Here is a 72,089-nt window from a genome sequence, read left to right on the forward strand (position 1 = left end):
GTCTGGACTCAGCTAAGGACCACCTGATCATTTTTAAGTACACAGCTTGACATTTCACAATTGATAACAAATTTCTAAAAAGTCTGCAGAAAATATCACAATTGAATCTATGTTTCCCTGATGAAAAAAATGCTGAAGATTATGCGAAAACGGTAAAAATCAGACTGAATGGTTGTTTTCTTTGCCTATGGAAGTAATAACAAGAGTACTTAGGCAATCAAACATCTGCAGAAATGTTTAAATTCATTCATCCATCCATCTTCAGTGACCAATTTATTTCTGTCAGCATTATGATGTTTGATTTTTCTTCTGTAAATACAATACCAGATACTATAAATGAAATAATAAAGAAACTTTTGTTTATTGTAACATAATTAAATAAATCTTGATTGACAATGATTTGGCCCAGCGAATTACAATAGGCTAATAAATGCATCTTGCTAGGTTTTACTTGAGAATTTTCTATAATACCTAGGTTTGCATTAGGGATCATTTAACAATCATATTGTTTTTGTTTGTTTGTGAATTTTACAGCTTCAGTCGATCAATTATCATGAAGCAAATGTCAGCAGCTGTGAATGATTCATGTTAAAGTTATATGCTAACAGAGACTGTACTACAGTGTAGTGTGTAAAAGATGGCTTACCTTATCTGTTGATATTGATTCACAGTCATTGGAAATATGTTTTAAAGAGGCTTGGGATATATTTGTGGATCCACTTCTCTAGCAGGATTATGGTTTTTTCTTTATGGAGATAAAGGATGGCAGCATGATATCTTGCAGTGATTATAAAAATCTCATGGTGTTATGGTGTACCAGTACAGGTACCGGTATCAACTACATGGTGTACCAGTACTAGTATACCTCTAGTATTATGAACAGGTTTGTAGAGACCTTCAGATACCCCTAATATCCTGGTAAAGGATTGTAGAGCACATATAGAGTATTTATTAAGCTTGACTTGACAAATATGTTATTTGTCTGGTCTCGTCACTTCCTTATTCCTCTTGCATATTGAGTCCTGACCTAGACCAGGAAGTAACAGTGACTCAGGCACTCTGAGAGATGCTTAACTAATTTGTAATAGTTGATACTCGTCTCTGTTGCTCCTCCAAGCACGAACATTTCATTTCAGTTCATTGTCTGTACCGCTTATCCGATCTATACTCGGGTCACGGGGAGCCTATGCCTATCTCAGGCATCAAGGCAGGATACACCCTGGACGGAGTGCCAACCCATCACAGGGCACACACACACACACTCATGCAATCACACACTACAGGCAATTTAGAGACTCCAATCAGCTTAGAAGCATGTCTTTGGACTGTAGGAGGAAACCGGAGCACCTGGAGAAAACCCACCAAGCACGGGGAAGACATGCAAACTCCACACACACAGGGAGCGGGAATGAGACTCGAACCCAGGACGCTGGAGGTGTGAGGCGAACGTGCTGCCTCAAGCACAAACGTGAAATATATAAAGCAAGTCTTCCAGAAACCAGCTGAACAACTCCCAGGGTACCTATCCAGCAGTCTGTCAAGCTGGAGAAGTGTGAATTCCATAAACCCATCATAGCATGACTGTGCTATATTTTAGACACTCAGGAGGTGAAGATGGACAATACAAAAGTCGAGGCAGTCATCTCATTGCCTCATCTCTGTAATGTCAATCAGGTTACAGAGATTTCTAGGATTTGCAATCTTTTATAGAAAGCTCATCTCTGGTTTCAGCTATGTGCTTGCTCTGCTCACATCACTCCTAACAGATAAGCCAAAATGTTTGAAATGGAATTAGGAAGCCTCAGAGGCATTCCAGTCCATAAAGGAGTGATTCACAGGGCTCCAATTCTCTGTCATCTGTCATTACCCATCTTTGTCGTTTGTCATTGAAGTGGATGTCCTATTAAAGGAGCACCAGAGGAGTGGAGACACTAGCTAGAGGGCTCTGAACGCCCCTTATTTTTACTGATAAAAGAAACTGAGATTATCTAAACTCCACAAAGCGACTGAACCCCAGCCCAGTCCATTGGACTCTTTTCTTCATTCTTCAAGCTCACTTACAGATAGACGCCTTCTCTAGAATGCACTATGGGAACAAAGAACCTCAACCAAAGCAAACAGTTTTGCACTCAACCTGTATAGTAATTTTCATCCTTTGAGAGGGCATGGATGACATTTACCGAGCACAAAATGTTAAATCCATGCCTTCTGACAAAACATTTGCTCCTCAGTTCATGTGAGACCAGCTTCTCCAATGGGTCCACACCTCCCTCTGTTCTGGTCATCCCAGGACTAAATGCACAATCAACATTGTCTGTCTGGTGGCAGAGGATATTGTCTCAGACAGAATTTTCTAATTCACATCCCATGTCTGGATTGCAACGGACCAACAACCCAAGCTCAAAGTCTGTTTATCCTCTGATTATAACCCACAGTCAAATGACAATGTAGAACAATTAAATCGAGACAGACATTGATTTCTAAGATTTACTAAGATCATACTGTTTAAATAACCAACATGATAGAACTCCTTATCCTCCCTGGGCACATAAGGGAGGCTTATGTAGGAGCTTCTTTCTAGCTGAATCTCATTCATCCATCTCATTCAAATCACCATGTTTTATGAATGATTTGTTACAAAATATATTCACTTAAACCAGTCTGTAGACTCAAAACTATTAGAAGTCCATATGAACAGTCTGGGAAAAATGGTGCAAAGTAAAGAGTCAGGTGAATTCCTAGCACTGCCTGTCACACTAAGAATACCATCCTTACGATGAAGTGCAGTGGTGGTAGCATCATTTTGTGGGGATGGTACTGGTCAGAATGGAGAGCAGGATAGATCGAGCCAATCTTTAAAGAAAATATGTTAACAAATATCGGGATCTTGATGAAGGTGATGCAGCTGTTACTGCAAACCAAAGAGGGTTCTCCTGAGTACTGACACAGGGGATACGATCCACAAATGTTTAGGGTTTAATTGCTTAAATAACACAATGCAATATTTCGTATTTTCAATTCCATGGGGATGTGGTAGCTTAGTTGTTGGATTCCCAAGTCCACCAAGCTGCCACTGCTGGGCCCTTGAGCAAGGCCTCAATTGCTCAGTTGTAAAAAATGAGATAAAATGTAAGTCTGGATAAGAGTCTGCCAAATGCCAGTTATGTAAATGCAATTAGACATTTTGTATAAATGAAATGGTAACTTATTGAGTCCATTTCAACTCCAGGTTGTAACCAGATATGAAGTTCAAGTGAGAAAATAGTAATGCAATACACTATTACCATTACGGCCACATTACTAATACAATTCAAGAACAATTTAAAACTATTACAAAAAGATATGCAGCAGAAAAAAAGTCTGTGAAATCAGTAAGCATAAACATAAACATAAACATAACCCCATAACCATAACAATATTCAGAATCAGAGCTCTCAGAAAATGAAAACTTTCCATAATGCTGAAATCATATTTAGAACCCAGGCTAATATCAAAAAGATTACATTTCTACAATTCTTGGGTGACCTCCTTAAAAATACTTTATTTTTCAAATCAATCCAACCCATTTAACAAATCAGTAGTCTTTTATTTCTAAGCAAAGAGAACTCCATGCATATAATTACACACTATGGCTATTTCAATACCGATTTCCTGGCTATTACCAACACATTCCCCATTTCCGTGATTAGAATTCCAGAAACTCTGGACAAAAAGTAATCAAAGAATTCTGACTTTTACTAAGCGTCAAAGTGGAAGAAGGTGACTCCAAATAATCATCTAATCATTCGAGGACTCACAATAACAATTACAACTGAGTGATAATGCTATTAAATCCGTGATCTAAACTTGCTTTGGTTTCAAATCCAATGACAGCTTTGACGACGGGACAAATCCAGGCTCAAGTCAAATTTAATTTCCACCTATGAAGAGCAATGTGGCCTTGAAGGACAATTTTAGGACCTTATACCTTTATACTGATTTTAAACAAACAAGCTATCACATTGATAAAAAAAATGCATTCTATAATTTAGGTAATTTTCTTAAAACTCACCCAGGCAAATAAGGACTCTGATATGGATGTTTGAGTATCTGTTATCTGAATACACAAAGACAGATTAGAACTAGTCTTATTAGGATTCAGCACCTGGCAATGCTTAAATATTGCTGAAGTACGGTGATGGTCTCTATGAAAAACAGACAAAGCTGAACGATTCGGTCGAACGCAGCTGTCATCGAAAGTAATCAACAGTCACTGTTATTAGAAATCTGTCGTATATTTGAGGAAACAATGCTCTTCATATTCTACCCAGGAGCAGAATAAACCTAATGATGGCAACCTAATAGCCATGTGGTGGCATGGACATGATACATGAGAATAAATTCTGATTGTTGATTGGCAATGAAAGACAAATGCCAGGTATTCAATGATTATATTTGCTTACTTGAGACTGTTATACTGTACCATTGGTATTTGGTGTGTAATTTAATGTGTATGAGGTGCCTTGTATGTACGTATAGGGTGGTCAAGAGTTCTTGACTCCTAAACAGTATAGATAGATAGATAGATAGATAGATAGATAGATAGATAGATAGATAGATAGATAGATAGATAGATACAACTTTATTGTCATGGCAAAGTACAGGTACATATAGCAATGAAATGCTGTTTAGCATCTACCAGAAGTGCAAATAGTAATTGTATAGTAAATAGAAATTGTGCAAATGAACAAATGCAGATAAATATGTAAATATGTACATCAAAAAATAATAAGATATAATAATATAATAGTATGTGCATAGAAAAGAATGTGCAAGTTGTATTTACAGCACATAATGTCTAAGGAAAAATGTAATTATATATTCGTGCAGTATGTGTGAATTATGTACATTGTATGTACAACAGTAACAGTAACAGAAATAATATACTGTGTTTATACGGATAAACTATATATATATAAATAAAGTGTTAGTGAGACATGAATATCCTTGTGATAGCATATGCTATATTATGTGCTATAAGGAAAAGAGATGCATGTATTGTCTCAGATTGAGATTCAATCAACCAAGACCTTTTACAGCATTAAGTCTAAAATTGTCTGGGTTCTCATACCTAGATTAACACCAATACCAGATCACTGTATCAAGATTCAGATTATTGTCACATATACATCTATCAAGCATAACATTATGACAAGTAAAGTGAATAACACTGATTATCTCCTTATCATGGCACCTGTTAGTGGGTCAGGTATATTAGGCAGCAAGTGAACATTTTGTCCTCAAGACGGCTAGACGACTGGATCAGAGCATGTCCAATACTGCAGCTCTTGTGGAGTGTTCCCGGTCTGCAGTGGTCAGTATCTATCAAAAGTGGTCCAAGGAAGGAACAGTGGTGAACAGGGTCAAGGCTCACTGATGCAAATAGGGAGCGAAGGCTGGCCCGTGTGATCCGATCCAACAGACGAGCTACTGTTGCTCAAATTGCTGAAGAAGTTAATGCTGGTTCTGATAGAAAGGTGTCAGAATATACAGTGCAGGACGGGTCAGGGCTGTTCTGACTGTAAAAGGGGGACCAACACAATACTAGGCAGGTGGTCATAAAGTTATGGTTGGTTGGTGTATGTACACATACTGTATATTGTTGCATTTTACACAGTAACTAAGCATAAGAGTCAAGTGCAATTGTCATGCTTAAGTGCCTGTGTGTTTCTTTAATACTTACAAAATGTATTAAACCAAGCCAGTGTCTCAGCAGGAAGTCTTCCCTCCTCTTAAAATAGGCAAGAATACAATTTAATGACCAGTTGGCATTTTAATAACGTTTTTTCTTCCAAATAATGATTTCCTGCTCCATAGTGCCTTAAAATGATCATCATACATCTAACACATTGGGTGAATTTCTCAACAAGCTGTGATAATTACACATTATGTCAAATGGAGAGGACGTATTGCTGAGTTGTATGATTTCCCACTTAAAAACAACCAAAAAGAATCTTTTTACTGAGATCTTTTTTTTTTTTTTTTCAGTACAGGGTAATTTAAGGGGAAAAAATAGCGAATTAAATGAAAATGAGAATAAAGAGACTCCAACATGTATAATGCAGAAGCTTTCTAGAAAGAAATATCTCACTTGTTATTAAAAAAAGGAGAGATTCAATAAAGCACTGATTTGAGTGCTTCAAAAAAAAAAAAACCATAATAATTTCAACAAATAACATGACTCCTGTATAATGTAGTCATTATAATAAATAGTGTGAACATGCATTATGAGTTGTATGCAACGTAGATCACACAAATACATTCACACTGGCATTTTGATGCCAATGACAAGGGTGTATATTCAGGCATCTTTCTTCAAACATGAAACTTCAGAGTTTTACAGTTCCGCATGTGATACTTAACAGCAATGCCATATAATGATAAAATGTCCCCCTATGTATTGGGAAGTGCTTAGCAGAGCCATAGGCATTTATGGCCAGTTTAGAGTTCCTACCAAGTATTAGTCATGAACATGTTTCTTTTTGTAGTATAACGATTTTTTGGGGCTTGATTAGTGATGTTTATAATCATCCTCTCATAAAATACACAAGAAAGCATGTTTATTGCTGTCTGGGGTGCATGAATGGTTAATCAGACTCATCCTGATACATTCAGCATTTGGATGCCATAGCAACTCAATCATCAAATAAACCCTACTATGTTAACTAAATGGTAACATACACTGTTCTGATCAAAGTGTGAAAATGATGTCTCATGCTCCCTGAACCACTCTTTCACAATTTTAACCCCAGTGAATCCGGGCATCGTCATCTTGGAATATGCCGGTGCCATCAGGGAAGGAAAAATCCATTGATGGAATAACCTGGTCATGCAGTATATTCTAGTAGTCAGCTGACCTCATTCTTTGGGCACATAACTTTGCTGAACCTAGACCTGACCGACTGCATCAACCCCAGATCATAGCACTGCCCCCACAGGCTTGTATGGTAGGCACTAGGCATGATCATCCACCTCTCTTCTTACCCTGATGTGCCCATCACTCTGGAACAGGGTAAATCTGGACTCATCAGACCACATGACCTTCTTCCATTGCTCCAGAGTCCAATCTTTATGCTCCCTATCAAATTTTTTTTCCGATTAGCCTCACTGATAAGTGTTTTTTTTAAAGCTACACAGTTGTTCACTCCCAATCTTTTGAGTTCCTTTTGCATTGTGCATGTGGAAATGCTCTTACCTTCACTATTAAACATAGCCGTGAGTTCTACTGTTGTTGTTTTTTTACGATTTGATTTCACCAAACGTTTATGTGATCGCCGATCACGATCATTCGAGATTTTTTTCCGACCACATTTCTTCCTCGAAGATGATGGTTCCCCACTATCCTTCCAGTTTTTAGTAATGCACTGGACAGTTCTTAACCCAATTTTAGTAGTTTCAGCAATCTCCTTTTCTTTGCTTGACCCTTCTGAAACAGATTAACATCGAGAAGCTCAGTTAGGGTTAATTAACTTGTTGCCAGCTGAAACATAATCATCCATGCAGTAATTATCCAATGGGAGGCTCTTACTTATTTGCTTAGTTAAATCCAGGTGGTGACTTTTTTTGGGCAGTGTATCAACAGCGCTTGTGAAGCCTGCATCTTTTATTCCTTTTGTCCTTTTGTTTGGTTTTGAGCGGAAGTCCAATAATAACTCGCACACAGAGATTGAAGCGTCATCCACAGCCCTCCTGGGTTAGACATGACTCACAGGATTGATGCATAACATTAATATGCCACTGTTTGAATTACAAGAAGTTCCAAGATGGAGCATCACCGGATGAAATGTTGACATTAAACACATTACACTTTTTAGGAGTTTGTATTGAGTTCACAAGCTTTATGGTAAATCGAAGTACTTTTATAGATAGTCTTCTGTTTGACGCCTTCAGTGGAACATTTAGACAAGCAGGATGAGACTGAACTGTTAACTCTAGGATGTCTACAGGAGATTTAAATAATGCAAATATATATATATATATATATATATATATATAGTCTACAATTTTAATGATATTGGATGCTATGAGGAATTTAAAATTAATATTAAATATTTAAAATATATTGCATTACATAATAAAAGAAGTCTTTATTTATCACATAGTCTGTATATTAGAGTGGAATTTTTTTTCTTCACATCTACCAGATTGTTAACAAACTGGGGTCAGAGCACAGGGTCAGTCATGATACTGCACCCCTGGAGCAGAGAGGGTTAAGGGCCTTGCTCAAGGGGACAACAATGGCTGCTTGGTGGTGCTGAGGCTTGAACTCTCAACCTTTTAATCAACAACCCAGAACCATTTTTCTACCACTGATGTTAGAGTTTAAGTAATACTTTAATAATTGGATATTGTTTAAATACTGGACAGCTGATATTTGGAAACAGAGCAGATGATGTTTTATTTCTCTAATCCACCCACTTCAAGGAGTGATGCTTTTCTGCTTAGTATGGTTGCAAACAGTGGATATTTGAGGTCAGCATGAACCAGTCCATCCATTCTCCTCTGACCTCTCTCATCAAGACATCTATACACACAGATAATCTGCTCACTGGATGCCCCCCCACACACACACACCGTTCTGTGTAAGCTCTTTAGATTGTTGTGCATTAAAAGCCCAGGAGATCAGGACTTTGTTAAATATTCAAACCTGATACCAGTAACCATTCCGTGAGCAAACTGGTATATACAGTTTGGTCATTTTATTGGTAAAGCACAGGATCTACATATACTTTCCTTATTTTATTTAGGATTCATTATTTTTAAAATTCATGATTCATTTTACTTTTTCTTTTCGCCCAAACTTTTCTCATAATCTACAGGTTTTTAGGATTTTTTTTTTCTGATAAAAGCCAGGGTCAGGTCTGCTTCTTATAACTGATGTCCCAGAGGATTGTAGGGTCAGCCTTGGATTCCATCATTTCATGAGCGAGGAAGGGAAATGGATGGGTATTGATCAGAGCAGGCGGAGAAAAACATGCTGCTGAACGAGAGAAAAGAGAGAGAAAGGTGGTGGAGGGGAGTGTGGATGGGTGGGGGGATGCTTCGGTCATGTCTGCTCTGCATTCTGTAAAAGTTCAAGCGCCATAATGCAAATAAGAGCCAATCCATTTGTCTAATCCTGCGCACTGCTCCTGCATAATGGGGAGCCATTTCCATTTAATTAATCATTCCGGTGACAGCCTCGTTCTAACATCCTACCATCAGGAGCCAAACTGCAGTGCAGAGAGCAGACCTCTGTCAGATGCTCGCACTGCTGTGTTTTAACATAATGGGAACAAACTGGCATGTTTCATATACAGTCGAGGCCATCTTATTGCTATCCCATCAATATAATACACACAGGAGGGTACAATTTTTGTGTAGAATACCACATTTCAATATTATCCTTGGGATCAATTTGACCCCATTCAATGTTGAATATCTCTAAAGGCATAACATTATGAACATTATGGCCTAATATTGTGTTGGTTTCCCTTTTGCTGCCAAAACAGACCCGACCCATCATGCACTGTGTATTCTGACACCTTTCTGTCAGAACCAGCATTAACTTCTTCAGCAGTTTGATCAGCAGTAGCTCGTCTGTTGGATCGGATCACACGGGCCAGCCTTCACTCCCCACGTGCATCAATGAGCCTTGACCGCCCATGACCCTGTTGATAGATACTGACCACTGCAGACCGGGAACACCCCACAAGAGCTGCAGTTTTGGAGATGCTCTGATCCAGTCGTCTGGCCATCACAATTTGGCTCTTGTCAATCTATGCTTCCCATTTTCCCTGCTTCTAACACATCAACTTTGAGGACAAAATGTTCTCTTGCTGCCTAATATATCCCACCCACTAACAGGTGCCATGATGAGGAGATGATCAGTTATTCACTTCACCTGCTCATAATGTTATGCCTGATCGGTGTAGAAAATATATCAATTTCTTTTCATGTGTAAAAAATAAATATTGGTGTTCAACACAGTTCAAGTGAAACATTATGTAATACAATACACAGTACACTGCAGGTAACAACTCAGAGCATCATCAGGCAGACTAATTTTGAGTCAAACTGACTGCGTAAACGATATCTGATTATTCATTGTCTGTAATTACATCAAGGCAGGCATTCATGGCTGCGGTGGAACTCCTCACTAGAGGATGAACTAATTAAGTTGTGGCAGGAGCATGGTGTAAAATAGAAAACTGTAAAATATAACCTTCATGTTTGCTTTGCTACTGGGATATCCTTGTTAGGGAATTTTAGTGCGTTCTTGTTAGTTTAGTGGGCATAGCAAATCTAAAAGTTATGTAATATTTACACAGGGAAAGCTCCTCATATACAGAGATGGGTTATACCAACCAGAACACAAGCATGCGCATTGATTATGGCAATTATTTGTGCACAAGAACATCACATCACATGGCCTTATGGGATGGTGGTAAGACATCATGGACGAAATAAATAACACTTGCTCCATCTTGCTCTGTCTATCTATCTATCTATCTATCTATCTATCTATCTATCTATCTATCTATCTATCTATCTGTCTGTCTGTCTGTCTGTCTGTCTGTCTGTCTGTCTGTCTGTCTATCTATCTATCTATCTATCTATCTATCTATCTATCTATCTATCTATCTATCTATCTATCTATCTATCTATCCGCTGTTTACGATCATGGTGAGCAGAAAAGCATCTCAGAATGCACGTTTCAAACATTTTAATGTCTTACATTAAAATTACATCAAATTACATGAGCCATAACATTAAAACCACTAACAAGTGAATAACATTGATTATCTCATTCTTATGGCATCTGTCAAGAGGCGGGGTATATTAGGCAGCGGTCAGTTCTTGAAGCTGACGTGTTGGAAGCAGGAAAAACGAGCAAGTGTAAGGATCTGAGCGATTGTGATTACAGCCAAATTATGATGGCTAGACGAGTGGATCGGAGCTGCTCCGAAACAGCAGTCTTGTGGGGTGATTCCAGTACGCAGTGTTTAGTACCTATCAAAAAAAGTGTTCCAAGGAAGGACAACCAGGGTCATGGGTCACTGATAGTTGTGCTTATGAGGATTGAAGGCGTTTGGTCTGATACCACAGAAGAGCACAAATTGCTTATAATGTTAATGCTGGATATAATACAAAGGCTGCGTATCAGCTTGCCTCTGTCCACTGCTGACATTGGGCATTTGAGATATAGTAGACATTGTATCAAACACTTGCATAGTCATGAATGCTACAGCTTATAAATCCAGCCTTAATCACCGACAACACTGAATACTTTACAGTAACACAAGCTTATATCATTCATGCACTGTTTCTGAGTCTGACTCATGAATGCAAGGCGCTTTGTCTGAGAGTATGCAGCATTTCACCCTCCAAAATGAAGTGAATCCCTCAGGAAAGAGCTGAATTATGGTGCAAACTGTTCCTATGTTTCTGATGATCGCATGTGGCTTCTCTCCTGACAGAGAATGACACCAATTACTGCATGAATAGAGCTGGGTGCTTTTAGAGTAACATGGCAACTTATATTTTAAATAAACCCTTTCTTTCTTTCTTTCTTTCTTTCTTTCTTTCTTTCTTTCTTTCTTTCTTTCTTTCTTTCTTTCTTTCTTTCTTTCTTTCTTTCTTTCTTTTTCTTTCTTCCTTCCTTCCTTCCTTCATTCCTTCCTTCCTTTCTTCCTTTCTTTCTTTCTGTTTTAACCGCTATGTCTTTTCAATGTCTCTGCCTGTTTAACGGAACTGTTTGCCCTCTCGTTTTATTTCTACAATAAATTCAAGATTTTTAGGAACCTGGAATAATCAAACTGTCTAATGATGTAAAAATGATTGCAGAATGACAATAAATGTTTTACTTCTTAATCAAAATCGAGTAATTAATCTGTCTCACAGGTTTAATCGATTTCCATATAATATAATCAAAAGTAAAAAGTAGTTTATATATGTATCTTTTGTCATTTTGATTATCCGAGAGTCTTTAAGCACAAACATTTCTCACCCTTTATTATACACTCCTTACTGCAAAAACAGTTACCTTTCACTGCTTAGCCATTAACGACTAGCTTATGCTAATAAATAAGACAATTTATAGTGGTTTTGTTTTCTTTCATCATAATACTACTTCTCAGATTTCTCTCCAATTTTGGTTATGTACCAGTTATCACTCACTCAGCCAGATCTTCCATGTCACACAGCCTAAAAGAGTGAAGACTAAAGGTGTGATCACAGATAGTAATTTTATTGCTGCAATTCACCAGTCGCTGTATTCTGAAGTCGCCCTTACGGCGTTCCTACTTCTGGTTGCCATAGTAACAACTGTTATCACTGGGTGGGGCAAGTAACGTTCCGAATGAGTTTTCTTGCCGCTAAAATAAAACATTCTAGAGGGAGATTTGGTGTTCGGATATAAAAATCCATCCATCCATCATCTATACCCGCTTTATTCTTAAAGGTCACGGGGGTCTGCTGGAGCCTTTCCCAGCGCACATAGGGCGAAAGGCAGGGGTACACCCTGGACAGATCGCGAGTCCATTGCAGGGCCACAAATAGATGAACAACCACACACACACTCCTACGGGCAATTTACAAATACCAATCAACCTAATGCACATGTTTTTGGACTGTGGGAGGAAACCGGAGTACCTGGAGTAAACCCACACAAGCACGGGGAGAACATGCAAAACCCACACAGAAAGGCCCCGCCTTTTCGAACCCAGGACCTTCTTGCTGTGAGGCAACAGCGCTAACAACTAAGCCATCGTGCTGCCCGATATAAAAATCAGCAGTGTATATTTGAATCATATCATAAGAGATGAAGGAAAAGCAGGATCAAGTGTCTTCATCCCACTGGTAGGCTCTACACAAAATCTTTGTGTAAAGGTAAATATTTCTCAACTTCGTTGCATCTCTGGACATGCCCACATCTAGTTGCCAACGGTCACTCATTTTACCGGAAGTCTCATTGAAACTGAATGGTCTCTAGACGCCTCTGTATGTGTGATAGCATGTGCTTTCTCCTAGACATTGTTTGCATCCCTTTAAATTGCTGCGAGTAACACACTCACAGGAAAGCGCAAATCTACCCTCTCCCACATACATGAGCTCACAAGCACCTGTAATTGTCTAGTTATTGCTGTGACTGACAGGAGAGAGAGTTTAACCTCCCTCCCACCCAAAGAGCATGAAATAGTTTGTTACTCCCTTGGCTCCCAGCAATGTGGTGATGCTTTTATGTTGCACCATTTTTCTTTCACACTTATCATTTGTCCCAGGCTTTTTATTTGCCAAAAGTGGTTAAAAAAGAAACCAGACTCATTTCTTTATCCCCAGTTAATTAGGTAAAAGAGGAGGAGCTTGACATTTGGCTCGAGCTCTGCATCTCTGTGGAAATCATTACAGGTAATCCTGTTAATGTTAATCCTGGCACTTATGCTCCGCCTTTCTACCATATGTTGTTTATTTACCTTCATGCAGTTTGACAATCAGACATCACACACACAAATATATAATGTACACACACTGCATGTCTGTCAATGATCGTCTCTTATTCATTATGAAAGCTGTTACAGTTCAGCATGTGTGGGAGATAATAACAGTGAGTTGTCACTTGAAAGGATTCCCTTTTCCCTGATGAAGCAATGCTCAGCTTGCTCAACACCTTAACTGTAATAACACATTGCTTTTTGTGTGTGTGTGTGTCTGTGTTTGTCTCTGTGTGTATTTTTGGGCTTTGGAAACTGATCTTAATGTAAGATATACACTATATTTTCATCTGTGTTCATCTCATGAAGAAGGCTTGTAATATTTCAAACCATATTTGTCTATTTCCATTTCTGGAGACCTGATGCTTTCTGTTTTCCAGCACAAATAATACCCACTCTTTCATTGTCAAGAGAAAAATGTTTGATAGATAGTATGACCTTGGCTCTCTTACCACATTCAGAGGCCCTTTATTTTATCATACACAAGCTGACAAAGCCTCTTACCCTCCGGTGGACACACCGAAAGTGGACAGCTGACGCCTGGAAAAAGACCAGGCAATGCTTTTTTTTTTCCCCCCTTCTTTAACTGTCCAGTTTAGTGAACCTGTGCCCACTGTAGTCTCAGATTCCTGTCCTTATCTGAAAGGGCTGAAACCCAATGTGGTCTTCTACTTTTGTAGCCTCAAGCTGGAAAAAGCAGATACTGTTCAGTTGTAAAGACTTAATTGGGTTACCATATCCTTCCTGTCAGCTTGAACCAGTCTGGCCATTCTCCTCTGACCTTTCTCATTAAGACGGCATTTCTACCCGCAGAACCGACGCTTACTTGATGTTTTTTTAGGCACCATTCTGTATAACCTCTAGAGACTGCTGTGTGGGGAAAAAACCCAGGAGATCAGCAATATCTGAAATACTCAAACCAGCCCATTGTCAGAATAGAAGGAGTGAGACAGATGCAGCTGCAGGTAAGGCAAGTTTAATAACACTATGACACACAACACAATGGTAAAAACTGAAATGCAGAATCTTAATGTCAGAACAACAGGCACAGGTCAGGTGATCAACAAAGATCATGGACTGGGGCAGTCAAAAAACCAGACACGAAATCAGAAAACCAGAAAGGCAATCAATAAACAAAGGTGTGGTAAGGACAGAACACATAACTTGTGAGTGTTTGAGTCATATTAAGGAATGAGGGTGTGAGTGTGCAATCTGGCAACCTTAGTCCTTAGGGTTTGGAGTCAAAGTCTCTGACAATGTCACCAACAACCACCAACTACAAATCAGTTTTTCCCTCAAGCTTATGTTTGATCACCTTAAGCTCCTAACCGGTATCTGCTAGACTTTAGGAATTCTGCATCATTGACTAATTAGGTCACTGTATGAAAGAACAGTGTGTATGTGTACCTAATTAAGTGGTCAGTAAGTAGATATCCTTTGTGGCTTTAAGAAGCTTTTGCTTTCAACAACAACCACTTAAACAGCTACTTCTATTTTAAAATACAAGCCACACTTACTAATACTTCTCTTCCATTATCAGCATTTTTATGGCTGTCTGCATCTTCAGCTTCCACACCAGCAAGTTTCAAGCGTCCTTCAGATTCAAAAGCTTATCTTATTAAGAATAATGACATGACTGCATGAAAAGTTTAGGGGAAAAAATACATGTAGAATTTAATCAATGGTTCAAATCAGGACTTGCTATGGTGTAGTATATATATATATATATATAAAACAGCACTGGGATGTAACCACTGTGATGATGCTACGCTTCTCAGGAGAACATCATACCTGGAGATTATGAAGTATGAGCATTGTGGTCAGACTCACTCAAACTGTCAACCCTCAGCACTTTGTAACCAGCAACAGTAAAGATGTTCATTTAAGTTTTCCAGTATGTTCAATTCAGAACTCAGGACTTTATGAGTTTTGTCTTATTGACCTCTAGAGAGAGAAAACCGAGGATTTTGAGTGAAGGAATGTTTATATCTGTTTCAGTAAGTGATAAAAAAAGGGACCACCTTGTTCTACAATCCAGCATTAAACCTACAGTAAATATAGACAAATGAAAGTACAATGTGTCATTATTTTATAAATAAAGATCTAATCAGTGATAAATTTCCATAGTGAAAAAGGGTAATAATGCACATCAGGGCATGCTGTTACAGACAATTCATCACAATAATTATGGAATATACAGGGGTTGGGTCACAAACTAATGTGAACACGGATAAAATATGTAATAATTCTTTATTAATGAGGTGTTGAACCACCATTTGCATTTAACACAGCTTCCAACCTTCTTGGAATAGATTCATACTTCTGAATATCTTCTAGTCGATTTTTATCACCATTCATATAGCAATATATATTCTAGCTGCTTCAGAGAGGTTGGAGCAGAGGAGTTACTCTTCTCTCCAAAATTTCCCACGTTGGTTCGATGATATTCAAGTCAGGTGATTGAGCTGGCCAGGGCAGATGTTCATGCTGGTGCTCCTCAAACCAAGACCGATCTGTTTTGGCTGTGTGGATGGCCGCATTATTATAATCTTGAGAAATGGAATCATTGTTTGGAAACAACTTTTGGACCCCATAGGCTGCAGTGGTAGCATAATAGGGGCAGTGGTTAAGGCTCTGGCTCACTGTATAGAAGATTGGGGTTCAAGTCCCAGCACTGCCAAGATGCCACTGTTGGGTGCTTAGAGAAGGCCATTAACCATCCTTGCTCTAGGGGTGCTGTATCATTGCTGGGATATGCAAAGAAAAATAATTTCACTATGCTGTAATGTGCATATGGCAAACAAAGGCTTGTTCTACTCTGTTGATTATTTTCCTATAAAAGCATGGCATGTGCTGCTTTTTTCCCCTTAACTACTGACAGTGGAACAAAGTTATTATTTAATTCCTTATTTGTTTAGTGCTCAAATATTCATATCTATTTTTATGTATAATTTTTTGGGGAAGTTTTAATTAAACAAATACAAACAATGAATGTATAATACATTTAACATATTACAATTTATCACCATTAAAAAAGGAAAAGGTTCCAATAGGGTTGCCAGATAATGTTCATATTGCAGATTCATCCTGCAAATCATAAATGAACACCATTATTAACTTGTTCCCTTTAAATGACTGAAAAATAGGTGAAACCTGTGTTTACCTTTTCCTGTTTTTGACCATTTTTAGGACAGCTTTAAGTCCTTGTGTGTGGTTTTTGAGTTGTAGTTGGGATGAAAACAATGATGACCTGGCATATCTGTCATATCTCACTATAAGCTTCTGCATGCTTTTCTTAAAAGATGACAGAAACCTTGTATAGTTGTGAAACTTTGTTTCACCTTTTGTAAAACTTTTTGGCAAGCTTTCTTAAAAAAATATTACTGTCTATATCTGTATTCATCTTTGTTTGGGATGCATTTCCTGTTCAATCCGTTCTGAACTGTTCGTATTTTTGATTTTAATGAGACAGCAAAGAACACACACACACACACACAGATGTGCTTTCCCTTCAATAAAGTTCAATCTTAATTAACTTAAGGTAAATTTAGAGCCATGCTTTTCACACACCCATTCTCCAGAATTGAACGTTGTCATGCAAGTCAGGATGATCTGAACGTTTTTACTTTTATTATTTTACCAGAGGAATGTGTAAAAAACACAATGACAACAGCAAAAAATAGTACACTGTCAAAAGATGGAGGCTTAGACAGATAAGGTAAGGCAGTTTATTACAGAAGCAACAAACAATCACAAAAACTAGGTAAAAAAAAAACCCATTCAAATAGGATAGGCAGAGCTAGGCAAAAAAACACAGGGAATCATAACCTACAGTTATGACACAATCACAAGGTTTGGTATAGTCAGGACACAAGGTAAACTGAGAGTATACTTCACAGGGTATGAGGGACTGAAAGTCTCTTACTGTATAAAGAGAGGAACTTTTCACACTGGTAATTTAGTAGCACTGCTTTTTCCTCAGGGTCATGAAACCCTACTCCGGAGCAGAGTCAGAACAACCAGACGTGTAATACAGTGTTAGAACGTTACGACTAGATGCTTAGCAACAGACATCCGAATAGCAATTGAACGGTGCGTGCCTCATATTATGTGAACGTAGCAACACGGCTCGGCAGTGTCAGACGGCAAAGCACTGAAAATCACGGAATTGAGCTCTGTCTGATATCGGTGATCAGCAACTACACAACAAATTCAAAAAGGACCAGAAAACTGTAAAAGATAACATGTCCTTTTACTGCTCATTGACGTGAAAGTGCGAGACGAGCCGTCATTTAAACACTCGCAAATATGCCAATAAGAATGGTTTAGGAATGCACGGTGTGAAACGTCTGGGAACTATTTAAAGAGTAAATAGCCTTAATATGTGTGTCTGTGTGTGTTGAGTCCAGTATGATCTTGATCGAAGCCTGCGGTGCATGATGGGAGTGCGAGTTTGTGGACTGGTGTATAACATAACACAAACTTGCCACACAATGCAAAGGCAAAACAGCTAAACAGGAAAAATAAAAGATATTAGCAACTTGCAGAAAGTAAAAGATTTTGTAATGTACCAGCAAGACCAAAAACACTTAAAAGGGAAGGTAAATAGCTAAATATTTGTCTAGATGGGGATAATACATACAAGATTTATCATACCGAATACTGGAAAACTCACTCTGTATACATAATAATGTATTTGTAATTCGGTTCCATTTGTAGTATAGACATTATTCAGATTGTACAGATAATGTGTTCTGAAATAATAAACGAATAGGAGATGCACTTTTTCCCCCATTTCTGCCATACTTATCTATATATACATTCTCACCTGTATTGCACTGATGTCTGGTTTTGCACTAATGCCTTTGCCCATATTGTATTTGCATGTGTCATTGGATCCAATCATCCCATTTATGACCATCTAATGGATACAGCGAATGCTTCAGCTGCCGAAATGCATGGGAACGTCTGACTCCATCAGAAACCATCACAGAGTGCTTACGGAACAGGAACTGGTTTTGTTTTAACATCACTCCTGGTACTTCTGGGTAAATCTACTCACTCGAGTGAGTCCACAGTCTCCTCCTTTTTTACATTCAGAGGTCTACCTGGCATTGGCTGAAAAAAATATATATATTGAGTGGCTCCCTAAACAAGTGCAGACATTTCTAATACTTTTTGATTTTCCAGATGTGTAAATAAAATTTGCCATTATAAGAATTAGCTATGGTAGTTATGGTAGGTGAGATGAGTTCAAATGTACTGTTCATCGTCTGTATGACAACAGAAAGGAGACACTGACATCATGTGAATAGATTCTTCTGAACTGTCCAAACTGGGTCTAAAATGCTATAGTCATGTCAATATGAAAAAATGGCATCATTGATTAGAATTAAAATTGTGTATATAATGTTTGTCTTTACACATACTTTTGATTTCTCTCCAAAGTTGTGATATTTATCTATCTATCTATCTATCTATCTATCTATCTATCTATCTATCTATCTATCTATCTATCTATCTATCTATCTATTTATTTATTTATCTATCTATTTTTGGTGTGGTGTTATGCGGGTGGTTCTGAACTTTTTCATTAATCGTGGGAAAAAAAAATGATTTATTCTCTTGTTTTGTGCTCTTGCCACAGCCTAGTAATTGTATTGAAACTATCCTCGGTATATGTGTACTTTAAAACATTGTGCACTGATGTCCGAAGCAAATTAGCATGCAGAGACCAGAACCTTCCTTTCACAGGCTTTATTGAAATGTCTGCAAAATTGGAAAGTTTCTTTTTGAGAAAGGAATGAACTCACAAAATGACTAACTTCAAAAAGTCCTGCTAAAGGAGACCAAAACCAAATTAGGATGCAATTAGGATTCACTAATCTCCCACATACTGTCTTTCCTTAACTTAATATGTTTAGGAACAGCAGAGGACTTTTCAGTGTGATTAAGTTATATATAATTATACATTCCCTGGATATTTATTTTATTTTCAAAAAAAAAAAAAAAAAATATGGTCAGTCATATTTAAGAAAAGTTTACTTACTAACATATTATATTATATTATATTATATTATATTATATTATATTATATTATATTATATTATATTATATTATATTATATTATATTATATTATATTACATATAACATGATTTCATTGCATATACTAAACTTAATTTAAACAAGTTTGTTTTTAAGATTGAATTTTGTAAAGTGAGTCTGAACAATTCACGTAGTATCTCACGAGGACGCTGCCACTGATGAGGATTAGAACTATAGTATTAATTTCAGCCAATTAAAATATGCATGGTAGAATAATGAAGTGGTAATGTGTCTGTTGCAAAGCACCACTGCTGAGGGTTTCATTTTATTCATGGCTTTGGAAATATTTAATCAAATCGTGTTGGACGTATAAAAACTAATTGGGTTAATGTTATTCAATTCAGTCAAATGAAACTGATCAACTGATTGCATTTAAATTAAAGCCAGATCAGGAGCCAGACATCATTGTCAGTAGCATATCATAGGGACATTCTGTGTATGTTGATTCACTCCTCCACAGTCAAGGCTGTCAGAACCTGCCGATAGCCTGACAAAGTCTCAAAACAAATGCTGTCTTTTGTTAACATTGTTCTTTACCAATGAAAGCTCGCCAGAAAGGTTCACAGGTCATTTAGTTTGGACTAGAGAGAGTCAAAAATGTCGTGCAAACAGGATATTTATACTTTCATGCAGGCAAGAGTGAGCGATTAGATATGAAGTTCACGGGACACACAAAGACAATGTTTGGCAACATGAACATGTGGCACTGCACAATGCCTTTACATTTAATCAAAGTGCAGTTAATCATTGCTAGCAAACGCCAGGTCAGGGTAATGGTGGTGAAAATGACGACTGAAACTGGAAATAGAAATAAAGTAAATTCATTAGAAAATATCACAGGCCTGTCCAAACAAAAATTAAGATCTGCATGAGCAGGGTTTAAAAAAGACTCTAATTGAGACCAATTATAAACTGGAGTCATGTTGCAGAGGTCGAGGAACTGTCAGAGCCGGAATTTACACAGCATGCCGAGAGTGCTTGCTTTTCTATGTCTGGAATTTTTCCAGCTTTTTAGACCACTCCTGCTTTAGGTAATCGGATAACTGGAGCTCTAATAGATACAGATAGTGACACTGTGATCCTCTCCAAAGGGGTGTACGGTGTATCCAACAGGTATTCTGTATAATACAATTTGGGGCAAATTATTCTCTCTACCCTTGCATTTCATTCGCATTTCATTTACACTCTTCCAAGAACCAATGCAGCAAGACATTAAAATGATTTCAGGACCACATTCCAATGCAGCTTCTTATGAAGCTTTATGAAGCCCGTAATGCAGCCAAATGAATGATTTTAATGCCGTCATAATGTTTAAATGGTAATGTTAATGAGATTTACATTTATAACTATTCCAAAGAATTTTTGCAGTGCAGCAGGGCACAGTATCCTGCTGAAAGAGGCCACTACTGTTAGGTTGCACTTGGTCTGCAACAATGTTTAAGTAGGTGGTATGTGTCAAAGTAACATTCACATGAAAGCCAGGACCCAAGGCTATCCAGAAGAATATTGCCCAGAGCATCACATTGCCTGTGCTGGCTTGTCTTCTTCCCCTAGTGCATCCTGCTGCCATACACATGCTCACGGTCATCCATAATGATGTAAAAGAAAACAGGATTCATCAAACCAGACCATTTCCTTCCATTGCTCCATGGTCCAGTTTTGATGCCCACTGTATGTGCTTTTGGCAGTGGCCAGGGATCATGAGCATGAGCTCTCTGACTGGTCTGCAGCTACAGAGCCCCTTAGAAAGCAAACTGTGATGTAGTGTGTCTTCTGACACCTTTCTATCATAGGCAGCTTTAACATTTCCAGCAGTAGTTCTTCTGTGAGATCAGACCAGACAGGCTAACCTTCATCAGTGAGCCTTGTGTGCTCATGACCCTGTTACAAGATCACCAGTTGTCGTTCCTTGGACAACTTTTGTTAGATACTAACCACTGCATACCAAGAACACCACACAAGGCCTGCTGTTTTGGAAATAATAGTTGTCTAGCACTGTGGCATAAATTCAATTTGTATGATGAGGAACTGTTCATGATCAAAATAGAGTCCTATAATAAGAACAAGGACACTGATAAGAAGCAGCATTATTATGATGCCTCTAATCTTTCATTACTGTCCCTGTATCAGCTGCAAGATCACATAATAGGAGTGAGATATCACTTGTAGTCATATCCATGACCATTTGTGCTGCTTGCCAATGGTTGCTTTATACACTATATTGAATTCATGGGTTGGGCTTGGCCCATTAGTTTACAGTAAGAGGAACTCTTAATGCTTCAGCATACCAAGACATTTTGGACAATTTCATGCTCCCAGCTTTGTGGGAACAGTTTGGGGATGACCCCTTCCTGTTCCAACATGACTGCACACCAGTGCACAAAGCAAGGTCCATAAAAACATGGATGATCGAGTTTGGTGTGGAGGAACTTGACTGGCCTGCACGGAGTCCTGACCTCAACCTGATAGAACACCTTTGGGATGAATTAGAGCGGAGACTGAGAGCCAGACCTTCTTGTCCAACATCAGTGCCTGACCTCACAAATGTGATTCTAGAGGAATGGTCAAAAATTCCCATAAACACACTCCTAAACCTTGTGGAAAGCCTTCCCAGGAAAGTTGAAGCTGTTATAGCTGCAAAGGCGGGCCAACTCCATATTACATTCATGTGCATGTAAAGGCAGACCTCCCAAAACTTTTGGCAATATAGTGTACTGAATGTGCACTCAAAATAACTAATTGATTTTTTTTTTTTTTTTTTTACAACCAATGTAATGCCATAAGAAAAATGTATAGTAGTTTGTGAACACAGCTAGAACTACTGCATAAGAAAAATCTATAATTATAACCAGGTTTTAGATATAATAGAAATATTTTTTGTTTAAGTGTAACAGCAGAACTTGAACTTGTGTTGTATTCACGTGCCAATAGGATACAATAAAGAAAACAGAGCTGAAAAACAACCAGAATGCCACTATGGATCTTCCACAGGTCTGATTACAATAATAACAACGCCTGCGGTATTTTCCTTTTGTTTTAGCAGGGTGTATGAGTCGGTTGTTTCACCCCGCTGATGCGCCGTCTGTTACAAGAGCTGAATTAGTGAGTGCCACTGCAGCTCAGTATTTATTCACGTTCATTCACTCCACATCTAGTGCCAGGTATTTCCTCTTCATAGTACACTTCTAGAAATTTCAGAGTAGCTTCAGAACCATTTTGCCTTAACTTTATCCTGATGTCCAGATACTATTCTTGCCTGCCACGGTTTCTCCCTCTTTTCTTGCCCTTCTTTAGGACACCTGAGTCATCTCTTGCTTCAGCTCATGAATCGATGCACAGAGGAAAATTCCAGCTTTTGTAGAAATCTTTGTAAGTGTCAATTAATCTCAAAGGTAGGAATTTGTGGGTATGAATTAGAAACAATGACACATACACATGGAAATGCATCAGGTTCAGCCTGATCATGCACACTATAAAGTGTCACAAAAACTCAGAGAAAATTACTTTATACTGTTTAGCGCCACTTTTTAAAAGTATAATACTTTTGGCAAGACATTCTCTCATGTCTACTATCACAATAGCTAGGACTTGCAATATAATATCGTAATATTGATTTGCAATATACTGTGACATTTTAAATGTTTACTGAAAAAATAGTTTTTTTTATTAAGTTAATTTGCTCTTTTCTTAGTTCAGCAAACATTTATCCACTTTTATCCATGCTTTCTTTGTATTTAAACTTTTAACAATGCTCTGATGAATCACTGTGTAACAGCCCTCAAATAATGATAGGGTTGATATAGTGCCTTGCACTGCATTTAGTAGACAGAGAAAAGCACTTATTTGAGTTGTTATGTTAAAGCTAGATCACAATTGTAATTTGATGCACACAAGGGCATGGAATCCTGCCTCCTATATACAGCTCTGAAAAAAAAATAAGAGACCACTGCCCAATCTCCAGATTTGAACCCTACTGAAAACCTCTGGAATGTCATCAAGAGGAAGATGGATGGTCACAAACCATCAAGCAAAGCTGAGCGGTTTGTTTTTTGCAAAAAGAGTGGTATAAAGTTCCCCAACAGCAATGTGAAAGATTGGTGGAGAGCATGGAGCCAAAACGCATGCAGATTGGGGTTATTCCACCAAATACTGATTTCTTAATGTTATTTAGCTACAGTTTGTTTACAAAATATTTGCATTTTATTTTATTTGAGTTATTAAAGCTCTGCAAATACTGCATGATCTTGGGTTATTTTGACATGTTGTCATTTCCTTTAAATATACACTCTAAATAATAATAGTTATATTTTGAATTTAGGAGAAATATTGCCAGCAGTTCACAAAGAAATGAAACAAAACTGTTCATCTCAAGTGCAAGCAAATAATCGTCATTTTAGTCAGGGTCACATCTTGCATCTTATACACTATATTGCCAAAAGTATTCGCTCACCCATCCAAATAATCAGAATCAGGTGTTCCAATCACTTCCATGGCCACAGGTGTATAAAATCAAGCACCTAGGCATGCAGACTGTTTTTACAAACATTTGTGAAAGAATGGGTCGCTCTCAGGAGCTCAGTGAATTCCAGCGTGGAACTGTGATAGGATGCCACCTGTGCAACAAATCCAGTCGTGAAATTTCCTCGCTCCTAAATATTCCACAGTCAACTGTCAGCTGTATTATAAGAACGTGGAAGTGTTTGGGAACGACAGCAACTCAGCCACGAAGTGGTAGGCCACGTAAACTGACGGAGCGGGGTCGGCGGATGCTGAGGCGCATAGTGCGAAGAGGTCGCCAACTTTCTGCAGAGTCAATCGCTACAGACCTCCAAACTTCATGCGGCCTTCAGATTAGCTCAAGAACAGTGCGCAGAGAGCTTCATGGAATGGGTTTCCATGGCCGAGCAGCTGCATCCAAGCCATACATCACCAAGTGCAATGCAAAGCGTCGGATGCAGTGGTGTAAAGCACGCCGCCACTGGACTCTAGAGCAGTGGAGACGCGTTCTCTGGAGTGACGAATCACGCTTCTCCATCTGGCAATCTGATGGATGAGTCTGGGTTTGGCGGTTGCCAGGAGAACGGTACTTGTCTGACTGCATTGTGCCAAATGTAAAGTTTGGTGGAGGGGGGATTATGGTGTGGGGTTGTTTTTCAGGAGCTGGGCTTGACCCCTTAGTTCCAGTGAAAGGAACTCTGAATGCTTCAGCATACCAAGACATTTTGGACAATTCCATGCTCCAAACTTTGTGGGAACAGTTTGGAGCTGGCCCCTTCCTCTTCCAACATGACTGTGCACCAGTGCACAAAGCAAGGTCCATAAAGACATGGATGACAGAGTCTGGTGTGGATGAACTTGACTGGCCTGCACAGAGTCCTGACCTCAACCCGATAGAACACCTTTGGGATGAATTAGAGCGGAGACTGAGAGCCAGACCTTCTCGTCCAACATCAGTGTGTGACCTCACAAATGCGCTTCTGGAAGAATGGTCAAAAATTCCCATAAACACACTCCTAAACCTTGTGGACAGCCTTCCCAGAAGAGTTGAAGCTGTTATAGCTGCAAAGGGTGGACCGACGTCATATTGCCTATGGATTAGGAATGGGATGTCACCTAAGTTCATATGCGAGTCAAGGCAGGTGAGCGAATACTTTTGGCAATATAGTGTATTTTTAGAAGAATAAAACTGATTTTGAACCAAAAGTAATTCAGCTTCTGGACATGGAGCATGCATTTCTATTATATATGATCAGATAAAGTTTGTTAATCAAACGCGATTTACATTTCTACAACTGCCATTTAAAACTTTCAGAAAGTTTGGGAAGTTTGTGTGCTGCTGCAGTAGGCTACAGACTGAAATATCGCCTGTGTGCTGTTTAGATTATGAGCATGCACTGCAAAATATAGCATGAATACAGTAGTTTGCAGCTTTTCAAGCAAATAATAATACACTTACTTTATTTCAAAAAGCCATTAAGTGTGCTGCTAGTGTCCGGTGTAAAGTCCATTTTGATTAATATGCACTGGTTTCTGGTATAAAATGGCGTTAAGATGTGCTCTAGACTGAATTTAAGCTGAACAATTATTATTATTATTATTATTATTATTATTATTATTATTTTAATAATAATAATAATAATAATAATAATTTAAAATATATATTTTACTGTTTTATTGTTATTGTTAACATTAATAGTTTTAATAAAACATTTTTATTATTGAATATTTCATATCCGCATCTCAGACAATCCCACGTGGGGTCACAAGCCCCGGTATCAGATCAGTCACTCAGTGGGCTGCTAGTGTCCGGTGTGAAGTCCATTCCGATTAACATTATCAAATTTTTCCATTAATCCATTTTCATTAACATAACTGCAGATTGCACTGCTGTCTGGTGTAAAATGGCATTATGGTTAAACAATTATTATTATTATTATTATTATTATTATTATTATTACTATTACTATTATTATTTTTGGCTACGGATCAACATCAGCTAACAAAACCACAGAAAGTGACTGGACAAGAACAAACTGAAGTGACTAGAGAAAGCGATTGAAGAAGAAGAAAGCGGATGGATTTCTGACGATTTCTCCTGGGTCTGAGGAGAACTGTGTTACTGTGTCTAGTTATCCTCTTTTGCCACTAATTAGCCTAATGCTAGTTACCATGCTAGCGAACTAGACGATAGGAATAAACTACACAGAAAAATACTTAAGAGAATTGATGGCATTGGCTTAAGAATTTATTTTATTTCCGCAATAAAATGTTTACCTCACTGGTCGGTAACTTTTAACAGTAATGACTACTGGTTTTACACTAAATCATGCTTAGCCTAGTGATTAGCTAGCTCTTGCACTGTGAACTTTTAGCTAACTCACGCTCCACAGACTTTTAGCTAGCTCTCGCGCCATGGTTACCTCTTTAAATGACGGTGTATTTGTTGTCCTAATGTTATTTATCTAGAGAATTCGTCTATGTGTTTCATTATTACACAAATTCCATGTTAAATTAATGTACTTTTTAATGTCTCTAATGTCTTTTTGTTACAAATGTGTTATCTGCCTTTAGAATGTAGTTAATCGTGTAATGTCCACAATATCATAGTGAGTATAAAGATTGCTGAACTCGGATTAATACTGATAATAGTAATAATGATAATAATAATAATAGTTTTAATAATAATAATAGTTATAGTATAGTAATATAATAATTAGAAACTATAATATTAATACAGATAATATTTGGGTGATGGACAGGAGGGTTTAGAGAGTTTAAAATAGTAGCTAAATAGTCAGATTTAAACATGTAGGCCGCTACTAATTGTGTGTGTGTGTGTGTGTGTTAAGGTCATTGAGTCCGAACTGCTGCTTCTTCCCACTGAATCTCACCGTGACACTTCAGCTGTCAGTCTGGTAACCAAACCTACAAATTATTAACGCAAGATGATGGCTGGATTGTCCATGTGACAGAATGTTACTGTACTGTACAGTGCCACAGCTGAGATACACACACACAAACACACACACACACTTTTACAAGTTCTAATGTTTAGGTTTGTTGTTCACTTTCTAGTCATTGGGCATCAAGCGAGACACTGAACCTCACTGTGACACTTCAGCTGTCAGTCTGGTAACCAAACCTACAATTTATTAACGAAAGATGATGGCTGGATTGTCCATGTGACAGAATGTTAGATGTGTTAGTATGAAGCTGCTAGAATAAGAAACACTTGTGAACTTTTTGCTCTACTTTTCACAGCCTCCCAGTGCTGGTGAGCTGAACAGAGCCTGGTTCAGTCTCCAGACTCCATCAGCTCCCAGTCTGAGGTACTGTACAGTGCTGCAGCTGAGATCCACACACACACACACACACGTCTTTACAAGACAAAATGTTTAGTTTTGTTTTTCGATTGAAAAACATTGATGAAATGTGGTTGTAGATGTTGAGCTTTATCTAAATGCTATTTGCAGGAATTCTCTCATTTTAATAATACTGAGGACCTTCTCACTGGAACTCAGGTAAGGGCTCATTCATTGTGGCATTACAAAATGTTGTTAACTGCAGTGAGTAATTTTGTGTGTTTGTGTGTATTAAGGTCGATGAGCCGTACGATGAGCCGCTGCCCACCGCATCTCTCAATGACCCTTCAGTAAGCAAACCATTCATTTAATTACTAAAGCCAATCACTGCAGTTTACAAGGTTGTGGGTTTTTTGGGGGTAAGGAAAGCGACAGAATGTAAGACGTGTTAGTATGAAACTGCCATGACAAGAAGCACTTACGATCTTTATGCTCTACTTTTTCCAGCCTCTCACTGCTGGTGAACTGGACCATGCCTGGAAGAATATTCAGTTCCTCTCTGCTGACTACTTCAGCTCCCAGTCTAGGGTATTGTCCAGGGCTGCAGCTGAGATACAAACACACAAACACCATTAGTTACAAGTTCTAATATTTAGTTTTGTTTTTGTATTTCTAGTCAGTGGAAAAGAAGACCTACTACCTCAGGATGATAAGGGGTCCTTAGACCAAGACCTGCTACTTGAACCACACGGTAATTACAGGCTTAATTACTCTGATGAAGAGAATTGACATTAATGATTATTAGATGAGAACTTTTGTGATCTTGAGTTTCAGCTGATTTTGCTGTGCATTTGCAGGGATTACCTTATGATACCTGTATTGAGGACTCTGTCACTGGCATTAAGGTAAGGGATTGTTTGTTATGGCATCACAAATCTTTTGTTAATTGCAGTAATTAATTGTGTTTACTTTAAAATATCTTTTAAGAGCGTATCTGGGAGGGTTACAGAGTACATTTGCTGTAACCGCATGGAGTCATCCGTCGTTGTGGCACTGGAGGATTTTGTGGTAACTTTATTACACTAGTTATATACTAGTATTTATTTAGCATTAAATATGAATTTTACGAATTTTTAATAATATATTTTAATAGTTTTTATTTTTTTTAAAGTTTTATTTAACAGCACATCTTTAAAAAGGTGACCTGCACATACCTGCATGTGTTTGAAGATGGGCAGGTGGACACTGCTACTTGGACAAAGCAAGATGTTTGTTCTCCTCACAATTCACAGAGCAACTCTGAAGTAATTCTGTGTTTCCAAACTCACATGTATCTACACATACAGTCCCCTGGATAGGAGTCTGTAAAATGTACTGTGTGAGTTTTAATGATTCATTGCTAATTTGCCTTGCAGGCGTGTGAGGAGAGATTTAGCCCAGAGGAGATGGAGGTGCCCTTTATTAGGTACAATCCTCTTCCCAGTTTAATGGTGTAATGGTGTTATTTATGTGTAACATACACTAAGCATTTCCATCGTTCCTTAGCTGCCTACTTTCAGACAGAGAGGTGACGGATATCGGCTTGAAGCTGCCTGCTCTCCGCCAGGCGTTTGCTGTGAGTGAAACCTTTGTGTAGCTACTTTTACTGCAGAGGTAAAGTCCACTCTGCTTTAACTTCTATTGTGTGCTGTCTTATATTCAGACTGTGTTCAGCTGCATGCTTAATCAGAACTTCCTGTTTCTGACCGGAAAGAAGATCGTGATGCAACTGGCAGCAGCTAACAACCAGGTGAATTCTTTTCTCGTATCAATAGCTAATTTTCTGTTTTATAACAATCACAGTCTGTTATGAATGAAGGAAAAAATATTCAAATAAAATGTACATAATGAAAATTTGGGCTTTGTGTTATATCATCTGTGTATCTGTAAAGGAAAACTGGACATGCATGCAGGGTGTAAAATAAGTAGCCATGTTGAACACCGTAGACAAAGTGAGTTATAGAGATTTGTTTTTGTTTTGCTTTAACAGGACACAGATCACGTACGGTTGGCCTACGAGGCGCTGATCCGGTTCCTGAGGACATCGTCTAACCAGGAATCGATTACAGCAGAGCTCTCCGGGGCCGGGGTAAGCTTGCAAATGCCTGTAGAAAATGACTTGTTTAAATATCATAGAACTGCCACATGTAAAGTAATGTATAAGTTATTATAAATGTATAATTCTTCACGTTTGTGCAGCTCCAACATTTCAACTTTTTGGACGTGTTCTATGAACCGCTCATCGTCGGCTACTACGGGAACGGCTTTACACCTGAGACAGTGAGTGTCCTATCAGAAGATTTCTAAAGTATGCCTGAATGTTGAATATTTTTCTTATATTTCAAATTTTCCCAGTGATAATATGTGGCACTAATGGAGCTTGTTGTCTTTCTTTCTCAAAGATTGAGGGAGGATTCTTACAGCGTCTGATGGAACTCGTCAGCATGTGGGACCTGGATGTGTGGGAGCCTGCAGCAGAGCTGTACTTTACAGTGCTTATTGTAAGTGTTGAATATCTTCTGATGCCACCATACACAAATTCACAGCTTTGTACTCTCTCACACTGTAAGTCAGTGACACTGTTGGATTTGTGTTTGGTGTGTGTGTGTGTGTGTTTGTCAATAGGACAGAACTTTTAGTAGTTCTGTTTTCAGCCCCTGGAGCTCTACAATGACCCAGAAGCCTTGGTCACTGCAGTTACCTGACTCATCAAGCAGCATGTCCAGCTGATGATGAACACATTGGAGAAGCTTTGAGCTATGCAGTCCCTTAACCCTACACCTCCCCATTCCCTTGCCATCCCTCACCTCAAACACACACACACATGCATACACAACAGCAATTTCTAATTATTACAGTACTTTAATTTAGTCATCAACGCTACATCATAGTTTTAACTCCTTATACTCTCACCATACACTAACAGGAACATTTGTAAACCTGTCCATTTATGCAGTTATCCAAGTCATGTGGCAGTAGCAAAATACATAAATTCATGCAGATACAGGTCAAGGGTTTCTGTTAATACTTACATCAAACATCAAAATGGGGAAAAGTGATTTCAAGTGATTGAAATGTCTGTGGGTGGAAATGCTTGGTTGATAAGAGAGGTCAAAATAAAATGGTCAGATTGGTTCAAGCTGCCTGGAAGGACATTTTAATGACTAATGACTCATCTCAGCATGCATCTCAGGCAAAATCCCCAGGGATCAGCTGTTCCTGATATACTCAAACCAACTCATCTGGAAGTAACTTCCATGCCATGGTCACAGAAATCACACTTTTCCCATTTCTGATGTTTGATGTGAACATTACCTGAAGCTCTTGACCTGTATCTGCATGATTGTTTGTCTTGTGCTGCTGCGACATGATTGGTTTATTAGATAATTGCATAAGCAGCAGGTGTACCTGTTAAAGTGGACAGTAGGTGTTCGTTATACCTAATGTCCTTATTAGCAAGTCAGTTTTGTTTGACACATTTTACATTTTTTTCCTTTACTACCCCACAGGTAGGTATAAATATATTTCGTTATATTTTAGCTACCACTGTATATAAATCTCTCTTCTTGTCTTTTTTAACAGGTCTTCAAGACTCAATGACACCTTTACCAATCTTTAGCCTGTGTAGCATTTTTCTCTTTCCCTTTATCAATCGCACCACCAATTACCCCCTTAACCCTCACACAGTATCCTATAATCATCTGTAAATAGATCTATATCTTTAAATAATTTTATCTTTTTGCATAATGCTTACCTAGATGAGTTCAATAAAATATTTTATTAGCCTCTATCGAAGCCTCATTCTGACCATTTCTATTCGTCAGCATACAGTGTTCCTTTAAAAAGCATCCCAAACACACAAAACACATTTCTAACTAATAAACCTATATAAAAAAAATCCTTTTAAAAATGTTGGAAACCTTGAATAATTAATAATTATTATTAAGAAATATTGCCAGCAGTTCACAAAGAAATGAAACAAAACTGTTCATCTCAAGTGCAAGCAAATAATCGTCATTTTAGTCAGGGTCACATCTTGCATCTTATACACTATATTGCCAAAAGTATTCGCTCACCCATCCAAATAATCAGAATCAGGTGTTCCAATCACTTCCATGGCCACAGGTGTATAAAATCAAGCACCTAGGCATGCAGACTGTTTTTACAAACATTTGTGAAAGAATGGGTCGCTCTCAGGAGCTCAGTGAATTCCAGCGTGGAACTGTGATAGGATGCCACCTGTGCAACAAATCCAGTCGTGAAATTTCCTCGCTCCTAAATATTCCACAGTCAACTGTCAGCTGTATTATAAGAACGTGGAAGTGTTTGGGAACGACAGCAACTCAGCCACGAAGTGGTAGGCCACGTAAACTGACGGAGCAGGGTCAGCGGATGCTGAGGCGCATAGTGCGAAGAGGTCGCCAACTTTCTGCAGAGTCAATCGCTACAGACCTCCAAACTTCATGTGGCCTTCAGATTAGCTCAAGAACAGTGCGCAGAGAGCTTCATGGAATGGGTTTCCATGGCCGAGCAGCTGCATCCAAGCCATACATCACCAAGTGCAATGCAAAGCGTCGGATGCAGTGGTGTAAAGCACGCCGCCACTGGACTCTAGAGCAGTGGAGACGCGTTCTCTGGAGTGACGAATCGCGCTTCTCCATCTGGCAATCTGATGGACGAGTCTGGGTTTGGCGGTTGCCAGGAGAACGGTACTTGTCTGACTGCATTGTGCCAAGTGTAAAGTTTGGTGGAGGGGGGATTATGGTGTGGGGTTGTTTTTCAGGAGCTGGGCTTGGCCCCTTAGTTCCAGTGAAAGGAACTCTGAATGCTTCAGCATACCAAGACATTTTGGACAATTCCATGCTCCCAACTTTGTGGGAACAGTTTGGAGCTGGCCCCTTCCTCTTCCAACATGACTGTGCACCAGTGCACAAAGCAAGGTCCATAAAGACATGGATGACAGAGTCTGGTGTGGATGAACTTGACTGGCCTGCACAGAGTCCTGACCTCAACCCGATAGAACACCTTTGGGATGAATTAGAGCGGAGACTGAGAGCCAGGCCTTCTCGTCCAACATCAGTGTGTGACCTCACAAATGCGCTTCTGGAAGAATGGTCAAAAATTCCCATAAACACACTCCTAAACCTTGTGGACAGCCTTCCCAGAAGAGTTGAAGCTGTTATAGCTGCAAAGGGTGGACCGACGTCATATTGAACCCTATGGATTAGGAATGGGATGTCACTTAAGTTCATATGCGAGTCAAGGCAGGTGAGCGAATACTTTTGGCAATATAGTGTATATGGATTAAAACAAATATACAACAATCGTTCGTCTCGATCAATTATAGTGATAACAGATGGCTGCGCATCTAAAGACAAATATGCATAAAGTGTTCAGTATCATCTTATTCATTGTGACATAAGCCTTTAATAATTCTGCTGCATCACTTATGCAATGCTAATTCATGTGTTATAAAGGCACTATGGAGGTCAAAATAAAGCGTTAGCAAACTGGTAATTTTATGTCATTTTATTATCTTGGCTGATTTTTCCAGAAAATGAAGCAATGTGAAATAAATAAATAAATAAATAAATACATGGATGACTTTAAATATATATATATACATATATATATATATATATATATACATATATATATATTTATATATATATATATATATATATATATATATATATATATATATATATATATATATATATATATATATATTTATGAGACTCTGCAGCCTCATAATTATTATTTGTCATATTTATTATTATTATTATTATTATTTCTGAATGCTAACTGCCTTTAAATATCTGAAAGAAACCTCTCTCTCTCTCTCTCTGCCTAATTAGCATAATTGGGGACAATTACAGGTGTCCACTTTCACCCCTAAAATTGCACTGCTATTTCTAGGCCTTTCCTTTCTTCTAAGATTAAACCCGGGCAGGTATTGTGTTAAAAAAAAGGATATTCAGTGCATGTACAAAAGGAGAGAGTGATTCATTAGTCTTCCTGTGTGATTAATGTTCCTGCATATGTTAACGTCAGGACTTATGCAAAAAAAGAGCTCCAATCAGGCAGCCTCACATGCCAGCCATGTGGAAAACTGAACACTACAGTATGTGAGCGATTTGAAACATCTAGCACTATTTGGTAGAATCAGCATCATTGCACAAACACTTAGAGTCTTACTGTCAATTAGTACAATGTGAATAGAGCGAAGCAGTCATAATGTAGCTCCTCAACTCATTAGGAAGGGGGAATAAACACCACGCAAATACTGCTGCAGGGCTTCAGCCTACGCAGAACTGTCTGTCAGGGTTTGGGTGCCTTACAGTGCAAAACAGCATTTCGGTGAGGAACTGCAATATGAAACATAATGCATTGCGATAGTGGCAATTTTAACGAGACAGCAACCAACACACTCAGATGTTCTTTCCCTTCATCAAAAGTTCAGTCTTAATTAACTGCAGCTAAATTTAGTGCCATGTTTTGCACACACACACTCTTTCTCCATAATCGAATGTTGTCATCTCGGTGCCAGCGTGACCATATCTAAATCGGAAGAAAATGCGATGTTTTATTGCTATGGATTTTGGGCACCAGAATGTGAATAAAAAACAAACAAACAACAAAACAAAACAAAAACCCACTTGCGAAAGAAAATGAAGGCAATACTGGTAAGAGCAGAGAGTAAAAGACTCGGTAGTACTGTACAGTTTCTCCAGGATTTTGCTGAGTTGGTTTTGTGATGCAGTTTTTGCAGCTTTCATCCAGATTTGCAATTCAGCCTTTTGAATTTTTTGCAGAATATTGGCATATTGATGAAATTGCAAGCGTGGGATTCTCCCATTCTTCAATTTATCTACAATTCCTTCCAGTGAAGGCATATATGTAATTACTTTCTATGAATGGATGAAAGGTTGTAATGTCACATGATACACCTGGGCTCAAATCTGTCTAATCTGTGTAATTTTGAAAAATTGCAAGCTTCTCTGAATGTTACAGAGTTTGATTTTGAGCTAATTTCTGCGAATGCAGAATCAAGAATTCCTGGATGGACTGACTGTCAAGTATACACTAAATAGGCATCTAGGGATAGAGATACTATCCTGATTATTGTGAGTAGTGGAAAACCCATTGAGAAATTGACCCCAAAACAAAAGAGAGACAGAAAAAAGGATTGAATGAATTTCCATATTTAAGGCAGGCCATTGTACATGTGGTGCAGCTTCAGTTATAATGCTTATCTAGATGAGTTCAATAAAATATTTTATTAGCATCTACTGAAGCATCAATCTGATCATTTCTATTCATCAATATACAGTGTTCCTTTAAAAAGCAACCCAAACACACAAAACAAACTTCTCACTGATAAACCTATATAAAAATCCTTTTAGAAATGTTGGAAACTTTGAATAATAAACCAAAATGTGGAAATAAATAAAATAAAATAAAATAAAATAAAATAAAATAAAATAAAATAAAATAAAATAAAATAAAATAATTTTTAGAGATCCAGCCAGCCTAAAAACAAAAGAGAGAGAGAGAAAAAAAATGATTGAAGGAATTTCCATATTTAAGGATTTTTTTGTCCAGGCAGGCCATTGTACATATGTGGTGGAGCTTGAGCTCAAATAAAAATATTTGAAAGTTGCTTCTTGTCAAACTTTGTGGACGTGAAAAGAAAAGACAATACAAACTTTATTTTTCCAAGTCAATACAGAAACAGAAATCAAGGACTCGAGTCCTACAGTCCTGGAACCGTCCTTCATCCTTCGTCTCATCATTCTGTGAGCGGGTTTTTAGAAGAATGTCTACACTTAGAAACTTTTAATGACAACTGAGAAAATTCTATGTGATAAGGTAAGGATGTTCTAAACATCTCTCCTTTATTTATGGGCCATTTTATACCCCATTTTTAACCTTGGGTAAAGGAATACTTCATGCTTGTAATTCACAGGTGGGGTTACCACTGCTTTTAACCCGGGATTGTGGGAAGTAGGTGGTGGTAGCTCCAATCATGGTTGTTGAGATATGGTTGTGCAGATATGCATATAAGAAGGTTAAGCCAGGGTTTAGGAATGTACACTTTCTTGAAAGATGAAGCAAGATAACCCAGAATTCTGTTTTCCCAGAGTTTATAATGACCCACGGTTAACTATCTCAAGTGTAAAAAGCCCTAATAGAAGTTAATATTTATTGATTTATTTTGTTTTCAGCTTAACGTGCAATATATGAAATCTAATCTAACCTAATAAACCTGACAATGATAACTATGTGTGTCTTTCTTTACAATCACTTTTATTATTAACCTAAGAAAAAAAGAAAGAAAAAATGGATAGGAGGTTTATAACATTAATTAAAATAGTTTTCTCTTCATTTTTAGTAAAAAAATAATAATAATAAAATAAATAAATAAATACATAAAAAAATATATAGTATTTATAGTACATAATATAATATGTAATATATATATAGTATTTATGATGTCTTAAAATAATGATGTCTTAAAATAATGATTGAATGTTTTTTGTGTGAAGATTGTATTGTAACCATGTTCAGCAAGTGAACTAAAAAAAACAAAAACAAAAACAAAACAAGGGATATAAAGCAATTGTTTACTCGATATTTCCATTTCTTTTCAACCAACGCCATGTACAGACGGATTTACTGAAGATTATCACAAAGTGAAAAAAGTACACAAGGATTATATTTACCAAAATATATAAGCCGTGGGTAACTTACAGCCTCTAGAGTTCTGTGGGACGTCTTATGAAATAATGAGATTAAAATAATCCTGGACCAGAGGGACAAAAAAAAAGAAGAAGAAAAGATGAAGACGTTACGAAGAGATTAGAATGGAGGGAAAAAAAACATGTGTGGTCAAGAGATTTAATAGTGTGTGTTGCTGTTTAGTGAAGCTCTCAGACGGAGAGATCTACACACATACACACATCAGACATTTTCCTCAAGGCTAGAGTGTACATGGTTGGCCAAATTAATTTATATGCACACCTATATAGCACTTGCTTTGAGGTGTCACTCACTAGAAATAATCTGTAAGGAAAAAAGGTGTTTATTTCTAAATTGATTTTTTTTTCCCCCTGTTATTTAAGGGAATTCATTGTTGACTTTAATACCCACAAGTGTACGGTTACCGCGATTTAAAGCACTACTTCATGCTTTGTCTGCCTTCTGTGAAAAAGTAATAAAAAAGAAGATAGGATAAAAACTGTGTGTAAAAAAAAAAAAAACAAGAAAAGAAAAAAAGAAAAAAAAACAGTGTAATTGAGATTAGATCTGATTCCTGAAGTGGTAAATAGGAAGACACGGCTGAAGAGTCGATGACAGCTACAGACAGAGGGAAAGCGTCCAGTAAGCAGAGAGCGGAACATGTCAAACACGATTCAGAAAGCGCTTTTGAACAAGTCGCACGTAAGTGGACATCTTAGATTTATACACTTGGCAGATGCTTTTATCTAAAGTAACTTGCAAGTGACACAGAATCCAATCTGAACACAGAGCTGTTATAGGAGCTGACAGTAAAGCACTGCAAGGCAGCATTTCTACCAATTGACCAGAAACATGAGCGCGTACAGAATGATGGAGCCTACGCTAACGGCTAGCACTGCCAGTGCAGATGAATAGCATAGGGAAAAGTCAAGCGGTACGATTTCCTCCGTGGAACTGAATATCTCTGACATCACCTTGACACCTCACAGTGTCATTCGAGTGGCTTGGAAAATCAAAGGTTTCAAGGTTTTTATTGGAATTTTATAAGCAATTATATCAATTTCTGTTTACTGATACTGGCATTCCAAAGTCACATTAAGAACCTAGATTGATACGTATCTCCTTAGCTGACTTTCCTTATCTCTTCTGTGCTGTTTTGTGTTTTTGTTTTATGTAACTCTGTGTGTCTTATGTAGCCCTGTATTGTTTTATTGTTTAGCACCATGGTCCCGGAGAAATGTTTCATTTCACTATGTACTGCATCGACTATATATGTGGTTGAAATGACAATAAAAGCTTCCTGACTTACCGGATAACATCTTTGGCTGGATGTAGATTCAACTTCACATCCTTTCTATAGATGCAGTGTTGTTCATTTTGACAGGTTGTTTCCAGGTCCACTTGGATGGGGAGAAAAGACAACCCCCCCCCCCAATATTGATAACATGATCAACTAAAACATTAGAAGTAATCTATTTTGTAATGTTATTAGTGCTCAGAATCAGTCCCTAGTGGTCCAGTGGCAGGATCTTACACTCTCACCTACACAGGTTAACTCTCATACCTCTCTCTGATAAAATGGGAAGGTTGCATCAGGATGTAAAACATATATGGATTGGATGATCCATTGTGGCGACCCGAAACAAGGAGCAGCCGAATGACAACATCCACATTATTGGTCCAATATCAGTTGTGAGTTTGTCTTAATAAATCAGATGAAAAATACTAAAAGAACCCCCCCCACACACACACTCAAGTTGGTAATTCCCAACTATTTCCATCCAAAAGAGCACTTGATTACTTCCATTTGACTGTTAAATCAAAGAATACCATGTGTCTGCAACTAACAAGGGTCACTGCTCATATATTACCTTTAAAACCACTGACAGGTGAAATGAATACCATTGATTATCTCATTACAGTGTCACGTGTCAAGAGTTGGGATTTATTAAGCCACGAGTGGACAGCAGGGAAAAAGGAAAGGAGTAAGAATCTTAGTGATTTTGACCAAGGTCAGCACATCACCAAGACAGCAGGTGGTGTGGTGTGTTCCCAGTATGCACTGGATAGTATTGCTAATAATAAATAATAAATGGTCACCCAGTGATCCAGCAACAGGGTCATGGGCATCAAGACTAGCCTGTAAGGTCTAATCCAACAAAAGAGCTACTGTAGGACAATTAGCTGAAAAGGTCAATGCTGGTTATGTTAAAAACATCCATGCCTTGATGGGCCAAAGCTGATTTATTGGCACAAGGAGTTACATGATTTCAGATTTAATGTTATGACTGATCGGCTGAAAATGCATGCTGGAGATCTTGAACAATACTCTAGTAACTGAATCTCGAATCTACAAACACTCAAGTTATTGTGTTGCACAGGATGATACAAGAATGCTTCAATTTTCAAGGTCAGAAGTAGTGTTGTTCCCACACTGAATGAAAATGTGCTAGTTAGGATGAAGGAATTTCGATTCAGACCATTAGAATGTGCCATAATGGCTAAATGGTTTTGCAGTGTTGTCTACTGTACTGGAAAAATGCTGTCTGACATTGATGTATCTGTTTACTCAGACAACCTGGGAGAGGACAGGCCTGTGAGATCCAGGTCTATCTGCAGATGTTTGCAAGTGTTCAAGAGTGTGTCTGTACTATGTATATGTAATACAAGCTCCAGAGAGCTTACGTGAGTGTGCATGTTTGTGTAAAACTGTCAGATAGTAGCAACTCAGAATTATTTTTATGGACTCAAGAGAGACTGTGTGTGGAAGTAAGTATCAAAAAGTGTATCCTGGGAGCTAACTTAATATTAGCTAGGCTTTCTTCCTCTTTACTGGGTCAAAGCCCAGTCCAGCCAGTGACTGCAGAAGATTGATGTCTTCCTCAGAGAGAGAGAGAGAGAGAGAGAGAGAGAGAGAGAGAGAGAGAGATTAGTGACAATGGAAAAATACGAAACAAGAAATAATTGCCTCTCGGTACCATTTAAACCAAGGTTAATAAATTTTAATAATATTGCAGAGGATATTAAATATTAAATAAAAACCTCCAGTTGACTATATTTTCTTCAGCTGTTCTCACTGTAGCCTCCAATTCCTGATATCTTCTTCTGCTGTTATAATCCACCATCTTAAAATTTGACGTGTTCTGCATGCTGAAACGTCTCGTTCTTACTTTATCTTTTGCAGCTCCAGCATGGTTCTTAATATCTCTACGCCTGAGCATGTTTTACCGAGCGGGTCTTTATACTTGCTCAGCAGCAGCAGATAAGTAGCAAATCTAGTCCTCCGAGTCCAAACCTACTTACGTCTCATTCTTATCAATAAACATTCTTTAAATTTATTTCCGCGAGCTTTCTGTTCCTCGTGGTTCGAAAGAGTTAACATACTCTAATGTATACTCTAATGTAAAAGTCCGTATTTGAAGTCAGTTGATTTCAGTGCAAACGTTAACTGAAGATCTTGATTTTCTTCTCTTCAAGCCTTCTTCTTGACCTTGTCATTTACATGATTTTAAGGATTGAGCTCCTGCCAGGTGATTAGCTGATTGGATAATTGCACGAATGAGTAAGTCACAGGTGTTCCTAAAATGAATCTATCTATCTATCTATCTATCTATCTATCTATCTATCTATCTATCTATCTATCTATCTATCTATCTATCTATCTATCTATCTATCTATCTATCTATTTTAGGAACTGATTGGAAAATTGCATGAATGAGCAAGAATGCAGATTATCTATCTATCTATCTATCTATCTATCTATCTATCTATCTATCTATCTATCTATCTATCTATCTATCTATCTATCTATCTATCTATCTATTTTAGGAACTGATTGGAAAATTGCATGAATGAGCAAGAATGCAGATTATCTATCTATCTATCTATCTATCTATCTATCTATCTATCTATCTATCTATCTATCTATCTATCTATCTATCTATCTATCTATCTATCTATCTATCTATCTATCTATCTATCTACTTATTTTAGGAAGTGATTGGAAAATTGCACGAATGAGCAAGAATGCAGATTATCTATCTATCTATCTATCTATCTATCTATCTATCTATCTATCTATCTATCTATCTATCTATCTATCTATCTATCTATCTACTTATTTTAGGAAGTGATTGGAAAATTGCACGAATGAGCAAGAATGCAGATTATCTATCTATCTATCTATCTATCTATCTATCTATCTATCTATCTATCTATCTATCTATCTATCTATCTATCAGAATGCAGATTATCTATCTATCTATCTATCTATCTATCTATCTATCTATCTATCTATCTATCTATCTATCTATCTATCTACTTATTTTAGGAAGTGATTGGAAAATTGCACGAATGAGCAAGAATGCAGATTATCTATCTATCTATCTATCTATCTATCTATCTATCTATCTATCTATCTATCTATCTATCTATCTATCTATCTATCTATCTATCTTTCAGAATGCAGATTATCTATCTATCTATCTATCTATCTATCTATCTATCTATCTATCTATCTATCTATCTATCTATCTATCTATCTATCTATCTATCTACTTATTTTAGGAACTGATTGGAAAAATGCACAATGAGCAAGAATGCAGATTATCTATCTATCTATCTATCTATCTATCTATCTATCTATCTATCTATCTATCTATCTATCTATCTATCTATCTATCAGAATGCAGATTATCTATCTATCTATCTATCTATCTATCTATCTATCTATCTATCTATCTATCTATCTATCTATCTATCTATCTATCTATCTATCTATCTATCTATCTATTTTAGGAACTGATTGGAAAATTGCACAAATGAGCGAGAATGCAGATTATCTATCTATCTATCTATCTATCTATCTATCTATCTATCTATCTATCTATCTATCTATCTATCTATCTATCTATCTATCTATCTATCTATCTATCTATCTATCTTCCTCTCTGAAAATTCCTCAGCCCTCACACTGGATTAATAACACAAAATAATTAATCAAGCATCCCACAAATGACCAGAATCAAGCAAACACACCAGTATTTGAAACACTTGTACAAATGCTGGTGATCATTCCCATCGAATTTACTTTTCCAGTGTGACTGAGAGACATTCTCCAGCCTCAGAACTACTTTGTGAAGTTTTAGAGAGAAACTTTTATTCAGCTACACCCTGCTGTGAGTCTTATTCATACTGCAGGACTGTCCACTGAATATTTGATAACAATGATCATTAGTTTTTTCATCTTGACTATGACATTAGCAGGGGGTTTGATCAATCGCACTTTATGCTGTGTTTAAACTGTATATGTGTACCGGCTATAAGATATACTGCAAATGGACACGCAGATAAATGTAATTCCTGCAGGATAAAAGGGTAGTAGAAAATATCTATTCAGTGCAATCTGCTCTTGCAAATGTCAGATACAATACGACTATACCATATTCAGACCTTTCTCCTGAATTCAAAATATGCCCTAAAAACTTTATACACTTTGCATGTATACAGTTATTGAATGTAGTTCATCTAATTGCATAACTGGACACACACTCATTAGCTTGTCCATCAGTAGAAAACATCCACCACAGGACCTTATACAGTGGCAGTGTTGAAATATTCAAAAACTGTACTGTTGTATACACACACCTTGTTTGCACACCTTGTATTAGTACAATATATTTTGGTTGAAGCAAAAGTAGCTATTGAGAAATATTGTATATGAGACTCTAAATGCTGGATCCTGGAACAATCCAGAAGGCCCGAATCTGCCTCAGGTACAGCTGAAATTCAGGGTTTTAACAGACAGAAAGAAAAGACTTCATAAACTTGAACAGTCTTACCAGTGAAAATGACCAGTTGAGAGCTGATACATCACGTTGGTATGTTCACTGGCTGTCCATCAAAACTGTGTCCACCAATGGGGCAGAAAGGTGAAGTGTACTTGTATGCTTTGGTTATATTTAAAGTGTCTTTAAATAATCTTTTAATGACAATTAAAATAGTTTATGAAGCGGCTTAATGCTGCTTATTACTGAACAACATTAAATAATTATAAAGCTTTATTAGAGGTTGCCAGTGAGTCATACATTATGATTTGAATAATCTCTCAATAGGAGGGCAAAAATAAAACAAGCAGGATTCGGTCTTTAATTACAGTTTGCCTTGTGAGTGTTTGATGTTCATTTAGTTTATAATGGTCCATTAGGGCCAGAGGTGGGTAATCACACTTCCGTGTGTGTATGTGTGTGTGTGTGTGTGTGTAATTGTGGTTATGTATATAAGTTAAAATTGTGTAGATTCCCCTTGTTCTGCCTGTCAAGGCATGGACTCCACAAAACATACTGTGGTATCTGGCACTAAAACATTAGCAGCAGGTCTTTTAGGGAAGTCATTGGAAGGTCAAGATGGGCCGTCATGGTTCAGACTTGATTGTCCAGAACATCCTACAGATGCTTGATTGGATTAAGATCTGGAGAATTTGGAGGCCAAGTCAACTCCTTCATAACTTCCTCAAACCATTCCTGTATTTTTTTGCACTGTGGCAGAGTGCATTACCCTGCTGAAAGCGGCCACTGCCATTAGGGAGCACCAGGGACAGGAGTCAGCACTGGCCATCTGACCTGTCTGTAATGCACTGTGTGTTCTGACACCTTTCTATCATTAACTTTTTCAGCAGTTTATGCTACAGTAGTTCTTCTGTGGGATCGGACCAGACAGTCTAGCCTTCACTTCTCACAAGCATCAGTGAGTCTTTTGTGCTTTGAACAAAGAATGAAGCCCTTATTATCACCACACATACATTTCAGCATAGAACTTTTCTTCGCATGTCCCAGCTGAAGGAGTTTGGGTCAGAGCACAGGGGCAGCTATGATGCAGTGCCCCTGGAGCAGAGAGGGTTAAGGGCCTTGCTCAATTGAACAACAGTGGCAGCTTGGCAGTGCTGGGGCTTGAACCCTGACCTCTTGCTCAACAACCCAGATACATAACCACTTGAGCTACCACTGCTCATGACTTCCTTGAACCATGGTTATAGGCACTAACCACTGTATACTATAAACACCCTGCTGTTTTGGAGATGCTCTGATCCAGTTGTCTAGCCATTTTGCCCTAATCAAAGTCACTCAGATCCTTATGCTTCCCCATTTTTCGTGCTTCCAACACATCAACATTGATCACTTCATATTTTTGACAGGTGCCATGGTAAAAAGATAATCAGATTATTTCTAATTTCACCAAACAGTGGTTTTAACATTACCTGTGTAGTTTGCTAGGAACTATTTAAATCACAGACTGGAAGCAAACACTTTCTATTATTTTTTAAGTAGCGTTTATTTGTCACACACATTAATGCACAGTAAAATTCTTTCTTTGTATATCCCATCCCTGGAGGACTGGGGTCAGAGCACAAGGTCAGCCCTGATGCAGCACCCCTGAGGCCTTGCTCAAGGGCCCAACAGTTGGCAGCTTGGTGGTGCTGGGGCTTGAACTTCTGTCCAACAACCCAGAGCCTTATCCACTTAAGCTGCTACCGCCTACATTCTACAAAAGACGTTACTAATAAACACCTACACAAACACTTAGAAGAAGACCCTTTACATGTACCCTACCCAAGAATATCAACACACGGTTAATGTTTTCATGCAGAATAAAACAGGTACACTGTCTGAGTTTGTTGTTATGGTTGTAGTTAAGCATCATTCCAGCTCTCTCTCTGTCACTTTGTGTGTAATTAGAAAATCTACACTGGCACCAATCATTAATGCACTGTGTACTTAGCTTAATCTACCCTTGTGTTGGATAGAGATATCATAAGGAGTTTCTTTGTGTGTGTATTTGCATCAAAAACTCTTCAGAAATACGTGTACAGATGTGTGTGTGTGTGTGTTTATTTTCGGCCTGTGTGACCACACATACTGCACACTCACCAAGTCACTTTATTAGGAACACCTAATTGGAAAAGGACCAGATGATGTCTTGACAGACTTCAGCTGCCCAGTTTTAGTTATTCTGGAAAGCGTTTCTGCTCATTACAGTTATGAAGTGCGGTTACTAAAGTTACTGTAGGCTTCCTGTCAACTTGAACCAGTCATGGTATTTTCCTCTGACCTCTCTCATCAAAAACAAACCAAACTGCTGCTCACTAGATGTTTTTTTCCCCCACACTATTCTGAGTAAACTTCAGAGACTGTCATGTGTGAAAGTTCCAGGACATCAGCAGTTTCGGAAATATTCAAACCAGCCCATCTGGCCGGAACAACCATGTCAAAGTCACTGAGTCACTGAGATAATATTTTTCCTATTCTGAGGTTTGATATAAACATCACCAGAATCTCTTCATCATACTAACATGATTTTAAGCATTTCATTGCTTCCTCATGATTGATTGATAAATATCCAGATGTAGTGTTCCTAATAAAGTGGTAAATGAGTGTTTGTGTATCAAACTTCTAAATTCTACTCAATTCTGAATCAAGAAATACAAAGGGTTGCACTGGCAGGTTATCCTAGGATCCCCATCATTTGAGATTGTAAGAGTACTGTTAATAGATATTTGATACTGTTGATATTTAGCATATGCATATTAAATCTTTGTTGATTAGCAAAAAAATCACAAACATAAGGGAACGTTTTGGCAAACGTTAAGCATTAAATATTAACTAAATTAACTCAGTGTCATTAAACTGACTAGCAGCTAGCTATATTCAAGCGTACACTACAGATTAAGGTGTTAAATAAATTTGCACAAATCCATATTGATTTATAAATCTTAAGGGAGGTGGATGTTACAGGATCATCTTAAAGTAGTCCTAATGTAACCAAAAATGCATTTTGGAATCTGTGATATACACTATATTGCCAAAAGTATTCGCTCACCTGCCTTGACTCGCATATGAACTTAAGTGACATCCCATTCCTAATCCATAGGGTTCAATATGACGTCAGTCCACCCTTTGCAGCTATAACAGCTTCAACTCTTCTGGGAAGGCTGTCCACAAGGTTTAGGAGTGTGTTTATGGGAATTTTTGACCATTCTTCCAGAAGCGCATTTGTGAGGTCACACACTGATGTTGGACGAGAAGGCCTGGCTCTCAGTCTCCGCTCTAATTCATCCCAAAGGTGTTCTATCGGGTTGAGGTCAGGACTCTGTGCAGGCCAGTCAAGTTCATCCACACCAGACTCTGTCATCCATGTCTTTATGGACCTTGCTTTGTGCACTGGTGCACAGTCATGTTGGAAGAGGAAGGGGTCAGCTCCAAACTGTTCCCACAAAGTTGGGAGCATGGAATTGTCCAAAATGTCTTGGTATGCTGAAGCATTCAGAGTTCCTTTCACTGGAACTAAGGGGCCAAGCCCAGCTCCTGAAAAACAACCCCACACCATAATCCCCCCTCCACCAAACTTTACACTTGGCACAATGCAGTCAGACAAGTACCATTCTTACACAGACAATGTAATGAAAAAATGAAAAGTGATTACTGAAGAATGAATGAGTCAATGATCTGAGAAACAACCTGAATCAAATTAATTCGTCAGCAAATATTCCATTGTCATAAAAATTTCCATTTAAAACACCTTAATGCTTTCTTCTGATCCATCAATCATATGGTGGAAATTATTGGCTATATGTTTTCATTTCCTCAAGCTTAACTAATTTAACATGAGGTATTAAATCATGTGTAAAACAAAAGGGCAAAAAACATTGTCATGTCTTTTTCTGTCTGCTCCCATCTTGAACTTCACATCTGAAGATGCTCAGTTTTGGACAAGCTGTGACTATGTGTTTAAAATATAAATTTCTAGACACTGTTTTGCAGCCATTTCTGTGCCAACCAACTACATTTAGTTATTGAGCAAATAAAACCAAATTGTCTCTTACAGCATTGAGGAAAATAATCCTGAATTGGATGTCCTTCTATCTGAATTTGCCAGGCTGGAGAGGATTAAGCACTGAGCGGTTTCTCTTAAATCTTTTAAGTAATAGCATCTTATAGTTTGACATGACTCTCTAAATGTATTTATCTACATATCTTACCCTACGTTCACATTAGCATTCATCGGCTATGTAGACTTCGTAACACAAAGCCACACTGACATCTGACTTGAGTTTTTCTCAATTCTATGCAAATTAAGTATGGTGTGGTAAAGTAACAGATCCTATGGTTCTAACCTTTTATGCATAACTTTTCATTAAATAGGTATAGTGATGTTACAAAGAAAAATAAACCACAGAATGATGCAGCGGAGATCGGCGACATTGAACAAAGCTTGAGAGTTAGCTTGCTTTGCTAATTTGTTAACGAATCTAGTCAGAAGCCTAGCATTTACATTGTGATTAAGCTTTGTGCATAAATCATATATGCAGACTATTATAATTTCTCAGCAAAGCTAAAAAATAAAAGGCCTGGACAGTGAGAGTGACCAGAGTAGCAGTGGCAAAAGTGACTTGGTTCTTGATACTGTGAATGCAGGGTTAAGCTGGTGTGAGAAAGATAATATACAGGTGTATGCAAAAGTTTTGGCACCCCACAGCCAAATTCCATATTTTGCTGCTTTTAACCCCAGATAAAAATTAATAAATACAACCTCTGTATATGTTTATTTTTATTGATATGCCATTACACATATTTATATGTATATTTATATTGTATATGATGAGTAATAGTACTTTACTAATTCAGTCCATCTAGAAGTCTTTATCTTCTTGTATAATGGATTTTCACCCAATCTTCCTTGCTCTTAAATATTTTGGGCCATCTTGTATGCGCAGCTTGTTAAAGCTCTACTGACAGATTCAAAAAGTCAAAAAGACTGTGGAGGATTTTCAGGTATGCTTCAGATTATTTTCTTTTGGGAACAGAGGTTAATTCTTAGGGTGCATGTAGGTGTTTCATAGCGTTTTCTGCATTTAGAATGAAGTCATTGGGAGGTTCTTACAAGGGTACTAAGACAAATGTGTGTGTGTGTGTGTGTGTTCCCATTTGCTATGAAAAATATGTATGTGCAAAGAGGTTGGCTTCTGTATTCGCAGGGCTGATAAACGATTTTCTCTATGCTTTGCAGAGCTCCACTTTTCACCACATACATTATGAAGGAATGCTTTGCTGTGTGTGTGTGTGTGTGTGTGTGTGTATCAGTGTCAGCGAGTGAAAATGCGTGTAGAGGTTAGGTGATTAGGTAAGTGGTGACAAGATGTGGTCCCTGTTCTCCTCCCAGCATGCCAATTTGTCATTTTGTGTGTGGACTGTGAGCAGCAGAAAATAACTAGGAAACTCAGAAAATCTGTGACCCAATTTCAACAAATCTATCATATTGGCAGTGATATGTTATGCTTGGTATATTAGCTGCAGGATCCCACTTTATTAGGAAGACCTGTACACTTGCTCATTCATGCAATTATCCCATCAGCCAATCATGTGGCAGCAGTGCAATGCATAATATCAGGCAAGTCAAAGAGCTTCAGCTACCATTCAAACCATATGTGCACTTTATTTTCAGGCAGGAACATCTATAGGATTTAGAAACAATGGTGTGAGAAATAAAAAGGAAATGGTAAGTAACAGCTTATTGATGAAAGAGGTCAGAGGAGAATGGACAGAAGAGTTTTCAGGTTTGAGCTGACAGGAAGAGTAACTTCAATAACAACAAAATAACCATGATGGGCTGAAAAGCCTTTCAGAAAGCTCAACATGTCAAACTTTGGGGTTTTTCTGTTAGTAAACATTGTTTTTTTTTCTGTTAGTAAACAGTGATGTTTTTTTGTGGGCGGAACCTAGGTGGAGGCAGAAAGATTTCCCTGACCACTTGTTAGGTTGTTTATAAACAATGGATGGTCAGAATTTGAATCTGGCTATGTCAGCAAATGTTATTTGAAAAAAATAACTTTAACGGACGGAACCGGATTGGCCGACCCGTACACGCTCACTTAATGGATGGACGATGTGATCAGATGACCTCCAGTTGGGTGACCTCCAGTTGAGTGGTTTTTCTGGAGCGCTTCTGGAAACTGTAGAAAGAGAGATGACACAAACAGTTTCCTTTAGTTTAGTCTCTGGTCATTAGCTACCAGTTAGCTAACTTACACGCTAAAAAGTTAGCGTTACACGAGAAATCATTTAACTTGTTCCGTAATTTCTGATGAGGTGGACATGCATAAGAATTATTTAGACACGTAACCAAACCATAAACCATACCAACGAAAAACAATAGTTTCTTTAACTTTATGTGATGTGAAGTGTGCGCTGCAAACCCAAGCATTTTGATGAGATTTCTGTCCAGCTGTCGTCGTTTTTTTTGTCCGGCAGTGGCAGCAGGCATGCAATAACTTTAAATTAGAGCCTGTACTCTGTCGATTCTGGCATCCAACAACACAACAGGATGACATTTGCGTTCCTCATGTAGCCGACTCTGTACTGGTTTGTATTGGCCGCCTCCAGCTAGCGCTGTGACGTAATCATGACTTCAGCCCAAAAAGGGTCTATAGAAGAAGATCATAGAAAAAAAAATAAAATAAATAAATAAATAATAATAATAAAAAATAAATATCATTTTTTTATTTAATAATAATAATAATAATAATAATAATAATAATAATAATAATAATTATTATTATTATTATTATTATTATTACTATTATCACCTGTTTTTTTGGTGGGCGAGGTGGTGGAGGTGGTGTTGGATGTTCAATAGTCAATAGCTACCATTCTGAACACCATTTTTTGTACCTCTTGAAAATAGGAAGAACTTCTAGCTCACTGACTTGCAATCAAACGACCTTATTTTATCAGTTATCATAGTAAACAGTGCAAATATTTACCCATTTTTCTTTCTCTTTTGCTTTCACACTAGTGTAATTATCTTTATGTTTGTCCTTGCATCTTTATATTTGGCTACCACCTATAAATATCATCTTCTCATAATTCTTATAAACCTCATTATAACATCCCACAATTCTCAGTATTTGAACCTCTCTAAAGGTCATTTTTTCTTTTCTGAAAATATTGCTTAAAAAAAACAAAAAACAAACAACTCTTCAAAACTTAAATGAAGTAGTTCATCAGGTTCCAATTAACTTGCCACTATTGTGTGTGTGTGTGTGTGTGTGTGTGTGTAAATTGGCAGAACCGAAATGTCCTGCTTATGAAGGAAACACAAAAAGACAGCTTAGCCTCCAGCAAATTATAAAATACTTCGATTAGCCACGGATGAAAATCATTTACTAATTATTTCACTTATTTACTGAATTATTGCAAGGACACATGACTAAATATGTTTTCCCCGAAAGGTGAGTGTGTGTTGTTTTTATTTACTTCAACAAGGCTGTTAATGCACATTATCATGACTGATGCTCAGCTCTGACCCCAGATTTCTAACCAGGTGGGATGTAGACTCATTGTCCACTTTATTAGGAACATCTCCCCATTCATACATTTATCAAATTAGCCTGGCATGTGGCATTGGCACAAAGCAATAGAAAAAAATCATGCAGATAAACATCAAGAGCTTCAGTTAGTCTTCAGATCAGAATGGGGGGAAAAATTGTAATCGCTGTGAGGTGTGGATATTGGTACCAAATGGGCTGGTTTGAGTATTTCAGAGTATTTCAGTATTTCAGGATTTTTGCATGCAAAAGGTTCTAGAGTGGTGTGAAAAAAAAACCCCAACTAGTTAGTGACATCATATTTTTAGTGAGATCAACTTTCTTTACAACCATGATGGGCAGAACAGCATCTCTGCATGCCATGTTGAAGATAAGATAAAAGAAAATATCTTTTAACAATCTTCAGCCATCCAATATGACCGAGCCTTCACTCGTGATAGCCTCAGATTGCTCATCTTATCTGTTAGGAGTGCAACCTGACATGATCTTCTGCTGTTGTAGCTCATCCAGCCTCAAGCTCTAATGTGTTGTGCATGCTTTTCTGCTGACCACGGTTGTAAAGCTCCGACCAGTCTGGTCATTCTCCTCTGATCTCTCAAATCAGTAGGATGAATTTTTATTTTGCCGTTTTGTCTAAACTCTGGTGGGTTTGTGTGAGTTGTGTGTGAAAAGGGAAAATGCCAGGAGATCATCAGTTTCAGAAATTTTATATATTGTCTTGCAGCCACATGATTGTCTGATTAGATAACTGCATGAATGATCGCATTCCTGTTAAAGTTTACCTTAGACTATACATGAAGGATAAATAAAATGTCGGTGTCATGAGACTTACACTGTTTAAAGTGTTTAATGTCCCACAATACATCAGATTATCATGAAGCCAAAGGCAAAATGGTCACATTAAAGGGTACAATTCTGTTTGTAACTTCTCCTTAAGACACTGGTTGACTTTGCCCTCTGTTCTTTCGACAGGATTACAGCGTGGATCAAAAGCACCCGCATGAAGAGTTCCAACCGTTTGGAAATGTCATCTGGAAAATGTCATTTAGAGAAGTGCAAAGGCCACTGACAGCTACTAATCCCTGCATATTATTCCTTCAAAATCAGTGTGCACAGGCAGTACAAGGAGATGAATATCTAGTGGGCTGTACTATATTTTATAAAGCCTGAAATTACCTCAGTAGTAAAGAAGTGGTACGTGTTATCGTGAGACCAGGGCCTTGAAACTACCAATTCAGTTAGTTTAATTTAATTCTTTAATTTAATTTAATTCTTTAATTTAATTAAAGAATTAAAGCAACTTTAATTTAATTCTTACTAAGCAGCAATTCACAAATATATTAATTCGGGGGGGGGAATAATACATTTTAAATTGATCTTATGAATAAGCCAGAGGTGACGGTGGCGAGGAAAAAACTGGTAGGAAAGACAGGACGTCTTTGGCTATCAAACTCTATAACTCCTCCCCGTTCAGTAGGGAGCACTGTGCCATGATGTTAAAATAATACCACATAATAATAAAATAATACCATGTGCAATACCATACCATGTGCAATATCGCGTCATATTATCCGCAATATGTTTTTAGTTCCCTAGCACCTTTTTTGTATACTTTTTTGGTGAACTTTTGTATACATTTTTGTATTTACAGAATATTTCTTTCATATTTCATGTTTCTCTTTTAATCTGTAGCAGTCTCTGGCAAAAGAATTTCCTTCAGGATGATACAATTCTATCTCTTTGGCAACTGTACATAGTTTAAAGATGCATACTCTATATTGCCAAAAGTTTTGGGACGTCTGCCTTTTCATGCACATGAATGTAATATGGAGTTGGCCTGCCCTTTGCAGCTATAACAGCTTCAGCTTTTCTGGGAAAGATTTCCACAAAGTTTAGTGGTGTGTTTAGGGGAATTTTTGACCTTTCCTCTAGAAGTGCATTTGTGAGGTCAGGCACTGATGTTGGACGAGAAGGTCTGGCTCGCAGTCTCCGCTCTAATCCAAGTTCCTCCACACCAAACTCACGCATCCATGTCTTTATGGACCTTGCTTTGTGCACTGGTGTGCAGTCATGTTGGAACAAGAAGGAAACTGTTCCCGCAAAGTTGGGAGCATGAAATTATGAAATCTTATTGTATCGTATCATATCGTATCTTATCTTATCTTATCTTATCTTATCTTATCTTATCTTATCTTATCTTATCTTATCTTATCTTATCTTATCTTATCTTATCTTATCTTATCTTATCTTATCTTATCTTAACCCTTATGAGGAACCAGACTCAAAAGGGTGAGACTGGAAAGTCATAATGGGTAACTAAGGAAATTCATTCTAGATTTAACACAAAGTATGTCATGTTGGACTTATAGACAGCGGCAATTTTTCATCATGGTTCCCCACATTAGCACATTAGAATGTAATACTGAATCTTTGTTCTTTGTAACTCCTCGCTGTCTCCTACAGGTGACGATGGAGTACATCATGTTTCTCAATCATCGGCTTTCACCCCGGTTTTACCGCACAGACACACAAACACACAGAGAGAGAGAGAGAGAGAGAGAGAGAGAGAGAACAAAATTATACTTAAAAAAAATGCCTTGTGGAGATAGTAGTAAATAGCCAGGCTTTATCAGACAGGTCATTGTTCCTGCATGTTCACAAAGCCTCATTGTACTTGTGCTGCATGGTAATCAGACGCAGACTGAAACCAGGCTGTCACTCAAACCATGTTGTTTTTAGTCCAGTATTAGGCACATTTTCTCCCCATTGTATCTAGCGGCAGTTTGGCTTTTTAAAACCTCCTCTCACAAATTGCAGTTGCAAACTTTGCTCTGACAAGTTTTAACCATAATTAGCTATTTTAGTTCCTTAAGAAAACTGTTTTTCTTAATATCTCTCACATGTTCAGACTGATTATTGGAATTAGAATTGAATTCTGCACTTATCTCTTTGCAAGTAAACTCTTCAATCTTCTCCTTGTTCAGTCAGGTGACACCTTTTATCTGTAATGGGTTTAATTATCAATAGCATCATGTTGCATTGCCTTGACTTTGAGTTCATTAATGTACTTACATGAACACAGAATATTCCAACATTACAGTTAGACTACTTAAAATTAGCCCATAGGAAGAAGTGTAAATTTTAGTGAAGTTTTCATTGCTTTGTTGGGATTTCATCGTCAGCAAGCACTTGTTCCATCTGGTGCAAAATATTTCAAATCACTTTTTGCTTGTGTTTTTTTTTTTTGTTCCGAGCAAAATACAGTTCCTTAAAATGGATCAGATAAAAAAATGACAGCATGGACAGCTCCCGCGATATATAAACATATTCCAGCTATAATAGATGCACTCGAGGCAGAACGGAGCACATACGCTCGCGACTGGAGCGAGAAACTCACACTGATCTGTCACAGAGAACAGCGCCGCAATACAAAAACAAAATTGGTGCATATTTGAAAAGAAGGCAAAGATGTTATAGAACTGCATGTCTCTTAGTGCTGTAGAGATTCCATCACAATGACATGAGAAAGCTGCCATGACTCGAGAGCATGACATTAAATCATTCCTTATTTCTGCTGTAATATACGCCGCCAGATAACGTGAAAAACACTGATTATCTCCTCATCATGGCACCTGTTAGTGGGTGGGATATATTAGGCAGCAAGTGAACATTTTGTCCTCAAAGTTGATGTGTTAGAAGCAGGAAAAATGGACAAGCGTAAGGATTTGAGCGAGATTGACAAGGGTCAAATTGTGATGGCTAGATGACCGGATCAGACAATCTCCAAAACTGCAGCTCTTGTGGGGTGTTCCCGGTCTGCAGTGGTCAGTATTTATCAAAAATGGTCCATGGAAGGAACAATGGTGAACCAGTGACAGGGTCACTGAGACCAGAACAGGGTACATTCGTGTCATTCAGGAACAGGAATCCAACCAGGACAATTGAGAAAGAGAGAGAGAGAGAGAGAGAGAGAGAGAGAGAGAGAGAACCTGAACCAAAGCTAACCTGGCTTTGTGGGCATTTTGTGTGTGTGTGTGTGTGTAAAAGAAAGAGAGAGAGAGAGAGTGTGTGTGTGTGTATTAATGAGTGTGTGTGTACCTGAATCAAAGTATTTGTGTGTCTTTGTGTGTGTGTGTGTGTTTCCGGGGAGGGAGGGGTGGTAATGGGTGTCTGTCTATGTGTGTGTGTGTTTCCAGGGAGGGAGGGGTGGTAATGGGTGTCTGTCTATGTGTGTGTGTGTGTGTGTGTGTGTGAAGCATCTTGTTGGCCATGCCCTCCAGAACTTAATTTTGAAAAACAAAAATAAATAAAACAATATATCTAGCCATGAAAAATACATATCTGGGGGAAAAAGCTGATCTGGCAGCATTGTATTGTAAGGTTAAAGATTTATTTACCCAGTTCACAAACCTGATTCATAATTTACAGTCTAAGCTTGGAACGTAGCACTTCCATGTGTTTTGGTGGAATTTTGCTTGATATTGAATAAATTCTTCAGAAAGCTTCTCTGTCATTTAGGAAATTCAGATATTAATCGCGTCTTATAGAGAAACATGTAAGGCTGGAGTCATGGAGAGATTCTTTAAGCAGAAAAAGGCTCTACTCTCAATGATTTGTTCTTAAAACCTGCTCATAGTAGCGTATATCAAAGATTGAATCATTTTGATGTATAAATAAGGGTCATTTTCCACCAGCATCATGGCTCCAGTGCAGAAAATTTACCAGGTTGTTGTTAAACTGGTGCTTTAGAGTGGCGAGATTGTCTGGAAGGCGTAGAACTCTTTGCATCCATAGTATACACCAACCAGAAGATACAAAAAAAATGGCAAAACTAAACCTTTTCATCAATCCCCAAACTGGCAAATACAGAGACCATATTCCCTGTATCCTGTTTTGTCTCCATAATTAGCTGGGACATTAGTAGGCAAATAGCCCAGATCCTTCAAGATCACATCTCTCCTGCCAGAACGGATGCCAGAACTTGTGTATTCTATCTCTATGACGCACTCCTAGGTTCATAATTCCTAATTCCCTGGTCACCAGACACCCAGGCATCAATAAAAAAAAAATATACCAGATGCTCACTGCTAAATATTGGCAGGAGTCCATGTTACATCTTCACATCCATGGTCCCACTTAGTGTAGCAATAGATATTGTCAGAGAGTTGCATGGCATGCCAACCATTTTAGTGTTCATAGACAGGACTGGAACTATTCTTCCAGATGTATTTTTGTAGGAAGCATCAGTTCACATGGTAACTCTGGGGAGAATTCATAGAGAAAATGGGAGTACATTTGGATATCACGTCTAAGCTGGTGGTCAAGTGGAGAGAGAGCGAAAAAAAAGAAACTGGAAGATTTCTCAAAATGTTCTGCACGAAACAACCAACCAACCAATCAGTATATAACCAGAATAATGGCCACATTTATTCCCATGGCCCAAAAATGTCTTTTGTTTAATCTATCTATTTTCTCTTGGTGTCCTGTGCCCAGGTTTCAGGGATGTTTATATGTTCTCTCATACTGTGTTCACTTCTAGGTTCCTGAAATATCATTTCCAGCCCACTGGAAGTTGCACTTACATCATTGTCACAAGAGTATTTAAGGGACCGTCAAAGTCCATTAATCTGTGCTTTGTGACTTCTTGGTGCATGACCCTAAGCCTGCTGTTGACACTGAGTTTTATCCTTTATTTCTCTTTGCTCAATGTGTTTACACCTCATATTGCTTCCCGTTTGTGTGTCTTGTCCAAATGACCAGGTATAGGGTTGTCCTCTGTCCTTTTTGTCTCTGTGTATTGGTTAGATAGTGAGTTAAGGAAGTAAATTGTCTGTTGATTGTATAAGGTAAGCTAGTATGTGGCTTTTCAGATAGCCTGGAGGGGGATTTGTAATTTGATGCAATTTACTGGTAAGTGTGTAAATACTGCTTCCACAATGTAGTTGCTGTAATCGTATAAAAGTTGCCCAGGGTGTTTCTTTATCATCCCTTTATCACACTTTCTGTTACCATCCCATCTCTACGCTAGTGTGTAGCAAGAAGCATGCAGACTTTGGGATCTAGTATTTCAATGATGCAACACCAGGTGATTAGGTGTGTAGACTAAGGATACGTTCAGAGAAGCTATGAAGCTGTCATCCAATGAACAAATGATACACACTTCAGTTGCCATGTCAGTGTTATTTGTCACTCAGTCATGCTAGTCCTGTTTCTTTCTGCAAACCTATAGAACCAGGTCCTTAGCAAAACACTACCAATCTCAATGCTCGGACCCACAGAGGACGTCTTTCGTATCTCATTGCCAGTACTGACGTATCCACTTCTGCAATCAGCCAACTCCAATTCCCCTGAACCATCATCCAGCGAATGATATGACACGTTATCACAAGCTCAAGCAAACACCTATTCCTGGCCTCAGATTACAGTCATCTCTTCCAAACACACTCCTTTAAATTGGCTTTAAAAAGTCTTGCTCCAGCTCTGTGCCTATGACATTAATAAGCCTTCTCATTATTGCATGGATCGTCTGCTTTGTTTACTCTTTTGGTTTGCTTGGTAAATTGTTCTGGTTGATTTAGAAGTAAAACTGCAGCTTCAGTGGCCAGTGTGCTACAGACCCTGTGTAAGTCAGTATGACTGAATTATACCTGATTGAAACTTTAATTTAAATTCTATTAAATTAATCCTATGGTGGATCTTAATATTTTTGTGTTGTTAGATTCCTATAGTGAAGTGCTTTGAAGAGATGGTATTAAAACCTTTAACTGTGTTGAAGGTTAAAGATAGAGATTTTTGTTCGTGCATTACCTTGCACGAGTAATATGACAGTTCTAGGATTATTTCTAACCCCTGTTTGTATGAGAGAGAGAGAGAGAGAGAGAGAGAGAGCTTATATTTCTAATTTAATATTACTAATCTGACAGGTGGGAAAACACCCCGAATGGCACACCAGTCCATCACATTCACTTGCTCATACACACCGAGGAGCAATTTAGCAAACAAAATCAACTTATCAGCAGGTCAGAGAAAACTGGAATACCGACACAAATATAAACAGGATGTGAAAAATGTGAAGCAGCAACACTAACTGCTGTGCCAAGCTTTCAATTATTCCCTTAATGGAAATAGATTTCTATCCTAGAATTATAAGATTAGACACTTAACAATAATTAAGGTAAATGGTTGTAAGAACGTAGTTTAATTTAATTTATTACTTTTAATTTATAAAGCACCTTTCCCAAGCAGGGGATTTGTGTATATAATGAGCAAAAGATTAGAACGAACACAAAACATCAGTAAACAAAGACACGTGAACAGACGACAAAAAAATCAGCAGCAAAATATGACAAATTTAACCTATTTCATATATATATATATATATATATATATATATATATATATATATATATATATATATATATATTATTAAGGCAAATTTTTTGCTTATTGCATGAAATTGTCTTATTATACTGGTAGATATACACCAATCAAGCATCATAACATTCTGAGCACTAAAAGGGCAAGTGAATAACACTGATGATCTCCTCATCATGGCACCTGTTAGTGGGTGGGATATATTAGGCAGCAAGTGAACATTTTGTCCTCAAAGCTGATGTGTTAGAAGCAGGAAAAATGGGCAAGGATAAGGATTTGAGCAAATTTGACAAGGGCCAAATTGTGATGGCTAGACGACTAGATCAGAGCATCTCCATAACTGCAGCTCTTGTGGGGTGTTCCCGGTCTGCAGTGGTCAGTATTTATCAAAAATGGTCCAAGGAAGGAACAGTGGTGAACCGGTGACAGGGTCATGGGCGGTCAAGACTCACTGATGCACGTGGCTGGACCGTGTGATCCGATCGAACAGACGAGCTACTGTTGCTCAAATTGCTGAAGAAGTGCAGGCTGGTTCTAATAGAAACACAGTGCATGATGGATCAGGGCTGTTTTGGCAGCAAAAGGTGGACCAACACAAAGTTAGGCAGGTGGTCATAATGTTATGCCTGGATGGTGTACTTTGATGAAAGAACAAAATTTTCCAAACTTATAAAAAATAAAAATAAATAAAATTGTAATCATTAGCAAACTATTATGATGTATCGTATATATATATATATATATATATATATATATATATATATATATATATATATATATATATATATATATATATATATATATATATGAATAAAACCCTTGCTTGTCTTCGTGGTAATTATTACTACATCACAATCGCAACCACTCCCATTCTAATTGATTACTTTCCTATAACAGCACACCGCTCAATTTCTGCTCATTAACACGTTTCCTGCCGCGTTATATGACTTTATATGCACACAGATATGCTGCATTTATGGCGCATACAAAAGTCATTAATCTGCTGGACTCAAAAGCATGCCACATGTTAACCTTTAATGGGGCAGTCAAACCCCATGAACTGCAGCTCTCAACATTTATTGATTTTTTTTTCCTCTACCACTTGCAGTGTCATAAAATAGATGTGACCAGATCAGAGCTCTCAGTGTGTCTCCTCTGCAGCCGTACATGGCAGTAAAGAATTTTTTTTATGATGACAAGCTACTCTTGGAGAAACCCACATATAAAAATCGAAGCATATCTGAATGCTTTGTATACACGCAATGGATTTTTTTTTCTTCTTCTAATTATGATTATAGCTTTTATGTAAAACAGATTATAAGTTCTATTACTGGTCCTTCATTTGTCACTGTGATTACAGTTTTGATGTAGATGCATGTAGCAAGTCCTGTTAAACGATAGAGTATTTCCCCAGCTGTATGTTGACACAATCAGAGGTGGTTAAATGAGCTCATACAGAGAATCCTCCTCTACATAGTGGACAGTTAATATAGGAGTTTGTGGAGTGAAAGTGGGAAACTTTACATCTCTGTGTCCATTCTTGCACCAACCGTCATCGCCTGTCAGGCTGTCACAGTGTGGGCACATCATTTTGCATGTAGGAAACTTGGCAGGTGGTTGAACAGATTTGATCAGATTTCACCACAACACTAACAGCTCATACTGGGCAAGGATCGAAAGAAAATGTGCTTCAGATTTTTTTTCAGAACTCCTCTTTTATAGTAGGGTTTGCACTTAATTTGCATTTGTGTTACACTTAAATTTACATCCTAAAAACCCTGAAGTGAAATATGAAATTGGCAAAAAAAAAAAAAAAAAAAGGTTGGAGAACTGTTGGCTATCGAAACTATTGAAAAATTCACGGGACACGCTGCCAAAATTGATTTTGGGAAACAAAACGGGGTCCTTTCAAATAATTTGTCTTTATTTATTACATACATTAACTCATTAAGTGAAGAAATTCCTTTCTTTGCATATCCAACCTTATCAGGAAGTTGTGGTCAGAGGGCCGAGGTCCGAACAGCGGTAGCTTCCCGGTGCTGGGGCTTTAAACCCTAGAATTTTTTGATCAGTAACCCAGATTCTTAAACATTCACCCACTACTTCCCTAAACCCTTTTGCTAAGACCTTACAACTCTGCTCATGATCTTTACCTTTATGGCATTTGGCAGACGCCCTTATCCAGAGCGACTTACCTTCATCTAATTTTTATACTACTGAGCAGTTGAAGGTTAAGGTTAAGGACCTTGCTCCGGGGCATAGCAGTGGCACCATGCAATCATACACATCCGCGATAGTTAACTGCATTTTGTTCTGACAGATACATATGTATTTATTCATTTTCCATAGTAAAGTAGCCATGTTCCCAGATTCAACTCTATCATTACATTTATGACACGTTTCTAACCTATAAAAAAATCTCTATACACAATAAAGGCTATACACATATTATGATAATAAATCTTACTATCGTTTTTGGCATTTTTTTTGCTGCTGTGTTTTACACAGTTTGGAAAGAAACATAGCATCAGTCTCTAAACCTCTCTTTCTCGAACCCACAGAGAACTGAAGAGCCAGGTTGAGCCGTGATCGCATGACTAGAAGCTTTTCAGTCATCTTTCCAAAGGTGAAGCGCTAACAGAGCCTTTGTGTAGTCTGAAAATAAGCCAGAGATTAGAATTGTGACTGTAAAAAAAAAAAATGCTTCTCACATATTGGGTGGAAATAATATAATAATCATACATTAAAGATGACAACTGGTAGTTTGGCCATAAAGAAATCTAACACCAGCAAGTAGGCTGTGCCAGTGATGGTCTAATGCTAATCATTTTGCTAGCTTTTATTATTATTTTGTTTAAGAATTAGTCATTTTGTTTGTTTAATCTGTCCTGAACAAAAAAAAAAAACCTTTATGCTACATGCTCTAATGATGCTTTATCTATTTGGGATGCAGGCTTGGATCTGGCACGACGTCTAGCAATCGGAATATAAAGCTAAATCCATGTGTAACATGATGGCAATAAAGAAAAGAGAAAAAGAAGAAAAACTTTGATAGCTTCTTGTGCTTTTTGTGCCCACAACTACTTGAAATGGTGAAATTGCAGGCATAGAATATTTCTTTTAAACCCTTACCAGTGAAGACATGTGTAATTAAGCTATGAGAGCTCTACTCACACTCCACACTCATGAACTGAAGAGGGCTCTGGCTGAATGTACGTTATGTGTGTGATGACTTCACGTGACACGTCTTGGCCGAAATCTGTAGAAAACCTGCAGATTTTGGGTTTATTTCTGCTTGATTTTGGGTTTATTTCTGCCATGAGCCTTTAAACCTGTATAATGGACATGCTACATAATCTAGACTAATAATAAATGGCTCAGTTGTTTAGGGAGTCTTCAGGACAGAGGAGTTTGCACTGTAATATTTTCTTAAGGCGTACTGACCTCAAGAAAGAGAAAAAAACAGTTTGATGAACCCATTGTTTATAGCTTGTCTCCACACACTAAATGAACAAATCTCATCGAATTTACCTAATTTATTTGCACACATCTGTTTCAGGATTACTGCTGAAATTGGTGGGAAAAGTTTACAGCAAAGCACAGCGAGGTTCAACACAAACATTTTACATTCCTTTTGATTTATGTGGGAGTGTGTGTTGTTGTATGTCTGGGGTCAAATAATAAAGTGTGTTTCTTTGCCCTCTGCTTGTTGAGCTATGGTCTGTTTGGCCCCTCAGAGACGAGGCTGAAATGCACTTAGACCTCTCACTTTATTGCTCACTCTCAATTTATCCTTCTCAGTACTTCCTCTCACTACTTCATTTCTCTCCCTTGTTTTATAAACTTGTCTTGTTTACTTATAGTTTACTTCTTTGCCTTCTCATACAGTCTTCCCCAAAGTCTGAACCATTTCTTACAGTAGAATGTATATAAGAGAGAATAGTGATTTGTGTTCAGTTTGTGTTCAGTGTGTGTGCGTGTGTGTGTGTGTGTGTGTGCATTTTCTTCGGCCCTGGTCTGATTTAAGCCCCTATCCAGTGACCTTCACTGCTCACAATCACACCTCAAAAAAAAAAAAAAAATCAATAGGGCTACAGACTGCACTGATACACAGCAAGGCAGCAGCGCAATTTCTGTTTACTAGTGTGCAAAAAATAAATAAATAAAAATGTGATAGTTCATCCTCATCTTCAACTTTGGTAAAAGGTCTTTTAGAAAGCAATTTTGCACCAGTAACTAAAAAATCGTTGTTCAATCTATCTTTCTGCTATTCTGCCATGATACCTAGATATTCATTTGCTAGGTTATTTATTTATTTATTTATTTATTTATTTATTTTTTCAAAAAATAAATTGTATGTAATAGTTTAGTCTAGGGGAAAAAAAAATGCATAATTTATTTTCTGAAAATAAATAAGGGAGTAACGGCAAAGACACGGTGAAGTTTTCTGTAAGGAGGTTTATGATTAACATTTATCGAAAGAGTCTCTAGTGTCAGCAATTTGCACGTTTCCCACCACAAGACAGTCTTCAGGACAGAGAACCTTAACAAGCTGATATTTTCTATTATACCACAGCACACTTGAATTCTTGAATAAGAAGGTGTGCGTTCACGTTAGCATTCTCATTAAATTCTATAACGCTGACCACACAGCTCATTATTTTGTAAAAAAAAGGACAGGTTCCACATTCTGTCGTCGCTTTCTATTCTAAAATATAACAATATTAATAATAATAATAAATATTCTTAATAAACGGTGACATTCATAAAACATTAGCATTAGTATTTTCAGCTCTGGAATGCTTGCACAAATTTTACACTGATACTCATGAGGTCCATTGTGCTGGACATTGAAAAAATCCTGTTTATTTATTTATAAATAAATAAATAAATAAATAAATAAATAAATAAATAAAATCCTGTTGTTGTACAATTGTGAAAATTTTCAGATTAAATTCCTATTAGAATTTATTGGTTCACTTTCATTTCATTTTCTTTGCATTTAAAGTTTGATCCCTGAGGCATAAATTCCTGTTTCACTGTATCAGTTTAATTCTGCTCCACCTCATTATGTACAGACAGTTTCATTTTTCAGTCATAATTTTTATCTTTTGATTAAAATCATTTTTAATTTTAGTCAAGATTCTGTCGAATCATATTCGATCGTTTTTGTGTTTTACTCTGAATAAAATAGCACCTAATTTTAGGGACTTCACTTCTCTTCCTGTGCCTTCATCTAATGTGATGGCTGAAGCCCCTTCATATTAAGTTAAGGGTCATGTCTTTATTGTGATTGGTTGATTGAGGATCAATAAGTGACCAGACTTTATTCATATTATCCATCCATCGTCTATACCCGCTTATTCCTAATTAGGGTCACGGGGGTCTGCTGGAGCCTATCCCAACACACATTGGGCGAAAGGCAGGGGTACACCCTGGACAGGTCGCCAGTCCATCACAGGGCCACACATATAGACAGACGACCACACACACTCACATGAGCAATTTAGAATTACCAATCAACCTGAAATACATGTTTTTGGACTGTGGGAGGAAACCAGAGTAAACCCAGGCAAGCACGGGGAGAACATGCAAACTCAACACCGAAAGGCTCCTGCTTGTTCGAACCCAGGCCTTGAACCCAGGAACTTCTTGCTGTGAGGCAACCATTAAGCCACCATGCTGCCCCTTATTCATATTATAAACCATAAAAACCATATGACATCATTTCTAATGGAGTCTTTTAAAACAAATCAAGGGGTGTGTTAACTTTTGCACTCACCTCTGAGCGAGTCTAGGCAAGAGTATAGTATTTTACTTTTAAATGTGGTATGTTCTTAGTGAGCGTAATCTCCTGGATCTGAAAAGCTTGGTGGACAGATTTGAAACTTTTTTGAGACAGTTATATTTTGAAGAATCCTAAATTAGTCTCAGGTGATTAAAAGTTGTCAGGACTGTGGAGTCCCACTGTGAAGAAGAACTGCTGTCAGCATTTATTCATGCCTGTATCTGTATTCCGCGAGTGATATTCAGCTCCAGCTGTCCCGCCTTTACTCAAACCTACTTGTCTTATAAGGAACATTAAAATCAGTAGACAGGGTCGAGCTCATTCTTCATCATTTTCATCGGACAAAATCATTCTCTGTCATTAAAACTCCTTCATACCCAAGAAATATCACCTTGATATAGTTGTCGTAAAAAAAAAAAAGAAAAAAAAAAAGGTCTTCCAAAATGTTAGTCTGAATCTACGAAGGCTACAGTAAATTCATAAAATGTAGGGAAACAATGAATTCCTTAAATGCCTTATAAAAATATATACTGCATATACATTTACACTGATTTAATAAAAAAAAAAAAAATCATTGTGATTGAAAAAGTTCTTTGACACGGTGAAGTTTTTATGGAGAAGGAGGATTTATATTTAACATTTATAGAGTCTCTTATGTCAGCACTTAGGAAGTTTCCCACCACGAAAGAGTCTCCAGGACAGAGGACTTTTTCGGTTTTCTGTTAACAAGCTGACATTTTGTCTTATAACACAGCATTCGTTTTCTATAACAGCAATCTCAGACAGCGGATCCCGGCTGGAACGTAAACGTTTATGTTGGGTTATATTAATGTTTGTATTCTTACACTTCCAGGATTTCAGGAAGTTTGTTTGTGATTGTTTGTGATGGTAGCTACTTGAATTGGTAAAATTGATGCTGGTGAATGGTTTCATGAACTCTAACTCCTAAGATACACCACGGCCTACAAACATGGACTGCATGGACAACAGCCTGTGTTTCCAATGACACACAACTTATTCACTAACCTACTGATTACACGATTACACACAAACAACTCTCAAGCGATCGATACCAGGTTTTGTTATTGTCTTTGATTGCCTATTTTGACCTTGCTAGAGTGTTTCCCAGTTTCGCCCTCGTATTATTGATTGCTGACCTCCTGACCTGTCCTTGTCCCAGACCTCGATACTGCCTCACGTTTTAGCTCCGTCTGTCTCAACCTGCTCTGTCTATAATTGCATTCTTTTCTTTTCTTACCCGACAATATGACAGTTACTTTCTGTGATAGCTTCTAACATCTGCCCAAAGCTGCAGAAGGTAATTCTAAACAAATCTCTAGCTCTATCGATTATCGCCAGTTTCTCATGACTTTGCGTTAATTTCTGCGATCACAAAATTTGCAATACGATTAATGACTGTTTCTATAGTACAGTAACATCTCATACACAGACTTGTATAGTGGACAAGCGACATAATCTAGATTAATAATAAATGATTTAATTGTTATTTAGAAAAGGTGAGAAAACTTTTCTCTTAGGAGATTTATACTTCATATTTCTGGAATGAGTCTCCAGGGTCTGCACTTTGTAATGGCCAGTAAGTTTCCTGCCAATGAAGGACAGAGGAGTTTCTACTGTCTGGTTTCTCTATAATATGAATAGCTGCATTTCTTTGGTCTTGGTGGAGGAAGGATGGTTTATAAGCTTTAATGAACTTATCTCATGGAGTTCCACACACTGAACTTAAAAATATCTTTTCATTTAATCGCATCCATGTGATTTAACTGCATTACATGAACATGTTTGATTTAATAATCTTCTCAAATCCCTGAATAGCACTAGAGCTGAGGATCGAACCTGGTTCGCTGGCCTTTAAGTAATTTAATTGTAACACAGCGGTGTTACAATTTCTTTGCATCAGCACCAGCATCCTTGTGAGACTTCATAATGTAATTGGATCAGGTTTAATACTACAGGACTACATCAGGTTTACATAATTGAAACATATCAAATCACATTTTTTCGCTAATAAATAAAAATCGCAATTAGTGGGAAATCAATGTGGTGTAAAAAGGCATAACATATGACTTACTGTTAAATGAAGCTAATTCTCTTTAGAGTGGTAATTGTTTCTCACATGGCACGTTTTATATTAAAGTACTCATTCTAATATCTTACCGTTGCTATAGTAACAATTCATCCAGCAGTGTGTACATAGGAGACATGCTACATGCTATCTAATAATATATATATATATATATATATATATATATATATATATATATATATATATATATATATATATATATCTTAATTTATTTTTGTACGTTTTCAAAAATTAATTCATGTCATTAGCACGAATTCCTAATTATCCTAATAAATTTTTCACATGTAGGGCGTGAGGATTTATTTTTACACGTGGATTTTTCACATTTTTCCATGTTCATGTTTAAAGCCATTTCATTTTAATTCATCACATGGGAGCAAATACTGTTGAGAATAACAGATTTAATTTGATTTAATTTCATCTGCAGTTACAGGGCACAAAATAGTGAAATGAGCCTTCGCATGTTTTTCACATGATCCCGTGATCATACATATATGACGCATAGAAATATATAATGGTATATACAGTATGATTTGCACCTAAGAGTTACATTCAGTGTTGTGTATTAAAATTGAACATGTGGATGGATTATGTTTTCATCCAAGTCAGATGTACCTTGCTGAGCCTGTTCCCTGAAAATTGCTCTGACATTTAATTTTCAATTTTCAGGACTATCGAGATATTTCACATGAATCTATTTTGATCTCCGTAGCCCGTGGCTCACAAATCATTAAGAGCAGCAGCACATTTATTCACTAATATGCACAGAGAACGTGTCAACTTCCTCATGCCTTGTGTGTTCATGATGTCTGTGACAGAATTATGTCAGATCGCCCAACACACACACACACACACACACACACACACCCCTTGTCTCATATGTGACAGATTGAGAGCAGTTTCTGAGTGCGCATCCCATCTACGAGACTCAGGAAGCAGCAAATGGGTTTCAATGGCATTTTAACATATATATATATTTTAATATATATATATATTATACATTTCAGCAGATGGCCTTATCCAGAGCACCTTACATTTTCATCTCATTTCATACAACTGAGCAATTGAAGGTTAAGGGTCTTGCTCAAGGGACCAGCAGTGGCAGCTTGGTGGACATGGGATTCAAGCTCACAACCTTCTGATCAGTAGTCCAACACCTTAAACACTAAGCTACCACATCTATGAAACTAACCCGGTTGCATAATTGCATTTTTTTGACTATATAGTACACAGTTATAGAATGTATATTATACATCTGGTGTCACACAGATCGGATCCCTTTTGAGTCTGGTTTCTGGCAAGGTTTCTCCCTAATTTCATCCCATAGGAGTAATTTCCTTTCCACCTTGTTCCTTTCCTTTCCTTTCCTTTCCTTTCCTTTCCTTTCCTTTCCTTTCCTTTCCTTTCCTTTCCTTTCCTTTCCTTTCCTTTCCTTTCCTTTCCTTTCCTTTCCTTTCCTTTCCTTTCCTTTCCTTTCCTTTTCTCACTCATTGGGAATAAAAATGCTAAAATTAATGCACTGAAAATTTCCATCCTGAATTTATTTATTATCTTTTTTTTTTTCTTCAAATCTATTCTCATAAGCGCTATACCAAGCAAATAAAACTGAATTGCAATGAAATGTAGGAAAGTAAAGCATGCTTCCTTTCATACTCACTTGTTTTTTTTTTCTAAATACTTAGCACTGACATGGTTTCTTTCCCCAGACAGGAAATCAAATCTTAGTTATTTCATATTTCACCAGAATAATTGATATCATTGGAACATAATTCAGGTCTGAAAGGTTTAAGATAATAATGCCAGTAAAGGAAATTAGACTATTATTATGTGATATAAAAGTTGGATGAGGATCTCGCTAAGCCTGGAACAACCACAAACTGGACGATAACAACCCTAATACTAGCGTTAAGTATCAAAATGAACATAAAACAGTCCTCGGGCGGAGCAGTGCATGAGTACCCCCTGTTGGAGGTAATGAGTACCGTAATCATCCCCTGCTGTATTTAGCTCACTGAGGAGAGAAGTGAAAAGAGGAGAGGAGGAAAATGTCTAGTGATGGATGAGCTCAGAAGTGGCAATACCTTCTGATGTACTTACACATCTTTCTGTTGTTCGCTAAAGTTGCGCCTCAGGAAACAGGGTGCTAAGACAGTTTCACATCCTGAGCCATGTCTTTGGATTTTAGAGAGCGCAGTGAGTGCAAGTGCTTCTCCCTTCACTATTACGAACAGCACATCATGATTCATTTGCACTTTAATATGCACTTTCAAACAAAAATAACCCATCTACCTCTGGGTTTCATAATCTGCATATCGTAATCTGTGTGTTTTGTGTTCACAGTAAGTGTTTACTCAAAGAACAAACACACATTTAACTTAATAGCAGTGAAAATACCCCAGAATGCAGACATACATGCAGACATTCATGCAGACATGGCTAGAGTCAATTCTGATCTTTAACTTAAGCCCAGATTTCCTGAATTCCACCACAATCTGACAGTATGTAAATGTAAATGTCCTACAAACTATAGAATGGGATTTGAGGCTAAACATTAAATCCAGAAATATAATACTAGCAAATAATTGCAATTAACATCCATGGAAAGTTTTTTTTTTGTTTTTTTTTTATAGAAGATGGTGGTCCTGATCAAGGACATCAGGAGGAATCAGAGAAATCAGTGGTGGACTACATTACCCATCTGTCTAGATCACTCAGTATTTAACCCTTTTTTGGTTTGCTTTGTCGTGCTACAAAAGCTCTTCTGTAGACGGACCAGACTGGCTAGACATCGCTTCCCAGGAGCATCAATGAGGAGCATAGACTCTGTCACCAATTCACCGGTTGTCCTTCCTTGGACCTCTGTTGGTCAGTACTAACCATTGTGTTTTGGAGTTTCTCTGAACCAAGTTATCTAGCTATCTTAATTTTTCAATTCAATTCAAAAAAATGTATTTAGTAGTTAAAAAAAGATCAGTGCAAATGCAAAATAAAATAAAATAGCATAAATAAAATATAATTGTTGTATGATGATAAGTGGAATAAGTCCGTTAGTGCAAAAAGCTTTGAGTGCACATCTGTTTAAAAATATCTGTGAAAGGAAACATCTGTACAAAATATAAAATATCTGTAAATAAATCTAAGCTGTCTAAACTGTGAAAACATTTGTCCAAATCACACAGATCCTTATACCTATTTTTTCCTTCTTCTAACACATCAACTTCAAGAACTGACTATTACTTACCCACACCTTGACAGGTGCCACTGTAATGAAATAATTTTACATTATTCACGTCACCTCTCAGTGGTTTTAATATTATGGTTGATCTGTGTATTGTATAAATAAAATAAAAGTTCATATTGCACTGCCAGCTGGAACCTCCATTTACTTATTATTTTTACATCCTTGTTTTTACGTCCAGTAAATAATTATTTATTTTAACAGGTAAATTAGGGGCAGCACTGTTGCCTCACAGCAAGAAGGTCCTGGGTTCGAATCAGGCAGGGGCCTTTCTGTGTGGAGTTTGCATGTTCTCCCTGTGCTTGCGTGGGTTTACTCCAGTTTCCTCCCACAGTCCCAAAACATGCACATTAGATTGATTGGTAATTCTAAATTGCCCATAGGCGTCAGTGTGTGACGTCTATATGTTCGTCTATATGTGGTGACCTGTCCAGGGTGTACCCCTGAATTTCGCCCAGTGTGCGCTGGGATAGGCTCCAGCAGATCCCCGTGACCCTAATTAGGAATAAAGCGGGTATAGACTATGGATGGATGGACAGATAAATTAGAAGTTCTGGCTTGGAAATGCTCTCACCTGTTTAATCACCATGTTTATCAGTAAATTTGCTGAGAGTTTATTCTTGATTTACAGAGAAAATAAAGACAAAAGGTGTTCTCTGACATGGATGCAGCGATGCTAAAAGCTTCTTGTTAATATCGATCACGCGCCCAGTTTCTCTTACCAACTTTTTTTCCCAACTTCTTCTTCCGTCCTTTTGTTATAAGAGTTCGCGTCCCCTCCGAAGACACTTTGTGCGGTCTCTTTTTCTAATTTACTTTTCCTTCTTCTGTTCTTTCACCTTCTCACTGTATGATCTGTCATGCTCTGTCCTTTGCTCCTTCGCCCTCATTCTGCCTGCTGTCTTTTGTTCTGAGGTAGAACTAAAGGATTTGCTACATTTTTGTCCTTCAGCTGGTCAAGATGAATTGTTGGAACTGCACACAAACACACACACACACACACACACACACACACACACGGTCTGTGCCTCTCTGTTCATTCCCTGACAGTTTTTTTTATTTCTTCAGCATTTTAAATAACATATGAGAATAACTTGAGTGTCTCCTTTGAAGCACAGACCTTCATTAGTTACGGGTGTTACGAAGTCTGATATGACAGAATTGGTTTTTGAGAAAGAAATTCTGCAAAAGAATACAGTCTGATTATTTCCTTCCTTACTCTTGTCCATACCAGTACTTTCTGAAACGTTACCTGCTTGGTTACACTTTACAAAACGTCCTTAGAAAATTCCATAGCCTTAAAGTAACTTGAAAACAGAACATCTTCATCTTATTGTTAGTTAGTTCATGATTTATCTTTATCTTCAGACTATTATTCTCAAATAAATAGTGTTATTAAAACTTAATAATGAATAGTAATGGTTTGCCTAAGAATAAGATAAAGATTCGCTTTCCTGGTATGTTTTATTTTTTTTTTCCAGATAAAAATAGTGTGCAAACACTCCATTCACATCTAAATGTAATTAACTCAGGGCTAACCCTAACCTGAAGAAATGACTTTGATTCTTTTTTAGTTTCCTGAGAATAAATTAAACACATTATCTGTAGTAACTAGTGGAATTGAACTTGAACTTGAATTGAACTTCAAGAAATTCAGACTGATTTGTGGAACATTATGCATATTTTATAGGGGTGAAAGTGTGGAAGTAAGTGAATGTGGTTAGAATTAAAATAAAATAAAATAAAATAAAATAAAATAAAATAAATACATGAATAACAAATATGTGAAATAAATGAATAAATAAAAAAAATTAAATAATGAAATAATATGCATTTTGAATATGATTGTTTCTAACCATTTTATTTTTAAGGTAAATTTAAGTTTTAATAAGCAGGATATTGTCAGTCCATCACCACTTGACCTACAGTCTCAACTTTGCTTCTCCATTCCTCTTTCTTCTTTCCCCTTCATAACCCCTATATTTCTGTCTGACTCTCACCTTGCTTCTCCATCTGATCTTCCATTTTCTTTTTTTTTCCCCATCTTTCCTTTATATATAATTCCAGCAAAGTTCAAATTCCACTTCAGCTGTTATTCATCATTGATTTTCTGCCTCACACTATAGTGTGCATGGCTAGTGTTTCCTGAGTTCCTCTCGAGATGCTCTTTCTCTGACTGATGTCACTTTCACTTTCTCAGCATATAAATGAGCTTGGGAGAATATCTGTTGTTGATTTGGACTCTGATTTTGCAGTAAAGGGCACTTGAAACAAAGATGGCTTTGCGCTGATGAAAATCTCATGTTTTAATCTTTGTACCATCGGAGATCATTATAATCAAAATAGCAAAGCATTATCATTTGACTCTTATGGTACAGTTGTGTGGTTTCCGGTCATATTGTTCTGATGAATGCTTGAAGGTTTTTTTTATTTTTGTATCTGTATTGTGCCCTTAATGCAAATAATTATAATGTGCAAAGTATTTTCTTTGTGGTGAATAATAGCAGTTCATCCTGGGTCACTGTAAACTCCAGATAAACACAATCCTGGGTTATCTTGCTTCACGTTTCACACTTTTCCGGGGTTACCAATTAATCCTGGCTATTCATAATCTGACATTTCACCCATTACATTCCTAAACCCTGGCTTTACCATCTTATTTGCATATTTGTGCTGTCAACAACTATTACTGGATAAATATAGCACATGGCAGCTTTAAATAATGGCTTGTTTTGTGCTTTCACATCAGTGAGCACGAAAGGACAGGTCTGCTGTTTATTCAGTTATCTTTCACAGCTTTCTAATCTTTTTTATTTGGCTATTTTAAGTTCGTCAAATAGTTCACCACCCTCACTTTTGCTGATATCCAACTTCAGTGTCATGTATTTCTCCTTTTTGAACCCTTTTGTGATGCCCAGTGTTTTTCAGCCATGTTGCTACCGAGCTTTGTTGCTATGTTATGGTTTTGGGGCTGATATAAGGAACACGCTGTTCAGTTTACGATTGGGTTTCTGTTGCTAAGCATCTAGCTGTAACATTCTAACACGTTTGGCACCACGATGCAGGGTTATAATTGTTAAAGCAGTGCTAACCCTATTTCATAGCAGTGCTAACTCTACTTCTAAACTGGAAGTGTGAAATGTGCCTCTACCCGGGGTTAAAAGGGCGATTAAAATGACGATACCCCGGGGATAAGTACAGTGTGAAAAGCCTTAAAAAGTGCACTGACTCTGGAGACTTCTTACCTAAAATATCTTCCCATATCAATGATTACACGCTTTTCATTGTTAAATACCAGCATTTTTTTTTATTATTATTATTCAGCCTTAAAATCCCTGTGATTGATTTATTGCTACAGAAATGATTGATATGAACATATAATTCAATTAAGCACAGCACTATCTTCAGCGCTGATGATAGAAAATCAACAAAAGTGCTATTTAAAATTTCCTTATATATTGTATGTAATTCGAAATCCCAATATATATATATTATATCCATTATCCCAAATCTAAGGTAGTTTTATTTGATCCAGTGGAATTGTGTGAGATATAAGTTCAGCTTGATTTAGAGGGGGAGCGAGCGAGCGAGTGTGTGCACCATGTTCTGTTATAAACGGCTATCTGTCACCTGGACATTAAGGTCACTTGTGGATCAGGCTACTCTAGCCCAGCAGTCCATCAGAGAAGGAGAATAGGAGACAAAAAAGGGCAATGTCAGAAGAGAAAGAGAGACAGAAACAACGCGATAAAGACTAGGAGAAGGAGATTTTAGTGGAATATGAGGCTGGGACGAGTCCTTGATTATAATCTGACTGATCGAAGCAAAGAGCAGAGTGCAGAGAGAGAGACAGAGAGAGAGAGAGAGAGAAGAACAGACATTGTGGAAGATCATTTCATTCCATAATGTCCTATATCTTTTGGGAGGGAGAGAGATAAGATTCAGAGAGTAGGCTGAGAATTTAACCAGCCACATCGATGTGTCCATGAAACAGAATTAAATCT

General features: G+C 37.6%; 1 long non-coding RNA gene across 1 annotated transcript; it reads left to right on the forward strand.

Moving 5' to 3' along the window:
- Positions 1 to 28,123: 28,123 nt before the first annotated feature.
- LOC131344251 (uncharacterized) lies at positions 28,124 to 28,479 on the forward strand. The gene is made up of 3 exons (XR_009203302.1): positions 28,124 to 28,170; positions 28,277 to 28,324; positions 28,407 to 28,479. It is a non-coding gene; the product is annotated as an uncharacterized LOC131344251 (long non-coding RNA).
- The last annotated feature ends 43,610 nt before the right edge of the window (positions 28,480 to 72,089 follow it).

This window comes from Hemibagrus wyckioides, linkage group LG23 (genome assembly GCF_019097595.1).
Source record: "Hemibagrus wyckioides isolate EC202008001 linkage group LG23, SWU_Hwy_1.0, whole genome shotgun sequence".
In the NCBI taxonomy this organism is placed as follows: domain Eukaryota; kingdom Metazoa; phylum Chordata; class Actinopteri; order Siluriformes; family Bagridae; genus Hemibagrus; species Hemibagrus wyckioides.